This window comes from Glycine soja, chromosome 19 (assembly GCF_004193775.1).
Source record: "Glycine soja cultivar W05 chromosome 19, ASM419377v2, whole genome shotgun sequence".
Classification (NCBI taxonomy): domain Eukaryota; kingdom Viridiplantae; phylum Streptophyta; class Magnoliopsida; order Fabales; family Fabaceae; genus Glycine; species Glycine soja.
In genome coordinates, this window is record NC_041020.1 from 23,833,675 (window position 1) to 23,905,763 (window position 72,089).

Genomic DNA, 72,089 nt, shown 5'->3' on the forward strand with positions numbered 1-72,089 from the left:
TATTTTGGTGAATGAGGGTTTGTATCGTTCAAACCTTTTGTTATTTTACTTTTTGGAATTCTTTGTGTAGTAACTGCTTAATAATGTGACATTTTGTTAAGGGATTGTGCACTCTTTTTAATTTTGTAGTTCGGTGTGTAGTTTTCATCTTCTATCAGAATGTGTAGAGGTTGAAGTCAGAGGTATTAGAGTATAGGGAATAGAACGTAACATTTAATTTGATTAATTTTTTTCTTAATAGAAGACTAGTTGTTCATTATTTTCTAATTATAGAATGTGGTTAGACTCACACTAATACCCACTCACTGCATTTGCTTGTGTTTGTAGATAGTTCAACACATCTTGCTTGACGTGTCGAGTCTTGCTTTCTTTACAACATATGCACTTTTGGTCTTGTTCTAGGCTAAGATTTATTACCAGGAAAGTTTGACTTATGGTGCATTTGCTTCTACATGGTTGGTTTGCCTCCTGTGATTTTCTTCTTCCATGGTAGTGTGTTTTGCTTATTGGTTTTGATGGGCTGATTACCACCTCGATGTTAAATGCTTTTGTAGGCACGTGCTGTATCAACTGATGGGCTGAAACCAAGTTTCTATACAATTAATATTGTGGTTTATGTTGTTCAGGTGAAAATTCTACTATTTACGAAGTTTGTGTATGTGATCAACTATTAAATGATGTTTGACTTTGGTTGTGATTCACTATATGGTGGCTAGAAGGAAAATTTTGTGTGATATCCAATAATAGGATACAATAGTATAGTTGTACAACTAGGTTATTGGTTTCTAAATTCTAAGTGAGCAATATACAAGCATTTAATAATAACAAACTAGATTCAAATTTTTTCTATTTTACCTTGAAACATCAAACTAAATTCTTTTGCTTCCTCTATGCTGGCATCCTAGATTTGTTAACATGCTTCTTTCCATTGACAAGTGACTCCCACCCTCATAGCTTCATTTGATTCCTCTGCCTTCTCTATGTAGAAGTGAATCAAGCTAGGCCTAGCTGAAGCATAGCTCAATTAGGCAGTTCGTTAGACTATTTTCTCTCCTAAGTCTGATCAGGTGCATTGCAATAGGGTTCTCTTTGTGTTCATCCATTTGCTTTCTTCTTTATGGTGGAAGGTAATTTTTGTATTCATATCCAACTTTCATTGATGCATGAAACTATTGCATTAAGTTACAAGATGCCACCCATTAAGTCAAACTTAGCAGTATACATTGATCTTTACCACGTTTGAAATCATTTTTACAAATGAATTATTTTCAATTCCAAGATAGTTCCTTTGTGTCTTGATAACTGCTTTCAATATTTGGGATCTGGTCTTCTCTAAAATTTCTTAAACTAGTTGCACAGGCCTGGTTTTGTGAGGTGGTAAGATATATGATTGTAACCAGGATATCCATGAAGAAGGATAAAGGGATAACAATTTCGGCCTTTGAGAGTCCTAATTTTGAAATGACATAATGTTTGTCATATGATGTGTTATTATGATCTTTAATTGTCGTAGAGCTGATTTAATGGCAATGCCACACCTATGAAAATGCATGCATTCTAGACCAACGAACTGAATAAGTACACTAAAGTATTTTATATGCTTTACTCTACCACTAAATATTGGCCTCTTTACTTTTAGCAAAACCTTTAAAATAAAATAACAGGAATTAATGTTCCAAAAGGATTGTTCCAAAGGATAGTAGCTGCCTTGAGGCCAACAAATTTGTAGCAGATCATTTTTGTTGATGTTTTATTAAGCAACACAATTGAAAGTAAATATTTTGAGAGCTTTAGATTTCCAAACGGGTTTCTTGATAAGGAAGAATTGACTTTTGGGAAAAAAGTAATTTACAAGAAAACATGCCACAAAAGTGAAGAATCCACTTTCTATTCAGACTTATCCAATGTACAAAGCAGAATCAAGTTAGAAACAACTTTTGTTTGTGTTTTTTTTGCCATCATTTTTTTATTCCTAACCCTAAAGAAAGAACTTAGTTGTATGTGAAGATAAAGAAATGGATATTATCTGAAAATATGGCAACCAGTATGGACAACTTTTTTTTATCCAAACTAGAAATTTTCTGAAATTGGGATTGGTAAATCTTTCAAAAATAAACACAACCAGCTTAACAAGTCGAAGGATTTTTTTTATTGTCTTTAGTTAGCCATGCTCTTATTTATTACCCTAATTTGGATATTTCTATAAGTGGCTTCAAAGATTTTTAAAATTTCAAACTATATTTGGTTTTGGATTTGATAGTAGTAAAGTTATGATAAATCATAATTTTACTTGGGAGCTATGTGGCTGCATCACAAGCCCTTACAAGCTACTTAGAGATCATACCTCATTTTATATTTTAAGCCTTTGTTTCAATTTTCTTCTTCATTTACTAGTTAACATGTTATACAATCCTACCCCGCAAGAGCATTAGATAGAAGACTCCAAGAAGATTGAGCCAGAGATGCAAGAGAAGTCCCTAGCGTTCTCATGAGCCTTAGGGTAGATTTCGGGCTCATGGGCTAAGTATGAGCCCGCTTATCTTTGTACATATTAGATTAAGGTTTCATTATTTTTGGGTCATGTATTTAGGGCTCCATAATATAGGTAAGGTACCCAAGAAATGTAGGATTTTTCAGCCCTTATATTTTAGGGCACCTAGACTAGTTTTTGTATTAGGGGTAGTTTTGCAATTTCATATGCATTAAGTGAATATTTGATGTGTGTGTTGGGAAATAAATTTAATTGAATTGGGAGAAGCTCAATCCAATTAAATTTTAGAGGGCGAGGTGAGCATTTGCTTGCTACATTCCATTGCCACATCATATAGTCACACTTTGTGCATGTTCTTCATGCTTTACATACCTCATGACACCTAAGCACACTTAGTGGAGAATCTTGGACTTGATCTTGAATTAGTGGGCTGAACCATAGCTAAAATTCACTAATCATAATTCATGAGATTTTGGCTCCACAAATTCAATTTCAAATTCAAGTGAAATTTGAATAGAAATTCAAATTTCCCTCCAATTTTGTGTGACACTTAGGCTATAAATAAAGGTCATGTGTGCATTTTTTTTCAACTTTGATCATTTGAGAATTACACTTCAAAGTTCAGACCTCTTTTGAGGCACAAAATTCGTGCTCCTTCTCTCCTTCTCCCTCCACTCATCTTCTCCTACCTTCAAGCTCTTATCCATGGCTTCCTATGGTGGTGAGCTTCTTCTTGACTCATCTTCTCCTTGAAGTGGTGTCTCCTCTCAACTCTTCTTCTTCTCCATTCCACTGCCATTAAAATTCAAGAAGCAAAGGACTCCATTGATGAAGAAGATCCAAGGCCTACAAGCTCCACATGGAGCTACATCAACATATCCTTTTGTTTCTTTGTGTCCTGGTTCTCAAATGAAATTTCATTTTTTTATAAAATTAGAGAATTTTAAGGCGGATAGATACTTTTAACTTCAATTTTTAAATTGAAAATTTGAATTTTGTCAATGTACTTATGCTTTGTGTACTTATCTGTATTACCTTCTGACTTTTCTGATTCTGCGTCGCCTTCTTGACTGTTTTTTACAGACTATTCTTAATGCTACAACACTTTCCTATTGAATCCAAAGGGCGATGTAAGAAGATGCAAGAGGTATACAATTTGATGATGGGATATTCCTATTCTTCCCTCCTTCACTTTGACCCAGAATTAGGTGGTGTTGGCCTAGCTTATTCTAGGCTTCTCTTTTTAAAAGAAGAAGTTGGGTCAATTTATTTTTAAAAAAATGAGCTTTAAGAAATGTAGCTTTTTTTAAAAATGAAGAAAACTAAAGAAAAAAGGATTCTTCAGGGTAGCTAGTTTTAGGAGCTTTTGGCTTCTACTTCTCCTCCATAATTTCAAATCGATCCAAAGAAACTCCCAAGAAGTTTTAACTGAAAAGCAACTTTTAAGCTTAAAAAATTGCCGCTAAAGAAGGTCATCTTGATCAGAAACGACCTGTGTTGGCTAGGTATATGAATGTTAATTTGTGTTTCTATAAATGAGTATGTAACTAAGAAAGGGAACACTAAGGAGGTAGTTAGCTTAATCTGGTATCTTCAACTGGCTATGCATGTGTCTATTGCTTTTATTCATTTATTTATGTTAATTTGTAGTGTAATTGTTGAATCCCTAAAGGTTGACAGTTTGCAAAAACTTTGCTCCTCATTGGAGCCTATTCTACGCAATGTTGTAAGAAAATTCAGTTCATTCTGGTATTAATTCTTAATATGTCAATCTAATAATTTTGTGAAATTTTTAGTTGATTTATTGGTCAGTAGTACCTGAAGTTATCACTTACATATTCTATTGCTCACCTAATCATCCACATAAACTACAACCTCTGGTTGCTGGCCTATAGCTAAAATTTATTGTACTTCAAGATGGTAGTCCTTGACTTGATCTCAGGCTTAAATAGAATTAGGTAGGAAATTAGTGATCTTAGATTCAAAACTGTATAAGTTTATGCATTTCTTTTCTTTTTCCTTATCTACCCAACTATGAAAGGAAATGTCATCAAACATTCTAAAAACAACTTTCTTTGCTTGTGGGGGTAAGGCTACTTATACCCATCCCAAGCCTCATTAGGTGGGAGCCTCAATCCCTAGGTCACCCATTTTACTCATCCATCAAAGGCTTTCTGGAATAAGTTGTTCTGCAATGTGTATGTTTGAGTGTTATCAAATATAATATAATGGAAAATAGCTTTATAAATTTTACACGAATAATGTTTGATCAAGGACATGTCTTATTTCTTATTTTTGTGCTTGTTACTGAACAAGTTAGTGAGCAAGTTGAGCGTGCTTTGGAAAAGCTAGGCCCTGCCAAGCTTAATATGGGCAAGTAATTTTTTTGTTCCCTCTTGTTAAAGAAAATGTTTATTTCAGATGAATGTACATCCCACTTGATTCTCCTGCTCTTATGCTGCTAATGGTTTCATAGCGATTAACAAGAATATATCTTGAAATAACCTGCTTTGCTAAAGATTGGAATGATGGAATTAGACATATGATCTATGTTAATGGAGATACTGTTACATTTTAAAGTCTAAAATTTAGTGACCCATATCTATTCTGTGATTAGTGTTAGGTTCAACTGATATTATTTATCGTCATGAGTTTATAATATCTATAATTGGTCTCTCTAATACTCAATGTATAATTTAGGTTAATGATGTATTTTATTGATGCATTTGTTAGTGTTGCCAACATTGTTGTTAGATTTATAATATGTTGTATGTTTAGGTTAATGATGATATGATAGATTGTTGAACAGTCTAAAAGTCTTGGTTGAATTTCATTACTATAACATGAGTTGTCACATTGATTTAAACACCTGTTCCTATAGGAATAAAAAAAAGAAGGAAAAAAGTCTTACTAGGAAGGACATAATGACATGTTTATCTAAGCTATGTTATAGCTTAAGCTTTTCTAATAGTTTTCTACTCTCTTGTCTTCATTTCAGGTGTAGTCATGAGTTTTGCTATCCATGAAGAAGGCTAGTGCAAAGGGCCAGATCATGATGATATTGGGTTTGCTGGTGTTGTTCATTTTCCTCTTTATCTTGGTTTTCTTCACCTAACCATTGAGATAAACCTTGTTAATACTTAGTTTGTACATGGAAAAAGATCTAAAGCTTCTATGAAGATACAAGATTATTGGGAGATTCAATGTTTGAAAAAGGAATGGAAGCCTCTTTGGTTTGTCAAAGGCAGTAGAAAATTTTGATTATGATTAAAAGAAAAGTGATGTACTTGGAAATATCAAAAGAGGATTTTGTTTTATAATATTATTAAATAATAATTTGGAAACATAAAGCATCTCAATAGATAACGAGCAATGTGAGTTTTTTATTATGTGAATTTTACCTACGATTAAAGCATATAAGTACAAGTAAATAATTTGTATCTACAGTCTTTCAATGGTAGACATAAGTTAATGAATTTTACCTACAATTGGAGGTTGTAAGTATACGTTAATGTTTTTACATACAGTTAGAGGTTGTAGATATAAGTTAATTACTTTTACCTATGCACATTGTGAATTGTAGGAATCATATATAATGACAATCAAGTGTAATTGTAGGTGAAAGTAAATCCATAGGTAAAACCTCTAATGACAGATTATAATTTGTCACTATACGTCCCCTCAAAGTTGACGGTTAAAATGTCTGTAGGACAACGTCTTTATTACATTTACCTACGCATTTTTAACCTCTAGTGATAGTTTTTGTCCGTAGGCATAGGTCATTTTTCTTTTAGTGTCTCCTGTTGAACTTTTGGCACTAGATAATCAGCTTGAAAACTTATTTCATAAATGTATGTTCTGGCAGTGCATTTTCAGAATTAAAAGGGATTAGTGATCTTTTAGTAAAGTTTGTGTTGACTAAAAAAAATATTGTTTATTCGTTGATGTATTTGCTTTTAGAGTAAGCTTTGATACTTCCTATGGCAACTGTATCAGTCAAAAGAGCTTTCTCTGCAATGAATATCACCAAGAATCGAATTAGAAATCGTATTGGAGATGCATGATTGAATGATTGTTTAGTTACTTGCATAGAGAGAGAGATTTTTGATAGGGTTGAAAATGAGAAAATCATCCAATGTTTTCACACAATGAAAACTTATAGAAAACAATTATGATGTATATTTATACCTTTAAAAAAGTTGTTTTATTTTTAGTGCGACAAATTTATGTATAAATATTATTCCCACTACCTAACATTTATGGATTATATATATATATATATATATATATATATATATTATTTACATAATAATTAATATTAATAATCTAAAATATAATCCAAATTAAATAAAAGTAATCCAAAAAATCTTAGCCACCTCATCTAACTGAAAGGTTGTTGAACCCTTAGTAGGAAAGCCAACCATAACATTAGAAACACATCCTAATGCACATTTCCTAGCTACTTTATTACTTCAGAAATGATGTGCGTAAGGAATGAAATAGAAAACCAAATACACATGTAAATTAATAAGCTAAATCCAAAAATGTACGTAGACTACTTATTTTGTTTTTAATATATTTACTATTTTAGTTGACATTTCCTTTTAAAATAGTAAAGAAACTAATAACCAAAAAAGTCTTAAAATATCTTCCGAGACAAAAAAGGGAAAAAAAAGAGGAGAAAGGGCATTAAAGATAGAACATAAAACCTGTTAATTCACACACTTTTCCGTCCTGACCCATTCTTTTCGGGTTCAACTGAACTTTCATCTCCTTATAAAATATGTAAAGGAATCCTCCTTAAAAAATATTTATATTCATAAAACCTAAAGTCATGGCTCGCATGGGTTTGTTGGGTTTCGTTGCTTTGACCTTCTTTATCTTAGCTTCCGTGCCTCGTCAAGCATTGGCATCGAGCCATGGCTTTTATGCTAGAAAGATCTTTCCAGTTGAACCGTCATCATTTAAAGGTTTATGCTCCTCTGCGGTCACTATTCATGGCTACGAGTGTCAGGAACTTGAAGTAAGAACTCTAAACATATATTAGCTAGGATGCACCTGAAAACACACGCGCACACACATATATTAGACATTTTATATGAGAATGACTAATCATATGTGAGAGAGAAAAATTAATCTCGATTTTTTTATCATTTTAAGTTTTTTTACCAAACAAAATGACTAGTAAAAAAAACTATTTACCCAAATGGGTTTTTTTCACCATGTAGGATGCATGAGTCGTCATCTTGTGTGATGCAATGATCTTTTACATTGGTTAGTTTTACAACTAATATAAAAGAGGATGTATTTTACATCGATTGTGAAATAAATCAATATGTAAAAAAAAAAAAAAATCTTCTACATCAATTGTAAAGTTAACATTCTTCTATTCTGAGAATTATCATGTTTGCACTAAATTGTCATGTGTTACTCTCATGTGCACCTTCAATTGTCACGTAGACACATAGTGTATCATGTGATTACCAGATTTAACTTTAATGTAAGTCTTTTAATGACACGACTAAAGTGACATACAAATTACACTTTCAAAGACCTAAATGACATTTTGATATTTTCAAGGATCTAAGTGACAATATATTACACTTTTAAGAACCAAAGTGGTAATTTATCTTAAACATTATTATACAATTTCATAAGGACCCAATTTTGGGAGAATGTTTTTGATTTTTATTTATGTTTTCACTTTTAATTATAAAACGGTTACTACATTATATTTAATTTATTTTATGTATTTAAATATTTATTTGTTTCTTAATTTGACAAATATTAGTAAACAAGAAACGTATGGAAATAATCTGTCATTTTTTTAATTCAAAATTAAAATAGAAAATGAAAAGAAGTACTAATATATATATATATATATATATATATATATATATATATATATATATATATATATATATATATATATATATATATATATATATATATCATATCTGTCATATTAATTACAATAATATATTTATTAATTTTTGGGTTATTTATTAAATTATGTTTTACTATATATTGAAATTGTTGAATTTGGTATAAATAAAACATTTTTATGAAAACATTATTGCATAATAATATATATATATTTTTTACTATTTTATGTTTATAGTTAATACTTACATTTGTTTAGTTGATATTACTTATAATAACATATCTGTAAATGATATTCAAAAGGTTAATTAAGTTTTTGGTTCCCAATTTTTTCACATTTCAATTTTTAGTCCTTCAAAATTGTTTTGACAATTTTTTTGTTCATTTTTAATCTCTCATTTATCATTATTACTCAAAATTAGTCCATATTTTGCTCATTTTTATATATTTTAAACTAATTTTGAGCAATAAAAATAAATGAAGTACTAAAAATAGGCAAACAAAAATTTGAGGGACTAAAAATATTGACTGAAAATTATTAAAAGACTAAAATTTGTCAAATAAATTTTGAAGGACTAAAAATTAGATTATGAAAAATTTGATGAACTAAAAAATCAATTAACCATATTCATAATTAATATTTATTGATTATTATTTTTTATACTCTTACCGTTTAAGATTACATCTTTTAATTCTTTTGTATATTTTGTATCATTGAAATAAATTTATGTTTTATTATTATATTTTATCAATATATTATTCCATTGAGTTTGAAAATTAATTTTTAATAAATTCAATTGTCTTTTTATCAAACAACTTTTAACTTAAAAGATCTTTCAAACTAAACTAAACAAAAAACAATATAAAAATTTCTATTTTATTTTTTAAAGATTTTGAGTTTTAATTTTCAAGTATCTTCTAAGAAAGAAAAAAAAACTAGTTCAAGAAGTCAGCTAAAAATTTAAAAATAAAGTAAAAATTATTTGATAATTTTCATTTATAATAGTCTGCGTACTTTTTTTTCTTCAAAAAGCTAGGTAGAAATTGTCACTGTATAGTGGATATCAAATGAAAATTGTTGTTACAAACTGAAATTCGAAACTTTACTTTAGAATATGTAATCAAATGCTTGATACAATGTTATTCAGGTTACTACCAAAGATGGGTACATTCTTAGCCTTCAAAGGATCCCTGAAGGTCGAAGGAAGGTTAGTGGCCGTGAGACTAAGAAACAGCCAGTGATAATACAGCACGGAGTAATGGTGGTAAGTTAGCAATGCACCAATTTCAATTTCGCCATTCTTGCATTAATAAGTTTAATGACTATATATGTAAACTGGCTAGTTTAAATAATCAATCAATTATAAATTTTGGTTGAGATTCTTTTTAAATTAATTATTATAAAAATTAATAAATTTACCATTTATAATTAATTAATGATGTAAAATGATTTCATATTATCTGTATAACTTATTTTCTTAAAAAATTAATAAAAAGAACATCATTACTTTTTCAGCATTTTTTTAATATATAATATATGGGATCCAAGAAAATTTTCCCTTGATTCTCTAAGACGGTGGTGCCAGATAAATTAATGTTTTATTTAATTTAGAAATTTTTAATGAAGCTCAGCCTACTAAATCTTTTAAAAGTTAGGATAACTTTAATGCTTCACTAAATTACTCGGTTGGTAATGTCTTGATATGTAAATCCATTAAGTTCTACTCAGTGATAGAAGATAGCTAGGTTAGATGCATTTCAAGTTTAATTTGGAAATGGTCAGTCATATATCTTTTATCACATCTTATCATTTTGATGTTAATTCGAGTATGTATAACCTATCAATAATAATTACTCTCTCCTTTAACCTTAATTATAAAACTTTTTTTAAAAAAAAATTATTTATTTTTTATAATTTTTAAATGTATTGATTATTATTTTTCTATATACCCCTATTTATATATTTTTTTTCATATATTAATGAGAAATAAATAAGTGAATTATTGATTAACTAACTACTCTTTTAAAAAAGAGTTTGAATTAATTAAGAAAATCTTATAATTAAGAACAAATGGATTATTGCTAAAGCTGGAGTAAGCTCCACAAATTTGACAACAGTCCCAATCATTCTTCATAGTTTAGGAACCTCTCTAATTTATCTTCACCTTTACATGATCAAGCATATATATCCTTAGACTTCTCAAATCATGGGTGGACAAGTTTTGTTTGTTCTTAAAATGGAAAGGAACATATATGGTTCTATTGCTATGTTTCTAAGTGTTTGGCTGAATATGTTAAGACATGGGTATGCAGGATGGAATGACATGGCTTATGAACTCTCCAGAGCAAAACCTGCCCTTGATTCTAGCAGATAATGGCTTTGATGTGTGGATTGTTAATTCCAGAGGAACAAGATATAGCCGCAGACACACCTCTCTGGACCCCTCTATCAATGTTGGTCTTTCTTTTTTGGATGTTATTGTTTTATAGATCCTCATTCCTTAATAATGACATCATTATTTTTAAGTGAATTAACAATTGTGTATCATGTATATATGGTAGGCTTATTGGAATTGGTCCTTTGATGAAATGGTGACTTATGATCTGCCTGCTGTTTTTGATTATGTGTCCAAACAAACTGGGCAGAAGATAGACTATGTGGGACATTCTTTGGTACGGTATCACATAAACATCATATGTAAATATGCAACACAACAATTAGAACAAAACTTAGATCCAATTCTTTCGGTGATATTCTCTAATTGGAATTGGAGATTCATTTGGGTAATTTTTGCTCATCTTTGTTACAAACCTTTATTACGCGAACGACAAAGGTGAAATCCCAATTCTGATTAGAGAATAAAAAATAAAAGCACTCAAGGAATTGCATCTAAATTTTGTCCGAACAATGATGTGTCCAACAGTTTTAGTACATTGTATTCTGGTACTATTATACTAAAACTTTAAGGCTATGTTTGGCAGGGAACTTTGGTAGCTTTGGCATCCTTCTCAGAAGGGAAATTGGTGAATCAGCTAAAATCAGCAGCCTTGTTGAGTCCGGTTGCCTATCTGAGCCACATGAAGACAGCACTTGGAGTTGTTGCTGCTAGGTCCTTGCTTGGAGAGGTAAATAAGCTAATCAATAACACTAACTTTTCATTTCTAGAAGTCTGAAATCATATATATTAGTAGCAGGTAGAGGTTCCTAATTCAGGTTTTTTTTGTTTTTTATTGTCAAGCAGTTCTTTACCATTTCTGGTATGGCAGAATTTGATCCCAAAGGGTAAGAACATAGAACTTAGAATATAAAATAAGCACTAAGGAACCACCCCCTCATATTTTAAAATCCATTAGTATTTATTACATAGTTTAATGCTCTTTCAACTTTTACTTTGACTAGGTTACCTGCTACTGAATTTGTGAAGTTTCTCTGCCTTAACCCTGAGGTGGACTGCACAAACTTGCTTACTGCAATAACTGGTCTAACTCTTTGCACAAACTCTTATGCCTAGACACATTTTCACAAAAATAAATATTCCCGGTTTTTGACCATGTGGATGTATGGTTGAATTGTCCTATTCAGGTGATAACTGCTGCCTCAATTCTTCAGTTTTTGATCAATTCATTACGAATGAACCTCAGCCAACAGCAACAAAGAACATGATGCACTTGGCTCAGAGTAAGACTTTTTTCAATCTGATTACTTAAGTAATTAAAGGTGGGATGAATAATGCAATTACTTTTGAGAAATGATACTTGTACAACGAATTATATTTTATACAATCAAATGAAAAACTAGGATAGAGAAAATGAGAAAAAGTTAGAAAATTTCAAATTTAAAATAAAATAAAGGCCTAAATATATTTTTATCCTAATTTAGTATTTTTTTTTTCATTTTTATCCTTGTAAATTTCTTTTTTCATTTTAGTCCTTGCAAAATAAAATTGTTTTATTTTTTTCTCTTTAAATTGTTTTAAATAACGTCTTTTTTACTATTTAAAGTATTTTTTTATTATTCAAAGCGTTATATAAATGACTTTAAGGATGAAAACAAAATAAACATATATTATAAGAATTAAAATTAAAAAAAATATATGGACGAACGTGAAAAGAACATTAAATTACTGAGATTAAAAATGTGTTTAAGCCTAAAATAATGCAGTATAGACACAGACGCAAAAATAATGCTCTATAAATTGTTGTGTAAGTATGACTTCTTATTACTTTTAATAAATGAATAAGGAATCATTTTATGCAGTTGTTAGAAGTGGGGTTCTGGCAAAATTCAATTACGGAGGAAAATCTCCTCAAATCTATAACCTTTCCAATATCCCCCACGACCTCCCTCTCTTCATAAGCTATGGTGGCGAAGATGCACTCGCTGATGTAATTGATGTTAGGAATATGCTAGCTGACTTGAAGTTCCACGATGAAGACAAACTAAGTGTTCAGTACATCAAGGAATATGCTCATGTAGACTACATTATGGGAGTCAATGCCAAGGACTTAGTGTACAATGGTATTACTTCATTTTTCAAGCATCATCATTAGTTTTAAGACTTGACGAGGAGGAGCTTAGCTTATAATATATAATTGCACTAATAGCAACTTAGTTAAGATGGAAAGTCGTGGAATAAAATAAACTATCACTAACATCAATCCAAGTTATTTTCAGACGATACTACACCATGTATACTATAGTTTTGTTACATTTGGAGGGGAAGTTACATTTGTATATATTTTTCAGTTCCTGTTAGTTTGTTACAGATGCTGAGAATGTATATAAAATATCCTGTTATTGAATGAACTTGGAAGACTATTTTACCACTTTGATATCATGCCTGGTTATGTAGTAGTAAGATATTGGTTAACTAACGTCTAAGGGCCTATTTTTTAGGTATACGGAACTTGGGTACTTTAGTGTTACAAATAAAGTCATGAACCTAGCTATTATATTTAGTTGTAATTTGTAAGAGGAGACTACAAGCAATTGTCCTTAATCCTTCACTATCTAGGCTTTTGTTATGTTTACCTCCCTTGATTGATTAGTATAACCCCCTTTTATTTTTATATTCAAAATACTCTATACAGAAAAGTAACATAAACCCTATTTTTACCCTCTCATCTTCTTTATTCTCTAAACTCTAGATATGCATATCATTTGCCACTATCCAACATTATAATATGTTTTGAACTACGGCTCGGCCCCAATAGTAGTACAGTGCATATTATGACTTCAGTTGTGAGCTGAGCCTAGAAAGCAGGCCGGTCTAATGTTCAGCAAGCAGAAAATGCTTTTCAAGTAAATTAACATGTGGAAAATAAGCTAGGCATTTAAACTTCATTATATTAACAAGTCGTTCAAAATGAAATTGTATTTAAATTTTTTAAGTAAGATTTTAAATTTAAATCTTTATAATGAAAAAAAAGTAATTTAAAAGTTTTAGATTAATAATATGTAAACGATCAATAAAATTCAACGCATTTAATAGATAACTGAGTTTGTTAAGTATGCTGATAGAGAATTTTTTTTACATCGCTGATTTCTTTGTCTATTATGTATTAAATCTGATACACATTTGCTAATTGTCACAGTGTTCAAACAGTGAACTATGTATCCATTTCAATTTAAATTAAGAAGAGTGTGTATTCTCATTTTTGTATCTCTCAATCACGTCCATCTACCTCCCAAATTAAGAAGAGTGTGCATTCTCATTTTTGTATTTCTAAATCACGTCCATCTACCTCACAAAAATATCCCAAATAGCAGATTAATTAAGATTAAAAATTCAAATTATCCTACAATATAAAAGTAGTTATTTTTAATAATAGTAAAATAATAATAGCATAAAATATTTCAAATAATATTCATAAAAACATTTATTAATATTTATAATTAAAATAGTTGTATACCATAATAGTAATAATAATCTACTGTCTATAATATTATCAAATTACATCTAAAGAGGTTTCGAACAGTAGAATTTGTGATATCAATCTACAGTAGCAAACTTCTTCATATAATAACATAATATTATAATATTTATAGTAATTTAAAGTAAAGAAAAAAAAACTACACTAATAATGAATATACACATGCAATACTAACAAATATTAAATATAAAATTATAGTATTTTATACTACAAACTTAAGAAAAATAAAAACACTAGAGTAAAAATATACTAGAAAAAATTCAAAATAAAATATTATAAAAAATAAAGCAAATAAATAAATACATAATGATTTTTCATTTAATATTATAAAAAATAAATTACACAAACTTTTCCTAAGATTTTGTAAAATTACATTCTGGAAACAAATCAATGACATTTATAATTCTATTTACTACATAGTTAAAAGAAGCAAGTTATATAAATTTTGATTTCAATATTATTTATGAGTTGTGTATTCTCTCAAATTCTTTACCCTTAAACTCTGTCTTATTGATTTGAGGTTGAGAGTGTTTACCTCCTACCATTCCTAACTACCAGAAGATCTCGACAACTTCCTCGAGGACTATCCTTCAATTTCACCATTAAAGTTCGTCATTGTGAAGCAAAAAATTACTTCCCCAAGAGATTAACATAATATATTTAGTCATGGGTATGTTCAGATAAATTTCTTCATAAGCATATTAATTATAAAAGAAAATAAAAAAAATAAATTTTTTATTTAAGTTAAAGTTATCTTATACATAAATAAAAAAATTAGCTTTGGAAAAGTTAATATGAAACAATTTTTACAAATTAACTTATACGTGAGTTAATTTTAGTCTACGAAAGAAGAATTTACTTAATTTGTTTATATTTATTTTCTTCTCTTATAAATATTTATGAAAAAAAATATCTAGATAAGACATGGATGATATTTGTCAGGAGAATTTATTGACTAACTATGCTATTTACCAAATTTTGAAGAAGAAAACATATAAGCTGTTAATTGGTGCAAGTAGAATCAAGTGTCAATTATATATATAGGAGAGATAAACTTACTCCTTAGAATTATTTTTCATCTTTGGTTTATTTTCTTAAAATTTAATTATTATAATAAATAACTAATTTTAATCATTAGATTTTAAAAAAATGAGTGATTAAAATAAAAAATAACTCTTTTGAAATTATTCTTAGAGGGTATCTTATCTATTATTTCGCCTAGAGCCCATGCATTTCATGTCTCATAATTCTTCATTCTTTTCTTTTATAGGGAGAACTCATAAGACACAAGGAATAAAAATATCATTGATATACACGTACTTTTAATACGACTCATAAAAGTATATGCATGTGCATGCCCCTTCTCTGCCTGGTAACAAGCTCAATCAGGGACTAACTTGCTTTGAATTACGTGAATACAACGAGATGAATTAAAATTGCCTTGCCACTATGGCCCACAAGTTTATATATACTTCTAACATTTATAAACCCATCTTCATAATATCAATTAAAACAAGGAAATCATTATGGTGACGGATAATGCAATAATGAACATAAAGGAGGTGAAGCATTGTGAGGCTGAAGATGCATGAGTAGTAGTAGTAGGAGAAGAAGATGATGATGTTGAGGATGATAATGATGGTGATGACAGGGATCGTGATGACGATGCGGGGGAAGCAGCATTCCCTAATCTCCCTATGGTAATCTTTACCTTCATCCCTTGACTACAGTGGCCCAAAGTACCACAAGTGAAGTATCTTGTACCTGGCTTGTCCAATTTGACAACATCGTTGCTAGTGCTCAAGGACTGGACTGGCACTCTCGCTGCCTAGCTCAACCACACTATGCAAAGAACTGTACTTGAAAACTGAAAAATAATCACATAATTACAACAACATGATGATCAAATTTATCAACACAATTTTAAGATTTTCATTTTTGTCATTTATATAGCTTTTAGATAAGGTTGTAAATTGTGACAGTGTTAGGCACTGGAATGTCCATGGGTTCCATGGGAGGTGGTGGAGTATGATAGCAGCAAGCCCAGACCAAGAAGAATCTCCAAAAGACCCCAGGGTGGGAGGAGTTTGTTCACTAGAATATGCTAGGGGCCAAGGTCAGGAAAGGGAACTCACCATAGTAGATTGTTCTTCAATTTGTAAGTCTGGCCGTTAGTGCCACGTAGCGTGAGGTAGTGCCTGGTCATGTAGTACCTTAGGTCCTTTTTCAAATCTTGCTTGCGCACCACAATTCTGTATAGCGTGTCCTCTCCCCTGAGCTGGCAGGACCGTTAGCGTTTTGTCGTTTGTGCAAGCATTTCCTATAAGTATGCTAATATGAATAATGAAAAAGGGCATCAGAAAATTCACAAAATTCCTTTCTCCTTCTTTTATTCTGGAGGTACTCCAGGCCTCGACTACAGGAACAGAGTCATACCCATCAGAGTGTGTGTGAGAGGTGAGTGGGCTGATGAAAGCACCATTGTTAAGTAAGCTATTCCACCATTATTTCTAATTTTACAACTAAAAGAGATAAAGATGATATTTCTCATTATTCATTGATACTCTTCAACATGAATACGAGAGAATGTAAAGACAAACATCCAAAATATCTTCTAACAAAATATAATAAACTCCTAGAATCTACCTAAATGAAATACTATTATCTATATTTATCTATTATTATTAAAAGACAAATAAGATATATATTAATACTAACAATGGACCTAAAAGTGCACAACACTATTAATACTTTATTGGACCACATAATAATGTGTTATTTGTAATTTTGTTTCAATCTTCAATGTTGAGAAAAATTGTAGACAAATGCACAGTTGATGTAACCACGACTTGGAGTAACTGAAATCTTAAAAGACTAAGATGATGCGGTTCCATTGCAGTCACAGACTAAAATTTTCAAAACCTTGTTTTGAGAAAAGAAAATTCTTTGGAAGGTAAGTAACGAAAGAGATGAATGTAATAATTATGTAAAAGAAACATACCAAGTTTATCTCCAACCTTGGATGTTTGGCCTGAAGTCCATGACTTAAAGTCTGTGGATTGATCCCAGCCTTGGCTTCCACCCACTACATGTTGTGCTGCAAAGGACTCCTTTGCAATCAAGGTAACTACCAGTGCCAAGAAAATTGTGTTCTTGGGTCCCATTGTTTGGTTTTTTACTTTGTACTCAGCCTCTGCAATTACTACCTCTATTTTGGTTATTATTTGTTTGAGCATTGCTATGATTCTTTCCTATTTACTTAAATATATTTTTAATACTTAATAAATATTTAATTTTTTATTTATTTTCTAATAAATTTTATTTTATATTAAGTCTCTAATATAACAATAATTTTATTTTTGGTCCATGAAACTTTTTTTAGTCTTTTACAAATTAACAAATTTTGTATTTGTTTCTTAATAATTTTTTTTGTTATTAGTCGGTATTAAAATAAAATTCACTAATTTATCAGAAAATAAAGATAAAATTCATTAATTTATTATTAAATAAAATTTTTGTTTTGTTAAAATTCAACGCAAAATAAAATATATTAAAAAGGAAAAGAAAAATTAGATATTTATTAGATAAAAACATATTTACAGTAACATATAACAACCTATTTTTTATATAATATTGTTGTATTTTTTGTTATAATATTAAATTAGTTATGAGTTTGTTGCAAAGTGTGACTTTTGCTTAAAAAAAAAAAAAACCTTGCTTGAGTCTGATTCGGTCAACATAGCTTGGTCATCCATCTCTTTGATTAGAGAGTGTTGCTAGGTGTACCCAGCATTATTGTTGGTGCATAGAATATTCTAAAAAAATGATAAAATTGTCCTTACTTGATTTTCCTCTTACAGATCAACTTGATCCATAAGAGGAAAAATAAAAATTTTGTTAATTATACAAGATATTTAAAGATATTTATTTTATAATATAATTTATACATTTAAAAATATTTATTTCATTAATTATAATATAATTAAATATGTTTATTTTATTTTATTAATTATAATATATTTATAAATATTGATTTATTATAAATAATTAATACTAATCAATCATAATCATAATTCATGTTAATCAATCAATCATGTTAATCAATCATAATTTCCTAAAAGAGGATATATCTATATATAATCACAATTCATGCTAATCAATCAATCATGCTAATCAATCATAATTTACTAAAAGAGGATATATCTATATATAATCATAACTCATGCTAATCAATCATAATTCCCTAAAAGAGGATATATCCGAGAAAACTGAATCTAATTCAATCATAATTAGCATATTAGCATGAATTATGATTATATATAGATATATCCTCTTTTAGGGAATTATGATTGATTAGCATGATTGATTGATTAGCATGAATTATGATTATGATTGATAGATTAGCAAAATAAATATCTTTAAATATATTGTATAATTAATAAAAAATTTATTTTTTCTCTTATGAATCAACTTGATCCGTAAGAGGAAAATCAAGCAAGAACAATTTTACCATTTTTTTATATAATGCTGGGTGCACCAACAATAATGATGGATGCACCTAGTAACACTCGTGATTAGAGGGCAAAACAATGATGCGATGTTGTGAAGTACCAATCTTCTGTTTAGGATTGGCCGCCAAGCATTCTCGGGTGGGTAAAGGTGATGATAAAGCTTGGCGTTTAAACAAAGTTGTCATGAATCACATGTTTAGATATTGCTAGTCCAGATGGTCATATTTTAAGCAGATGCTAAATAATGACCAAATAAAGAAAAAAAAAAGTGTAATCAAATGACAAATACATCGATGACCTCAGTAGTGGAATCTCCTACCCAAATCTAAGTTTAGAAGTATAGGAAATGATAGATTTAAAAATAATATTTTATGTTTTTACGTTTTATTTTTAGTTATAAAATTTCGCTTTATTTATTTTTATTTTCAGATTTTAAAGTTTTTTCTTGCACAAAAAAAATTATAAATAACACTGTACCATGTGATAAATTATTTATCATAAATTTAAAATATAATTTATTTATTAAAAATTATTTATTAAAATTTTCAATTACAATTTAATTTATATATTTCGGATATATAGGATAGAGGAGAGATTTTACCAAAGATATCAAACTTTATTTAAAAAATATTCATTTATTATAAATTTTAATTATATAAAATAAACATTGAAATACTAGTTTTTATTTTAAAGTAACCTGTGAAGTATAGGCCTGAAAAACAATATTGATAATATCAAACACCCGATTCTAGCTTAAAAAACATTTGTCTTGCTTCAAACTACTATATTTGTATTTTAGGCTAAATAGGTTATTTAGTTCCTCAACTATGTATTTATGGATAATTTAATTCTAAATTTTTGAAATAACTATTTTAGGCTAATTATAAGTTATTTAGTTTATGAATGTGTAAATATTATGATAAATTATTCAAATAATTTATTATAAATCATGTAGGTCGTTGACTAATTTGTCATTAAGTAACATAGTTTTATGATCATTTTGACATTAAGTGACAATACTTTAAGAATTGTTAGCACATATATTTAACGGTTGATATAATATCTGCATATTTGAATATATATATATATATATATATATATATATATATATATATATATATATATATATATATATATATATATATATATATATATATATTATTTTTGTAACCATGTTTTTTGTTTAAAATATTCATTGATTTTATTAAAGACTCATTTCTAATAAACAACCTATTTGATCGCCTTTAATGAGTCTCTTCTTCAATTATGCTTTCTTTATACACAAGGCTCTCAAACCAAGACCTGGCCTTTCTTAAAATGACTAAGCTTAGTTCAACTTATATACAAGTATTTGAAAATATATACATATTTATTTTTACAAAATATAGACAAATGATTTCTTTAAAAAAGATACATTTGATTACATTAAACAAACACATGATTTTAACAAATCTCAAGTAAAAAGATGCATCATATTTTTCATTCAATTATGTCATTCAAAAAATTACATGCTCACAAATATTTATATATAAGATCACATCTAAAAAAGTTGTACACAATATGTATATATGATTTTGACGCAATTTTATTTCTTAAAATAAATCATCTTTATTTTCTTTTTCTTTCACATCATGTCATATATTTTTGTTCTTTCTTATTATATTTTAGTTTTTTTATGTTTGAGTTGTTGATTGTGTTTCTTATTTTGTTAAAAAAAAACAAACACTTTAAGTTATTATAATAAGTTTATTATATATTAATATGTCACACTTGAAAATTCATTTAACATAAACTTATAAATACAACTTATTAGGAAAGCAAACTAAATATTTTGTACCTTCTACTCACATTCAATATTTTTACTGCTTAACTATAAATGTTTTTATTTTTTAGGTCATGACCTGTGCGGTTGCATTTGGACTATGCCTAAGGCCGATGAAATGTTGCAATAGGAGGTCACAAGAGAAAGTGGAATTTAAAAGAAAAGGCCTTTGCAAAAGGGCAAAAAGAAAGGGGGGAAAATGAGATAGAAGAAAAAGAATGACAAGTGAAATTTTGGGACACTAATTGTTAGTAGTTTTATATCATTATTTGTCATGTGAAAAAAAAATACATGAATCAATTGGACATGTTTTGTAACACTCTAAAAATTTACAATTCAAATTACATTAAATACTATGTTTGTGTGCTTCGTGAAAGCTTAATTGATATTGAAATTAATTACAAATCATTTAAGTTAAGTGATTTAGAAAAATTTGAATTGATTATATAACAAGTTTTAGGGAAATTCCACTTTAATAAAAATCAAAGTTTTATACTGTGTAGAATTTATATAGTATGAACTTATAGTGTAAATTTGCACCGTATAAAGTTACTATGTGTAAGATTAATATCGTGTGAGATTATATTTAATCATTCATTTCTAGATGATTAGCACAAGGGTCGAGGTTAATTAACTAGAGAAATGTCATTTTTTTACCTAATTCTACTTTAATATTTTTAAGCAAAAAGATTCAAAAGTCAATTTAGCCATAAATGGCATTTCTTGGCCAGCTATGTTTTGGAACCCATTGATCATCAAATAAACTCACATCACTTCCTAAAATCCTAGATCTCTTGAAGCCTTTAATTACTTCCAAGTCCAAACTAATTCCCACACACTTTAGATGCAATTAAAAATAAAAAACAAAGTGTGGACATCTCATTTTGTGCTCTACTGGTCGAGACACTCATTTATACAGAGAGACTAATAATTCTGGAGATTATCTTCAGTATCAAATAATGTGATCGTTCTTGAGCTTGATCTTGTTTCTTGGAATAAGCATATATTGCGCCTCTTTATCTGATAGGATCAGAACTTTCCATAATTGTCATTCATAACTCAATATGTCCGTTAGACATATAAAAGGAAATATAAGATAAATTCATATATATTTCCTTTTAAATAGAATAATATAAAATGACATAAACAGATAAATTAAAATAAATGTGTATATTCCATTTAGTGTTTGGATGGATTGGACGAGTACTTTCTGCTTCCAATAAACAAGGTATCCATTCATGGACAAGTCTTACTTGGTGTTGCTTCTAATTATCAAACATGTTGACTTACATGCAACATAATGGTTGAAACAAATTTAAATCATTATTTTCATCAAAACCTTAAGCGATGTCTAAGTTGTCCAGTGAAGGATTGCCCAGTGTCTAACAATCCTCCCTTTTTTTATGATGACAAAATATATAAATTTTGATAAGTAAGGATAACATGTATATATTAGAATAAGTTCAGTATGAATGACAAAAGATCAAAATTTTATGTGTGGTAGCTTTCAACTCCCCCCAAGTATTATATTCTAATGCATTAGTGGATGTAAATGTGAACAAACATATTGGACTCTTTCAAAACACCTTATTTTATTAATAACCCTGGTGTTTACATAAAAATTATTTCATAAAACTTCTCCCCCCCCCCCCCATTTGTCGTTAGCAAAAACATAATGGGTTTGAAGGTAAAAGAAGTGATGGAAGACATCATTGCAAATCTTGAGTGGGAGACAGAAGTGGTTGGGATGGTGATGAATGGTGAAATATTAGAGATGGTAAATGGTGACGAAGTGTTTGAGGAGTAGTTGTATGTGGTGGAGGGTCAAGGATAAGTGTTTGGGGTTGGGTAGAAGGTGGAAGAGTTGATGGAGCACTTACTAGTGGTTGAGGTTGGACGGGTGGAAGCAGCATTGGAGTAGCAACAACAACATTGAAGAAACGCATCTAGGCCTGTTGGAGGTTCATGAAAGATTCATTAAGACTACTAAAATGAATTGTGATGGCTTGTTGCATGGTGCGTCTGAATTCTTGATTCTCATCCCTTTGCTTATTAGCAAAGTTGTCCATTACCAGTCTAATAATTTCCTTGACCCGAACTTTAGTCATAACTTTTGAAGGAGCAAAATTGATTGTTGTAGGCCCAAATGTAGTGGTATGGATTGTGATAGCAGTGGTGTCCTTAGATGTGGCTTCATGTGAGGTTGGTACAGTTGGAGCCTTATTAACCTTATCTTTTGGGTTCACAATAGCAAGAATTAGAGTGGACTCAACCACTTTTGGTACTTTAATACTCACATAAACTAGTTTGGAAACCAACTTGTCGGGTCTAGTCTTTTCTGCCTTTGCTTCAGCCTTTCTCTTAGCAATAACTTGTCATTTGGCTTCTGCATCAGCTTTCTGCTTAGCTTCATTAGCAAGCTTTGCTTTCCAGACTGCTTCATACTAGGACCTGTCTGCAATTTGAAGCTCATGAAAGTGTTGGACTTGAGCTTCCAATTCCTCTATGCTCATCTTTCTGAGGTCAAAGACGAGATGATTGAAGATGATAGGCACCTTCTTCAGATGCTCAATGAGGTCGTCCTCAGGGTTCTTCACAAAGCAAAATTTGCATCTCAAAGTGGTACACTTTGGTTGGACACAACACTTGGAGAGAGCCCATTTGGTTCATGGGAGGTACGTGTTCAGAGTTGGAAGGACTTGCACCCTTGGTTTCATGTCACAGTTTGATTCTATGAAGTCTTTGCATCATCATCATCAAGCTTCCTGATGATCCTTTGACCTTGGAATAGATGCTTATAGTCCCTTGGTTGGTTAACCTATTGTACCTTCTGACCCTTGTTGGGCATTTCTCCATTGAAGTAGATCTTAAAGCCCTCTTTCTTGCCTTAATCATAAATGGGTAGTCTTGGGCAAGTTTTTTCTGGCACCATTTTGATGTCAATGCTTCTACTGATGTGGAGTCCAAGGGGTAAGTAGTGGCCTGATCTGGTATGTACATTTGCTTCATAATGTCTCCAATTAGGTCAAGATCTCATGGAGATGGTTTTAAGCATGCATGGTTGAAGGGGGTAAATCTGGTGCGAGGAGTCCAGATATGCACCTCCTTGGACCATTGGATTGAAGGAGTTGGATTCTCCTAGCAGGGGCCCATTCTGATGGTTGCTATAGGAGTGGTGAAGCTCGATGTCTTGGCAATGGGATCAATGGAATGGATGGTTGCCTTATGTTTATGCTTTGCTAGCTCAGAGGATGGATGAGTGGTTCTTGGGGTTCCACTAGGCATCCAATGAGGACCATCTAGACCAAGTTGGGATACATTAGCCTTGTCCATGAAGAAGTATCCAAAACTACTATAACATCTAGAGGCAGAGCCTTGTAAGCATTTGATGGAGTGTGGATGTGGTCATACTTCATCAACTGATGTGGACTCACAACTTCATACTGTCGTTGGACATGCTTTATCTATAGGTGCTGGACAATTTCACTTTGCCTATAGTAGTTATATTGATTTCTACTAAAGAAAACAACAAGAAACTTGATGTGTTCAATCTCCTTAGCTGCTAGTTGCTCCCATGGTCTATAGCTTTTATTCCATGTGGATCCAAGTGTTGGAAACTTTAATGTGTCGATGGAGGAAAGAGGCCTCTTTGCCTATGTTGGAGGTGGATTGGCTGGTTATGGAGTAGGAGTTGGAGTTTCCTTACTGTTAGATGAACTAGAGTCGTTAGAGGATGGTTGTCTTGTTGCTTCTTTTGGGGGGATGGACTTACGTCCAACTTTGGTCTTCCTCTTCATTGGAAGGGAGGAAAGGATTATAAGTTGCCTTTCTCAATCTTTTGCTTCTTCTAGATATAGGTATTTGTTGCTCCACTTTTTGCTTCCTTGGGATTATTAGAGGGCATTCGTCCTCTGTTTCACTAAGTCCCTTAGCTTTTGAGCCTTGAAGCCTTACAGATATCTGTCTTTGACTTCTCTTGATAGGAATGGTTTGTGGACGAGCCTTTTTAGTTTGAACTGGAAGAAAGGGTTTGGACCCTTCATGTTTCTTCTTCATCAGTTGCTCCTTGGCAACAATCTCTTCCTCCTCTTCAAGCTCTGGGGATTGTTTTCTGGTTTGGACTTTGCCCTTCTACTCCCTAAGGATCCTTTTAACCTTTTTAGCAAGGACAAAGGTTTCCAGATCCTTGTCTTCATCAACAATAGTCTTGGCCAGCTTCTTCTGCCTTTTCTGCTGGATATCATCCTCGATCACTAGAGGGATAGGCCTGTTCCTCTCGATATCCAGCTTCGTTGCCTTCAGGTTAACAACACTAAAGTGTTGTTATCTGGCGATGAAGGTTCACTTGTTGATAATGGGCTTCTTGGAGTCCTCGTTCATTCCTTCGAAGACATGGAAGACGTAGTATTCCCAAAGGAGTTTATTGACGAGGGTGGCATAGTAGATGTCGTCCGCTCCTTCCAGAGTCTTCATGTTCCTTAAGATGTTGATGTAGATTGTGTGTGGAAAGTTGAAGGGGATCTTGTCCATCAAATGGAAGAGCATAAATTTTTGTAGGTCAGACATAGAGTCTTTGGATCCTACTTTATGCTTGAAACTCTTCTGAGTGAGGTTGGACCAAACTTTGGCCATATCACACAGAAGATTGTCTTGAATCTTCTTCTACCCATCTGTCTCATTGAGAATTTTTCCATAGAGTGCTTTTGGGACATGGCTCTTATAGGGTTTCTCATAGTCTTCTTGGTATGTGCTTCCTTCCCTGATGCACTCTATGATCTTGCGATGGAGTTCAGGGACAACACTACCTCTTTTCCAAGAACCTTGGACACAATGGTTTTCCTGTCCTTGAGTTGAGCATTCCTTCATAACATCTTGATGAGTTCTGGGTATATCCATCGTGGGTCGTTGAAGTAACCACAAATACCACAGCTCATCAGTGGGTGCTATATGTTGAGGCCAAGCCCTTCCAAGATTCCAATGTTGGAGAAGTGTTCAATGTGAATAGTGGTTCTCCTTCAGTGTAGATAGTGGGGGTGTTTGTGGTGATGATGGACATGGCAGGATTAGTGTTTTTGCTGTAGCATGTCATAGTGATTTTGTGAAGATAATTAGGGTTTTTGTGATCTTTTTCTAAGAGAAATCTTGAAGATTTTTGAAAGATTGTAAAGATAGTGGAGATAGACTGTTACCTTGATCTAAGGTGTTTATAAAGGAATGTGGGCGGTTTCTCTGTGCTTTTAATATGTAATTATTATGTAGCTCCTTGTGGAACGTGTAGGCCTTGCATCTTCTTCATCAATGGAGTCCTTTTCTTCTTGAAGTTTAATGGCAGCATAATGAAGAAGGAAGAAAGATGATTGGAGACGCCACTTCAAGGAAAAGATGAGTCAAGAAGAAGCTTACCACCGTAGGAAGCAATGGATAAGAGCTTGAAGGAAGGAGAAGATGAGTGGAGAGAGAGGGAGCACGAAATTTTGTGCCTCAAAAGAGGTCTGAACTTTGAAGTGTAATTCTCAAATGATCAAAGTTGAAAAAATGCACACACATGACCTCTATTTATAGCCTAAGTATCACAAAAAATTGGAGGGAAATTTGAATTTCTCTTCAAATTTCACTTGAATTTGAAATTGAATTTGTGGAGCCAAATTTGGAGCCAAAATTTCACTAATTATTATTAGTGAATTTCAGCTATCTTTCAGCCCACTACTCCAAGATCAAGTCCAAGATTCTACAGTAAGTGTGCTTAGGGGTCATAAGGCATGTAAAACATGAAAGACATGCACAAAGTGTGACTATATGATGTGGCAATAGGGTGTAGCAAGCAAATGCTCACCTCCCCCTCTAAAATTTAATTGTGTTGGGATTCTCCCAATTCAATTAAATTTATCTCCCAAACACACATCAAATATTCACTTAATGCATGTGAAATTACAAAAATACCCCTAATACAAAAACTAGTTTTGGTGCCCTAAAATACAAGGGCTGAAAAATCCTACATTACTAGGGTACCCTCCCTACACTATGGAGCCCTAAATACAAGGCCCAAAAATAATGAAATCCTAATCTAATATGTACAAAGACAAGTGGACTCATACTTAGCCCATGGGCTCAAAATCTACCCTAAGGCTTATGAGAACCTTAGGACCTTCTCCTGCATCTCTGGCCCAATCTTCTTGGAGTCTTCTATCCAATACCCTTAGGGGTAGGATTGCATCACAAAGCCCCTCTTTCTGTCTAAACTTGTAATTGATTATCACTTTGGGCAGTCAATTACCAGGCGTCTGAAACATTTTTTGAAACTAAAAAGACGCTTGCCTTGTTTTTTTCAAACATTTCCCAGACCAAGAAAGTTCACACTTTCTATTTTTGCCCTCCTTTTGAAACTTAAGAGAGTATCCTTGTTAGCCTTTAACTTTCTAAAAACCTAAACCTTTCTTTCTACCATCAACCACAACCTCCATCAATGGTAGAAAAGAGGAACTAGAGGATGAAGAGTATTGGGCATAGACCCACTGCCCCCAAATCGAAGAAGGAGAAGGAACCAACAAATAAAGGAAAACGTGTTGCACCACTCAAAACATTCATCATATAACCTATTTTAGGGATTTGGTGCCTAATAATACCTATTTTGGGCACCAACAAAGTACAAGGATTTAAGCTCTTATGAACCAAACCCTTATCCAATAACTCCTTTTACTTGAGGAATAACCTCAAGCCCAAGAGGTGTGGCACTACTAACAAGTATCTTTATACAAAGGAGAAGATGTGGAGGTTGTCTAAGAAGGGAAGTTTCTTTAATGTTTGTCTTTATTGCAAAATGACTTTCCTTGTTAGCTAACCTCTTAGAGGAGACACTTACCTCCTTACACTCCTCTTAAGCCATTAAAGGTTGTCGTTCTTCTTGGGGGTAGATTTCTTCATTAGATTTTTCCCATTTTGCTTCTTCACTTTCACTAGAGGAAGGTGAAGTAGTAGCCTCATCTTGGATACTATAAATGTCTTGGCCTTTCATAATCATGGTTTTCTTGGTTGGGCATTGAGAAGTAATGTGTCCTCTTCCAAGGCATTTAAAGTACTTTATAGAGCTAGTCTTCTCATGCATACTAGTCTTAGGGGGTTGCTTTTGTCTTCCTCTAATCATCTTTGGGCTTAGAAGGTGCTGCCCCAAGAATGCCTTGACCTTAGTCTTTCTTTGGATAAGAATGAGAGCCATAAGATTTTGAAGTAGACTTCCTTTTAAGTTATTGCTCCACCATTATTTCCCAATCTAGGTATGCCTCTACATTGTCCTTCCCATGAAAGTATGGAAAATTAATGTTAGCCTCTTGAGGCTTTCGTTCCTTTTCTCTGTTGTGGGAGTGAGGTTTAAGAAGTGACCTATGCCTTCCTTCATAATAGTTACAAAGTTCTTCACTTAGGCTCTTACAAGAGTCATGACTACTATAGGAGGCATGTTTTTCTTTTCTTAACTCTTTTAGTATTTTCCTTCTTTCTTCTTCCTTTATTTTTTCCCTTTCATCTTGATTTATTTCTACCCTCTCTTTTCCTTTTTATTTTCTTTCTAGTTTTTCTTTGCATAACTTGAGAGAACTCAACTCATCTAAGATTCTAGATAGAGGTTCCTTATGACTAGTACCCTCACCATTAACACTAGATGAATGATGACTCATGTTGGTTCCTAAGTTGTGGTTCTTTCTTGTTGGGGGTTTGCAAAAGGTAAAAGCTAGGGTTCCAAATGAACTTAAGATAAGCTTGATAAGTAAGAAGAAAGTATTATGCAATAACAAGATAAACTAGGCGTGACTAGTAAAGAAAACAAGCTATGAAAGTAAGCAAGAAATTAAATTGCAAGAAATGTAAACTAGGCGGATCCTAATAGTATTTGGATGACTACATTTAAGGTTCCCAACAAAAAGCTCACTATTCTAATGGAAAATTGCCTAAAATTATTACACATAAATGGAAGACTAAGAGGATTGGTATCATGGCTTATGCAAGGGAAGATGAAGATCAACTGGGTCAACATTATTGTCCATATCATGTCGAAGACTAAGAGGGTTGGTTCTATTAAGTGTCCCTATGCAGTCTTGATCTCTATGATTCTTGACTACTTTGGTTTTTATACCCAAGAATAGTTCTTTGGGTTTGTTGAAGCAAAGTTTGAAACATAAAATAAATTTGGAGTTGGATGGATTGAGAAGAGCAAAGAGGATCAAACAAAACAAAAAGAAGTAGAAGAAAAGCCTATGATCCCTTTTGAGTAGATGATGCTAGCAAAGATGGATGAGCTCATGAGAGTGGATAAGGAGGATTATGTTGAACTTAAGGAGTTCTCTGAGTCTATCTCAAAAAGGTTGGATGTTATGGGAGCACCACACGTGGATGACATTTGATCCTTAGTTATCCTTTAGGATCCCATTAGAGCCTTAAGATTGTTAGCCTCACAGTTCATAAGCATATAGTCTAGGCTTGACTTTTGTTCTATGTTTGTTTTCTATATTTTGCTTATGTAGTTCCATGTTTTATAAATCAGTTGTAATTTCTTTTTAACCAATGATATGCTATCTTTCTATTTTCTATTAATTGTGTCTTGACCAAAATTGTTTGATTTCTTTTTTATGCACACTCTTTTTGGCTTTGTGATGCCAAAAGGGGTAGAGAGATTGATGCTTTTGATGATTGATTATATTGAATATATGCACCAATTATAGCTGAAGTGAAAATATGATACTAACTTGTTTTGTGAAGCATGTTGTAGAATAGGTATTATGAAAGGAAACATCAATATACATCATATGGATTTGGTATTATCAAAACCAAAAAGGAGGAGATTGCTGGATCATAGCCTGAAGACCTTAGTTTTTAGTTTTGGTTTGATAATTTTGCAATGCCTAACTTGTTTTATATACGAGGCATTTGTATTGAATATTTTAGACTTGGCATGTATGTGATATAGTGTAAGTCTGTTTCATGCTTGGTGTTGATTAAATATGAAGTGAATTAAGTATTCTAGTTCTCTAAGTTTCCTTAGAACTTCTACTTGAAATTTGGCTAGAAGCGTCGAATTAATCGATTGCATACCTAGTAATCTAATGCCGAAGCCAATTTCAGAAGAAAGAAGGATTTGTAGCTTAGGATAATCAATTATCTCATTTGATCTACCACCTGGAAACAAATAGAAGCTCTCTATGTGATTAAATAATTTATTACCACACATGATAATCGATTACCCAGACAACACAAAAGAAATAGAGCAACTTGGACTGGAATGAATTAATTGATTACCCCATTTGATAATCAATTAACCAATTTTTGGAAATGAAGATCAAAAGGGATTTTGACGAATTAATCGATTACCTAGTTTTATAATCGATTAGATTTGTTTTAACTATCAAAATTTATGAATACCCCTATGTGTTTTCTTTATTAGTGACTCTTGATATGTTTAGTCTTGGAGAAAAATATCTCAAGAGATTCTTTTAAAAGGATTGCACTACATTTAGTCTGAAGATTGAAGTTGATCAAAGAATGATTCATTCTACCACCATGAATTGATCGTCTTGTGAAGAAAACTTGAAGAATTGAAGATTTATACATTCAGGTGTATTCAATCCTTTATCTTTCATTCTTTTAGATCGAGTTTCTTGGTTAGAGTTACCAAGAGGGTTAGAGAATTCATAGAGTTTCAATTCTGAATGTTTCTTTTATACGGTTCAATAGAAAAGATTTAAGTTCTATTAAAGAATTGTGTGTGCATAGTGTTTGTACTTGTTTCTTTATATAGTGGAAGTTTTAAGAGGACTTAGAACAACTGAATGTAGGTTCGGATTGGAGTGAACTAGTATAAACTCTTGTGTGATTCTCTTATTGTCTAAACTCTTAGTCTTGAACTCATCTTGGTATTGGAAATGATCTCAACGACCATCATAAAAGATTTTGTTTTTACATATGTTTCAATCACTAAAGTTTCTGGTTTATAATGATCTTTTTGATTGGATCTTTTGGAGAAACTTTGATTATTTCAAAAGGGTTGTTTTTAATCTGATAAAAGAAAGATTTGATAAAGATTTTGAAAGAATTTATTCAAACCCCCCTTCTAGATTCTTGGTTGATCCAACAAAACTGTCATAATTTTTTATCATCTAATTTAATACAAACACTCTTGATAATTTTAGTATCAAATCTTTTGGTCTTATTGTTAAAAGTTTCATCACAAAAAAAAAAGCCTAGACTATTTGGTAAGTGTTATGTTATTTTATGTTATGCTTGGTTTTTGTAATCAAATAATTTTTTCTAGTGTTAGGCGTACCCAAGTCTTTTATTTGTCTTTTTTGTTTTCACATTTTATAATTAGTATTGCTATCATAAACATAGTAACTCATATATGAAGAAAAACACCCATCCAATCCTAATTGTAACTCAAAACTTGGATATTATCTTATGTTAAGTTTAATGTTTTGAGTAGTTCACAAAAAAGTGACGTATAGGACAAATAAATTCCAAATGTGAAAAATGTATAGGTAAATTATTGTATCAGATATGATTTTAGAATAGTTATGATTTGTATTAAATTTTTTGGTGGGTAAAACACTTTTAATTTGATACACACATTTACAACCTCTTGAAACAAAATGCTTGCCTAGACTAACAAATGTTGATCAAGCGAGAACTACGATCATTCCACACCTTTTCACTGCTCTTTAAAATTTGAGTTTGGTTTTGATTGAACATTGGCAATGGCACTGCATATTTTGTCAAGTCTATGTGGCTGGCTTTTCCTATGTCATTCAGAAGGCTGAGACAACAAAGATTGGTAACTATTTGATTGCCAACAAACACACCGAAGAAGATTTGTTCACCACAATGTAGCCTCAACTTGCTTGCACAATCTATAAGATATTTTTCATACACAAACAACGAATTTAAGTTGAGTGCAAAGGCCAATACAACATACAAGCCATTGAATGATGCCATTGTTGCTTACACTGTGACAATTTTGTCTTCAAAATAGATTTGCTTGTGGTAGCAGGAACCTTTGTTCCTAAGTGTCTATCCATGCAATTTTGGGAATTTCATTAAGTTTTTCATCAAGTGGAATGTAGTTTCCATTTTCTACCACATCCCAAAGGTTGATATGAATAGACTCAAAGTGAGTTATCATACATTCCTTCTAGTAATCATATTTTGCTCCTTTGAATAGCAAAGGCTTGTCGGTGGAGTACCTTTCTTCAATTTCTTTCGTTTATCAGGATCTTCCTCTATATCTTCTAGAATACTCAATCCTAGAGGCTTTGATGCCAACTAAAATACAATAAATCATACTAGAAGGGGGGTTGAATAGTATGGTAGATAATCTGTGAAATATTTTTGCAATGGAGATGATTTTATGAATAATTATAAGTTCACAAAGATTGTCGTCCAACGGTTTATAAACAGTGTTTTGAAGTAAAACTTGTATGCAAATATGTGTTGATAACGACCCTTTAAAATACTATGACAAGCTTAGAGAAGAGTAGTAGAAACACTTAGTTTTATACTGGTTCACTCAACCTGAGCTACATCCAGTTCTCCTTTGCTAACCAGTAAAAGGTTCCACTAATCACAACTGATTACAACAAGTATTCTATCCTGCCACTCCTGGCTTACAAGTATTCTCTAGGCCACTACTGGCAAAACCCTTAGATTCCCCCTGAATTTAAGAACACTGAAGTATTATTTAGTCACTAAGCCACTTCTGGCTTTCACAAATAGTAGTTTGTAAAATCAAAGGTTATAACACTCAGAGAGTGTGTTTACAATGAAGTATATCTTGATGACTTTGCTAAGAAAAGGATTGACTTTATAAGCACAGTGTTTCTCTCTTATTTTCTTTTGCTTTTGGACTTGAGTATTAGTAGAGGACTTCTTTAATTCCTTTTTCTTTAGCAAAGACTTGATGTGCCTTTTATGTTTTAAAAATTAGCGAATCAATATGGGATCTTAATCAAAATATGACCGTTGATGATTTTGATTCTCTAATTCCAGCTAATGATAGATGATGCGCATCTAGATTGATCTTGGATCAATACTTTCTAAATATGTCCTTTATATCTCAATTCAAACTTTAGAAATTCATAAAAGGAAAGATCATATAGTGTAATAGATGAAGTGATCAGAATGTCACAAGAAGGCGGGTTAAATTGTGACTTTGCCAACTTTTCCTGAAACTTAAACCTTTTTGAAGTGTTACTCAAGATTACCTTTGTGTTCAAAGAACTTAGATAGCCAAGCTTTCTAAGTGGTTAGTCACAACAATCATTGTTAAATGTTTGAGATGATTATGTGAACCTAACGCTAATGCACATTTGCTCATGTTCATAGGATCATTACTTAAATAAAAGCATTTCTCAAAATATTGTTTAATGAAAAACTTAGTTTTTGTTATGTAGATGTAGTACTCAGAATGTTGTAGTTCAAAATGCTATGTTTAGAAAGGTACAATTCAAAATGTTATTTCTAGCTTTTCATGCACAAATCTGTTTTCATGTTTTATGAAAGCTTTCATACTTTGATGCATATGGTTGAACTAGTTTAAAACATATCTTGTTATCGCAAAGATGATTTAGTTCATATATGTTATTTAACAAAACATTTATGTTGTTTATAAAAATCTTCTTAAGTATGCATTATGATGAAAGCCATTCTGATGCTCAAAACATTCTGATGCAAATGTGATATTTATGAAAGTAAGTAACATAATGTAAAGATGAAGGGAAAAGAGGATTCACCATAGAGATTTTTATATTGGTTCACCCCAAACTTGGGCTACGTTCAATCCTCACCCTCCAAGATGAGATTTTCCACTAACACACAACCAACAACATGTTTGATAAGCCAATTGCTGGATTTTTACAGCTGCCAACACCCTTGTTGAACTTTCCTTGCCAACCACCTGTTAGACTTTCAACATTCCCTCACCACAGCACCACACCTGGTCTTGGCTTGGAGATCACCCACTCAACCACGACACCCACATGGTCATGGGAGAGATAAAACAAGTTTTGTTCACCTCTTTCGGTGGGCTTAACCCATAGAGTAATTTAGTTCTAGGAAGGGAAGACATCTCATCATAGAACTACCCAAGTTCTTGGTAGGCAACCTTCACTTCTCACTAGGTGTCCCTTTCTAAAACATATCCTCGCTCTTAGGAAGCAACCCATCTCAACCATAATGCTACACTTGGTCGTGGGAGAGACAATACAAGTATGTGCCTTCACCACTTTAGGTTACACTCTTAGAGACTCTCTCTAAGATTCCCATGTTCCATGGGTTTTCCTTATCACATCTCTCACAACCAAACTGAACCCACATGATAAATTAGGGATACATACAAATTACAAACTAGGAGAATGTGTTTCAAGGGTTTTTACAACTTTACAATACCCATTTAGGTGTAGTTTCTTTGAAACTCCAAGTTGTTTGGACTCTTGGTGCAACCATTCTAAGCTCAAAATGCATCTGGAGTAGAGAGAGGAGTTGAATTTTGTTTTTGCATAGTGTAGTCTGTCTCCTACCTTCTCTCATGTTTTTCAATTGTCCTTTGTCCTTTTTTAGGCCCCACATGTCAAACTTGATGTTATCTAGTTGTTATGACAACTGAGTGACTTCTTTTCAAAGTAGATAGATTGCTTTTAACTTTACAATTGTCAACTCTTTTTTGACTAGTCCATTCTAATGTTTCCATTCTTATAAACCTTTCTGATGAGCATTCTAAAGTAACATCAGAATAGCCATTATGATGTTAGCTATGAATGAATCTTTACTTGATGAATTTTGTTGATGAAGTTCAGATTGATTTCCTATTCTAAAGTAACACAACTTCATCACTCTTAACACTTCTTCATAGCTCTATGCATTTTGAAGTTGATTACTTCGAAAAGTCTCTGTTGTTGGTGTATTAGTGTTTTGTCCATGGTCAGACTGAGTAGTATTCTTTAGTCCTTTATTTTGATGCTTCTCATTAGTGCTTCTCATGGACAACTATGCTTTCAATAGACTTGCATCTTCTTATGCAAATAACTCTCACTTTTTGATGAGCCATTAGTGAATGTGGCAACATATGGAAAGTGACTATGATGTTGTCCAAGTGATGCATTCTGAGTCTTTTGAAATCATTATGATGTTTAGATATTAGATTCAAGGTCTTCACCATTCTCATGTAAACTCTAATGCAACTTCATTCTAATGCTATTTACTCTTTGTAGCTTTGACAAATCTTTCGTGTTAGGCCTTCTTGATGTCTTTGCAACATGGTAAGATTGAGATCTTCAAAGGGAAGCACTGACTTCATCACATAGATGGGCTTCATTCAAATTTTCTGAATCTTCTCACTTGAAATCATAGTAGAGACATTCATTTTGAGCTTGTTTTGAACTCATTGAAACACTTGATATGTTTTGCTCTTTATATATGTATCATTTGTAGATATGTTGGCTTGCATAGCTTTCTTGCATATGATCTTTAACTTTGAGATTGTTGTAGCATGTTATGTTCGCTACTATTTTTAATTTTTTGACCCTTTGAATGGCCAAAATGGATTTCAATGTCTTCATGAGAGTTGTAGTGATATCTATCCTTGACATTCAGGAATTGGTCTAATGTCATTTGGACCACTACACCATAACCAATCTTCAAAGCAATTCAGTCATGCTATATTGTGAGAACAAAATGACATCTTTATCTTCATAATCAGTTTCTTCCAAGATCCAAGCCTTAATAGCCTATGAATTCTTCATGAAAGATGTAGATATTTCTCTTTGCTTTCCACTACCACTAATATAATCTCAAATTCAATTTTACAGCTCAAGAAGTCTTCAAATTACTGCACACATATCAAGTTGTCTAGCCAAACCAGTCTATGTACCTTCAGACTCAATTTTGTCCATGATCTAGATTACATCAGACCTCGACTTATTCATGAAAGTTGAAGATCTTTCTTCAAGATTTCCATAGACACCAAGAACAAATCAATAGCATTTATGGAACTCCAAATAAAATGCCCAAAATGAACTCATCTTGTTGATGGAATTTCATTTTAAGTGTGTTGTAGCAATGTTGTTCTTCATGTTATCTTCATTGTGCAGATCTTCATGTCTGCAACATTATTTTTGTCCTTTAGTTTCTTAGTACTTCTCATGGCTAGAAGTTTTTTGCTTCATCCAGTTAGCATGTTAACTTCTTCATTGTTGTACACAACCAATGACCCTTTTAGTCTTCTTTTTAGCCTTCATGTTTATCATCCTTTTTTAGTGACTCATGACAATCCTGAGCTTACTTCTCATGGCTAGAATTTTTTTGCTTCATCCAATTAGCATGTTAACTTCTTCATTGTTGTACACAGCCAAGGACCCTTTGAGTCTTCTTTTGAGCTTTCATGCTTATTATCCTTTTTTAGCGACTCATGACAACCCTGAGCTTACTTCAATTGATGTTCTTTACAAAATTTATCTTTTCTGAATACACTTAAGCAAACTCATCAGTAGGCATAAACTAACAAGGCCTATGATTTGTGTTCAGAAGGTTTCTCATAATTAAAACAAGGGTGTTGGACTCAACAATAGAAATGTTCCATCAAAATGAATCTTTATAGCATGGCACACATGTATTGTACTTGATGAATCAGATACTTGATTAAGTATTTGGATTCAATTTGAAGAATAGTGTAAAAAAAATTCATTGAGCTATAGTGGAGGAGTACTTAGGATAAGCTACTTCTTACCATGTTTGCTTCCATTGATGACTCTTGTACACTACTTTTAAACCATTAGTCATAACAAATTTATATATTTGTTTTCATCAAAATTAAGAGATGAACAAATCACTAATGAATGAATTGTCCAGTTTTAACAAAAGAAACTCCCATTCTTAAAAAACAACAAACTCGATCAAATGGCATGCCATATAGCAAGAACAAGACTAACAAAGCTACCAACATCCCACGGTGGGGTTTAATTTAGTTAGCTACTTTTGGTTAACATATTTTCCAAATAATATAGAATTTTACATTAAGAAACATCTATTTGAATATGGTCTGCTAGACCCAAGTGTAAAGATGACCATGTGGGCCCAAATATACACTAAGACTAATACTACTACACTGCATATCAACAAACAAAGAAAATTTCAACCCAGAACTTGTCAATCAAAAGAAATTGGGATGTTACACTTTACCTATAGGGATCATGATTTCTCCCACCACATTTCACCCTCACCCCATAGAAACGACCCAGTTATTAGGATGAGCTAAGAAGAAAATTAATGAGTGTACTTGACATGGATCACCGATCTAAAGACTACAACACCTTGAACTGCGTGGTCTAATATAAATTAATCCCATTTTGCCACTAATAATTATCATCACACACAACCCAAGATTTAGTTTCACTAAATTTTGAATTACACACACAATTGAAAATTTAAAAATTTACAGCACATTGCAATTTATAAACAAGGTTACGTGGCCAAGGTAAGATAAACCTCCATAAATTTTTATCACCTAATTTAATAAAAACGTTATTCATAATTTTAGTTGCAAATTTTTTGGTCTTATTTTTTAAAATTATCTTCCCAAAAAAAAGGAGGGGGGGGGGGGGGGTATGTGTTATGTTAACTTAAGTTTGGTTTTTGTAATCAAATGATTTTGTCTACTATTAGGTGTACCTAAGTCTTTTTTCGTTGCACATTTTCGATTAGTATTGTGTTCATAAACATATTAACTCATACGAACAAAACACTGATCCAATCCTAATTGTATCTCAAAACTTGGATATTATCTGATGTTAAGTTTAATGTTTTCTGTAGTTCGCGAAAAAGTGACATATAGGTCCAATATACTCTAAATGTGAGAAATGTATAGATGAATAGTTGTATCACATATGATTTTAGAATACATGTGAATTGTTTTAAATTTGTTTGGTAGGTAAAACCCTTTCATTCTATACACGCATTCACAACCTCTTGTAATAAATTATAAGACCTAGACTAATGAAGGTTGATTAAATGAGAACTACAATCATTCCACACCTTCTCGCTCCTCTTTAAAATTTGAGTTTGGTTTTGCTTGAATGTTGGCAATGACACTGCAAATTTTGTTACGTCTGTGTGGCAGGCTTTTCCCATGTCATTTAGAAGGCTGAGACAACAACGATTGGTAACTGTTTGATTACCAACAAAAACACCGAAGAAGATTTGTTCACCACAACGTGGCTTGAACTTGCTTGCACAATCACTAAGATATTTTTCATATGCAGACAATGGCTTTGGAGTGGAAGGACCCTGGGACGGTTGAGGAGTTTCTGAAGATAGTGATGTATGGATCAACAAATTTAAACTGAGAGCAAAGGCCAATACAACATACATGCTGTTGAGTGATGCCATTGTCACTTACCCAGTGACAATTTGGTCTCCAAAAAAGATTTGTTGGTGGTAATAGATGACAAAGGGAGCTATATTTATAGGTTAAATAAAAACCATAACGTTAGACAATTAATGAATGCATTCTAATAACTCCTTTATGACAAGTTCAATAAATTCATTCATCTTTACAAGTTATTAAATATCTTCAATGAGTTCTTTGCATGGTAACGGTTAATTTGTACATCATCTTTGTAAGTTTTAATAATGATTTTAAAGTTATATTTCTAGATAAATGTTTTGGCTTTTGATATCAAAAATCTTGCGTGCATGGATTTATATGTATGGAGGAAACTCATGCTTAAAAACCAACAAACTTGATCAAATTGTATGACATATAAAACAACGAGACTAACAAAGCTAGCAACATCCCACCGTGGGGTTTAATTTAGTTGGCTACTTTTGATTAATATAGAATTTTACATTAATAAACATCTATATGAATATGGTCTGCTAGATCCAAGTGTAAAGAATACCATGCGGGACCAAATAGGCCCATTGGGTAATAAAAAACTTAAATGGACCTCAATTTGGCAAGAGGAATACAGATGAGTTTCATTAAGGGAAAGACAAAACCTGTTGACAATAACAAAGTTGACACAAATCTTTGATAAACTTTGGGGTATACGATGTCAAGTATTCCCTTATTTAAGTAAAGTAAACCAAATGAATAACTACGGTAAAAGAGCATCCCAATGTCATGTTGGCCATGGTTCGACTAAATCAATGCTTAACTATAATAAATTTCGTAGAATAAATAGAACCTAAATTAAAACATGTCATCTGGAGGACATGGAAGTCATCATTGGCTAATATAAAATTGAGATTTGTGTGGTGTCTCATTGGTTCAAACCAGTCATAAGGGTTGTTCCCAGTAGTCAACAAAATAAAAATGGTGTTAGATATATTATATCTTGATAAAAGAATTTAAATTTGGGTTTAATTTTAGCCCATAATGGGCTGTTAAAGAAAAATAACACTAATTGTTTTGAGCTTAAAGGTCTTGATTCTAGTTTGCGACACACATTATGAGGTGAGATATAATTGTAGATACATTCTTTAAAATATATTTCCTTTTGTTGCACATAAGAGGTAGATGGTTGTGATAAATAAACTATTATGCCTTGATTCCAAATTTTTAGATGCAATTGGTTCGGATTGAAATATACTTTATGTAACACCCATAAATATAACCTTTCAAATAACCCATTAATTTTACTTTAAACAAAAAGATATACTCAGTTCTTATCATTGTTAATTCAAATGATAGAAAAGGTAGCATAAATTTTTGTTGAAAATAAAAACTTTCTAAGTTAAATTCAAAGGACATCATTTGATCTTTAAATCATGTAAGGTAAAACGTAGTAACCGTTTAATGCTTTAAAACTTAAGGCGACGAGTAAATAGAAATGGAAATAAATCATACATATTTAGTGAAGACATACATGAAGATAAACAAGTGAATCTTCGTAGTCACCGAATATAATAATAGCAATAAGTATTATATGCCAAAAGAGTTAACAGAAAATGTACGTCTCAAATGGACCAGGGAGTAGCATTTGCTATCCAAAATAATAATGTAAATAGTAATAACTGGTAATTAAAAAAGGTTTAAGCCTAGGTATACCCATCCCCAAAATACATATAAGGGCAAAACCTTAAAACTCATAGCAGTCATTTATACCCAAGCCCCAAAGTCAGTCATATCCACAAAAAGAATAAGAAAGTTAGATGGAGAAATGCCTTCTAGTTGGACTCCTCAGATGAATCCTATAAGGAATCCTCCTCCATGATCTTTGGCTTCGTAGCGGGGTCCTCCTCATCCATAGACAGATCCTCCTCATACGACATGTTCTCCTCCAGGTTCTCTCTGTCATATTTACCTTGGGTGGTAACTAAGCCTCTAGCAACACCGAATGGGGACGCATCAAAGAAACAGAAGTGGCATCAATATCCTTGGATGAGGAGTCAAAATCAGCAGAAGACGTTGCAACATTAGGAAATAGTGAAAGCGACTTGAATGGAATGACCACCTCAAGCACGGACATCACAAAGCAATAGTAGGACGGCATGGGCTGGGTCAATGAAAGGCAAAAGGAAATAATACAAAACATATCTCCGGGTACATCTAGCATACGACGCCAATGAAGGAACTCAGAGAAGTGATCCACATCGAGCACATCATCATGTTCCCACTTGATCACGATAGCATCAATGTAGAGCGGGGGAGGCAACATTGGGCTTGTCATTTGGTCTTGAAGATGGTAACAAAGGAGCGAGTACTCCATCTCTTTTGGAACCACAAACACGGACGTTAAGTCCCACACATAACCTAACAACCACCATGTGTGGTTGAATAGAAAGGAACACTCACAACATCTTATTTCGCATTCTACTCTCACATTGTTCTTAACTTGGGCCCAACCCTACCATTAAGCATCCTAGGCATTCATGGTCTTACGCAACATGTGGATAACGATTGGGAGAACATGTCACATGCCAGCACAGGACATGGCACTCTCACAAACCATGGATACAACTCTGCTTTAGTTAGGAATGATAAGTATGGCCTGTGAGTCATCCGCACTAACCAAGAATAAGACCCTTAGTTGGGTTATCACCACTTAACATTTCCCCCAGGTTCCTTTGATTTGTTCGAACCGTCCCCTAGTGTACCTACTATGTGTCATCCACCCTCAATGAATCCTCACTCATTCTTGATGATGAGCAATGTAAATGATGGTTGTGTTGGTACTTGTGACTAGACATTAAAGGATGTATTCTAACTGAGTTAAGGGTCATGCCCTACTCCCAATACAACATTCACTCTAATTCTAAAATAATTACCTACCTCATTTTCTATCCTTTCCTTGTAATGGGTATCGATCTTCACGTAGTTCTCGATTGCAAGTATCCTTTATCGTACACACACACAAACATAATAGGATAAGAAGGAAATTAATCCTCTTCCCTTTCTAGGGTCATCATCAAAATGGCCCCTTAAATGGACATTACCACTTGCACATCAATCACTATCAACCAATATCCATAAGACATTGAAGTAAAATTTGCCAAGGGTTGGACACCCTCGGACCCAATCCCGAAGTGCAACCATTCAAGATGAATTCTATAATAATCCATATCATGTTGCATGCCTTTCCAACTGGTCACTGATGCAATCCTACCCCCCAAGGTCATTGGATAGAAGACTCCAACAAGATTGGGCCAGAGATACAAGAGAAGGACCTAGGATTCTCATCATCCTTAGGGTAGATTTTGGGCCCATGGGCTAAGTATGAGCCCACTTATCTTTTTACATATTATATTAGGGTTTAATTATTTTTGGTCCTTGTATTTAGGGCTCCATAGTGTGGGGAGGGTACCCTAGTAATGTAGGATTTTTCAGCCCTTGTAGTTTAGGGCACCTAGACTAGTTTTTGTATTAAGGGTAGTTTTGTAATTTCATTTGTATTAAGTGCACTATTTTATGTGTGTGTTGGGAGATAAATTTAATTGAATTGGGAGAAGCCCAATCCAATTAAATTTTGGACCATCTTAAAGGGAAGGTGAGCATTTGCCTGCTACACCACATCATATAGTCACACTTTTGCATGTCCTTCATGCTTTACATGCCTCATGACACCTATGCACACTTAGTGGAGAATCTTGGACTTGATCTTGGATTAATGGGCTGAACCATAACTAAAATTCACTAATCATAATTAGTGAAATTTGTAGATGCAATTGCCTTTGGTGTTTTGATGATGATCATGATGATATGATGCAATTTATGCAAATGGGCTTTTCAAGATTAAATTCAAGACAATACTTCAAGATTAACAAGCCACAACATCAAGATGATCACTAGTATATTAGGAAGGGAATTCCTAATTGAATTAGCAAAGGTTTGGCCAAGTAATTTAAATTAAAAAGTGTTTCTCAAAGGTTTTACTCTCTGGTAATCGATTACCAGAGGATGTAATCGATTACCAGTGGCCAAATGTGTTTTATAACAGCTACTAAAATTTGAATTCGAAATTTTAGACAGTGTAATCGATTACACAATTTTGGTAATCGATTACCAGCAGTTAATAAACGTTTTAATTCAAATTTTAAAAGCTGTTATCGATTACAAAATTCCTGTAATCGATTACCAGACAGGATTTTCAGAAAAATAATTCTAAGAGTCACAATTTTTCAAAGGCTTTATTCATGACCACCAATGGTCTATATATATGTGACTTAAACACGAATTTGCTCAGAGTTTTTGAGAACAACAAGTGTTTATCCTCTCAAAGAGCAAATTCATTTTATCCTCTTAAGAATTCCTTGGCCAATTCAATTGCAATTCATTAAAGGAATTATTTGAGTGCTCAATCTGTAAAATCTATCTCTTTCTAGAGAGATTCATTCTTCATCTTCTTCTCATTCTCTAAGGGATTAAGAGACTGTGAGTCTCTTGTTGTAAAGGAATTCTAAACACCAAGGAAGGATTGTCCTTGTGTGTTTAGAACTTGTAAAAGGAATTTACAAGATAGTGGAACTCTCAAGCGGGTTGCTTGGGGACTGGACGTAGGCACAAGGGTGTGGCCGAACCAGTATAAATCTGAGCTTGCACTTTCTCTTCCCTTAATCTCCTTTATTTATTATTGCTTTATATTCATATTCAAATTGTTTTATTTGAATCAATATTTAAGAAGATTGTCATTAAGGGAATTTATAACTTGAATAAAAAGTGAAATAGATTTTTAATTGGGGAAGTAGTTTGGAATATCTTAATTCAACCCCCCCCCCCCCTTCTTAAGATATCTGAGGCCACTTGTCTAACAAAATTTTGGCTCCACCAATTCAAATTCAAATTCAAGTGAAGGAGATGAGCATGAGAAGAGGAACTCACCTACACCTCTAAGGACTTGAGCTTCCAACAATGGAGGAAGAGAAGAAATAAAAAGTAAAGAACTCCTTCTCTCCTCTCCCTGGCTAACGGAGACAGGACAAGAGGGCGGGGTTGCTTTCTCTTTTATAGTGGGAGAGTTAGTTTTAGAGGGGGTCCTACATGTGAGTACCCTAGTTTTTTCCCTCTCTTTTTTCCTATTCAAAGTAACTACACGTAAGGACTTATGCTCTCAATTAGTCCCTAATTAATACTCACTTCTAAATTAATTCTAGGGTGATAAGTTGATTTATTAATCTCTTCTATTAATCGTAACTAAAAATAATCAAAGAGAATGAGAAATTAATTATTCATTTCCTTCATCATTTGAACTAATGATTTCTCACATTTAGACACATACATATTCTACACTTCCATCAATCTGTCTAAATCTCTCTGCATGGCCTAGAAATCTTTAATTACTAAACTACCATTAATGAAGGATATCCTTACTTTGATTTCCTAAGCTATAGTTGACTTTTGTTGATTGATGGTTTGACTTGGGTTCTCTATATTTCAACCACTGATCCTTAAACTCACGACTTAAATCTAGCTCACTTGATTATCTAATGATGGTTCCATATCTTATATGTCTGATTACACTAAGAATAATACTAATACACTGCATATCAACAAACACAGACAATTTCTATGAATGTATGAATACATGAATTTTGATGATGCCAAAGAAGAATCAAACAAGGCCTCTTCAAAGGATAAGCATTTGCTTCAAGATTAATTCAAGATTGCTTCAACAAACAAAGTCTTGTTTCAAGATTCACTAAAGATCAAGCCTTGCCTTAGAACAAAGGGTTTCAAAGTCATGCAAGGCTCTGGTAATCGATTACCTGGAAGTGTAATCGATTACTAGGAGGGAAAAATGAAAAAGAGCTATTGAAAAAGGTTTTGAATTTGAATTTTGAACATGTAATTGATTACCATATGTCTGTAATCGATTACCAACAACGGAACTTTGGAAATTCAAATTCAAAAGTCATAACCCTTCAAATTATAACTGTGTAATCAATTACACAAACATTGTAATCGATTATCAGTGGAGAGTTTTCAGAAAATCTACGAATAGTCACATCTTTTGATTGGATTTGTGAATGGCCATCAAAGGCCTATAAATAGGTGACTTGGGCACGAATTTTGAAGAGAAATTTTTGCTTGTTCAAAATGTTTTATCCTCTCGAAAGGAAATAAGAGAGATTCCAAGAGAATTTCATTGCCAAATGCTCTCTCAAAAGAAACTCTTGGGCAAACACTTGCAAATCCATTAAGAGTTTCTCTATGGACTTCAATTGTAATATCCTTCTCTTCAAGAAAGAATTCTTCTTTCTTTCTTCTCATTCAAAGAGATTGATTAAGGGACCGAGGGTCTCTTAAGTTGTAAGGATTCCTAAACACAAGGGATGGGTTGTCCCTATGTGGTTCAGACTTTGTAAACGAATTTTTACAAAGGGAGTGGAAAATCTCAAGTGGGTTGCTTGAGTATTAGACGTAGGCACGGACTTTGCCGAACCAGTATAAAAACTGTGTTTTCATTCTCTCTTCCTTATCTCATTTATTTTGTTGCAATCAATTTTGTCTTTCATGTTTAAAGAACATTATTAAATTGATTGCTGCTTCTTCTGCATTCTGAGCCTATCTCTTTTAGAAGGGGGTTAAAAGTTTGTTAGTGGGAAATTAATTCACCCCTTCTTAAGATTTCTGAGACCACATGTCTAACAATTTCTTCATAGAACTTCCTAATATAAGAAAATTAGGATGTTACACTTTACCTATGGGGTTCATGATTTCTCCCACCACATTTCACCCTCACCCCATAGAAGTGACCCAGTTAATACGATGAGCCATGAAGAAAATTAATAGTGTACTTGACATGGATCATCGTCCTTAAGACTACAACACCTTGAACTGTTTGGTCCAATATAAATTAATCCCATTTTGCCACTAACAATTATCGTCAGACACAACCTAAGATTTAGTTTCACTAAATTTTAAATTACATACACAATTGAAAATTAAGAAAATTTGCAGCACATTGCAATTTATAAACAAGGTAAGGGGGGGGGGGGGGGAATAAGTGTTATGTTAACTTATGTTTGGTTTTTGTAATGAAATGATTTTCTTTACTGTTAGGTGTACCCAAGCCATTTATTTGTCTTTTTTGTTTGCACATTTTCGATTAGTGTTGTTATCATAAACATATTAACTCATATATGAACAAAACATCTATCCAATCCTAATTGTAACTCGAAAATTGGATATTACCTTATGTTAACTTTAATGTTTTATGTAGTTTGCTAGAAAGTGACGTATAGGTCAAATAAATTCCAAATGTGAGAAATGTATAGGTGAATAGTTGTATCATATGTGATTTTAGAGTACGTGTGAATTGTTTTAAATTTGTTTGGTAGGTAAAACACTTTTAATTCGATAGACGCATTCACAACCTCTTGTAACAAATTGTAAGGCCTAGACTAATGAAGGTTGATTAAACGAGAACTACAATCATTCCACACCTTCTCACTCCTCTTTAAAATTTGAGTTTGGTTTTGCTTGAACGTTGGCAATGACACGGCAAATTTTGTTACGTCTGTGTGGCAGGCTTTTCCCCTGTCATTTAGAAGGCTAAGACAACAACGATTGGTAACTGTTTGATTACCAACAAAAACACCAAAGAAGATTTGTTCACCACAATGTGGCTTCAACTTGCTTGCACAATCACTATGGTATTTTTCATACGCAGACAATGGCTTTGGAGTGGAAGGACCCTGGGACGATTGAGGAGTTTCTGAAGATAGTGATGTATGGATCAACAAATTTAAACTGAGTGCAAAGGCCAATACAACATACAAGGTTTTCAGTGATGCCATTGTCGCTTACACAGTGGCAATTTTGTCTCCGAAAAATATTTGTTGGTGGTAATAGGTGACAAAGGGAGCTATATTTATAGGTTAAATAAAAACCATAACGTTAGACTATTAATGAATGCATTCCAATAACTCCTTTATGACAAGTTCAATAAATTTATTCATCTTTACAAGTTATTAAATATTATCATTGAGTTCTTTCCCTGGTAACTATTAATTTAAACTTTATCTTTGTAAGTTTTAATAATGATTTTAAAGTTATATTTCTACATAAATGTTTTGTCTTTTAAATTAGAAATCTAACATACTTAAAAATCAACAGTCTTGAGAAAATTGTATGACATATAGCAACAACAGGACTAACAAAGGTTAGCAACATCCATGACACAAAAATCACTCCAACTTTAACACAATCACACTACCTCGTTCTTTCGTGCTTTCCTCGTAATGCATGTTGATCCTCATGAAGTCCCAGATTGGAAGTATCCTCCATCGCACATAAAATCAAACATAATATAATCCTCTTCCCCCTCTAGGGTCATCAACCAAATGGCCTTGGACAAGACCACTTACACATTCATCACTAGACATCCAAATAAAATTTGCCATTGGTCGGACACCCCCAGACCCAATCTCAAAGCACAACAATTCATGATCAATATCATGACAGTTCATATCATGCAACATGCCTTGCCAAGTGATCATATTCACTTGGTCTTACAACACATAATCATAACAATTCAAATCATGCAACATGTCTAGTCAAGTGGTCACACTCACTTGGTCTCACCATATTTAATCATAACAATTCCACATAATAATTCTCAATCAAAGCAAGCAATTAAGTCCATAATTCACATCATATTTTCCATTCAATTCTACACATATAATTCAATTTCTCATTTGGAAATTGCACCTAGTTACCCACTTTTAAAAGTCAAAGTTCTCATTGATGTAAAACTCAAATTGGAGCAAACCATGCTTCTCAAGGTTTTTCAATGTAAGGAATTCAGTTTTGGACTCAGAATCCTCCAAATCCACTCCCATTTGTTTAGATTTCGAAAATGCCCTGCACTTTACTACATTTTACTTCTAAAGTTCACAAACTTCTTTCCTAAATTCCAAGAGTTGTAGAAATCCATTTCATGCAAATTTTATATCAAACACTATGTTTTCAAACATGAGGAACTCTAATTCCGTGGTCAAAATCTACAGAAACCTAGCCTATATGTACAGTTCGTTTAAAATGGTGCAAGATTTACCGAAAAAAGTACAAAACTTGAAATTATGGTTCCATAGGCTATACTAACACAAATAGAGTGAATTTTATGTCTAACCCTAGGTTATTGGACCTAATATGCTCAATTTTGAGCTCCACATCAACAGATGCCAAGTCTAGTTTCAAAATCAACGAAAATAGAGCATGAGAAACATATATTTTGCCCTAACTTGAAAATCAAATTCCCACGGCTACACAACTCCAAATGAGACATATCGTATATGCTTTCCTAGGTTTTTGTGGTCAAGGAACTTAATTTTGAACCCGGAATGCACAAATTAAATTCACAGCAAACATAGTGTCACAAATCTAGATTATAGGATTTGGGTTTAACATGCAAAAATAATCATATAAATGAAGTTCAAGTGCCTAGCAACATAGCATGGATCCTAAGAATTGATTACTCCTCCCTTACCTCTTTGTTGACTCAGGGAAGCATGGAAATGAATGTGGGTTGAGCTAGGATCTATAGTTTTCTTCTAAACATGAACATGGAGAATGAAAAGGGAAGAGAATGAGAGCTCTAGCTTCAAGAGGAGAAGAAAATGGAGATGAGCATGAGAAGAGGGACTCACCTACACCTCCAAGGAATTTAGCTTCCAACAATGGAGGAAGTGAAGAAAAGAAAATCAAAGAAATCCTGTTGTCTCTCTCCCCTTAGCCAGAGGATACACAACAAGAAGGGGGTGCTTTCTCTTTTATAGAGGGACAGTTAGGTTTAGAGGGGGACCCACATGTGGATCCCCTAGGTTTTCCCCACTCCTTTTCCTATTTAAACTAACTACACTTAAGGACTTAAGCTCTCAATTAGTTCTTAATTAATTCTAACTTCTAAATTAATTCTAGAGTGATAAGTTCATTCATTAATCTTTGATGTTAATCTTGACAAAAAATAATTAAAGTGAATAAGAAATTAATCTTCCTCCTTAATTATATAAACTAATACTTTCTCACATCTAGACACATTCTTGTCCAAAACATCCATTAGTCAGTCTATCTCTCTGATAGTCCTAAAAGTCTTTAATTACTAAACTGCCATTAATGAAGGATCTCCTTACTTTGACTTACTAAACTATGGTTGACTTTTGTTGAATATTGGTTTGACTAAGGGTTCCCTATATCTAAACCTTTGATTCCTAGACCTAAGACTTAAAATTAGGCCACCTAACTTTCTAGTGATGGTTCTATCTCTTATATGCACGATTACACTAAGAATACTACTACTACACTACATATCAATCAAACACAAGCAATTTCTACATAGAACTTCCCAATCTAAAAAAAAATTAGGATGTTACATGTTCAACAATAAAAATGAAGGAAAACACATTTAACAGCTCAAAAACCATGATTAAACACACAAAACAAAGATTTCAAGGATGAGTTAAGCTTCCCTTACCTACATAACCCAATATGGTGACTTCTTTTAAGAAGGAAGGGAAAAGAGTGAACTTTCGGTCCAAGAGAGAAACTTTCTTCTAGTCCTATAGCAACCACACTAAGCAAACATCAACTACAACCCAAATCCAACCAAAGTCGAAAATCAAAATACCTCAAAGTCAAGCTTACCTCACTTATGCACAGTCTACACTCACTAGAGGCGGAAGAAAGAAGTTTCTTTTTTTTTGCGCAACACCAAAGTTTGAGGTTCCTCCAATGGTGGTTTCTTGGAGAAGAGAGAATTAGAAGAGAATGAAGCATTTTCCTTTGAATGAAGTTTCAAAATTTGTGAGGTTTATGACTCTATAATTCCTCTCTCTTCATACCTTTAATTCGACTAAACACACTCACCCCTCTCTCCTAACTCAAAAGCCCATCCCCCTAGGCTCAAACACACTAAGAACCCACTAATATACATAAACACATACTCAACTTCACTAACTCATAATTTAATTAATTAATTCAAGTACTTAACTTAAATTTAATTTCTCTTGCAATTTAATTAAATCACTTGATCAAACAATTAATAAAAACAAAACATTATAGCAAACACTTCTCTCAAGGATTGGATGCCATCCTCTCCTTTTTCTGAATCTAGTACTAATGCTTCATCATATGCTCCCATCTCTCCACAAAGTCATCGTCCACCCTTTCCACCATAGTAGCATCCACCTCTATCACCAATCAACCTTTCAAAGATTGTTCACAATAGGAAGATGAAGGCTTCTATGTCTAATCAAGAAAGATTTCCAATAGCCTTCTTCACAAAGAACGAGTAGAATGAATAGAAAATGAGTGTTGTTATAGAGATCACTATACAAAAACTTGTTCAATGTCATGAATACACCATTTTTACTCCTCCTTCTTAGAGGAGGTACGACTATGCACACATTCCTTCCAAGGCCTACAAGGCTCTTTCTTTTGACGTTATCATGGCCTTGGAAACTCCTTCATGGACACAACCAGTGCATCCCAACTTGGTTTGGATGCAACCTCATTGGTTTATCCATGGAACATAACAATGTGTACGCCGAACATCAGAAGATGAAGAACCAATAAAGGAAAGAGAAATTCTAAAGAAGAAGACAAAGAAAACGAGCACTCAAGACTTCATACCACTCTCTATCTTCGATAAAAGAAACATAGATCCATATGTTGAATGTTAGCCACCACAAGTTAAATAGAAGAACAAGATCAACATACATCTAGATGCCCATAACTAAGTTCATTCCAGTCAATCCAACTAATCACATCCTATCACCTGCTGAGTTGTCAATGGTTGGTGGAATACTTTGATGGAAGCTTGCTTAAGAAGCTTCTATGGAGGCTGGATCTTTGAGCTTCAATAAGGTCCTTCAATGATGATTTTCAACCATGGAGTTGCAGCAGAAGATAAAGGGGAAGAGGTGAGAGGAGGCGCCATCCATTACAGAATAAGCCATGGAAGGAGAACTTTCACCACCAAGAGAGTGTCTTGGATAAGAAGCTTAGAGAGGAAGTGAATCAGAAAGAGAGATGGGCGTGGGAATTGAAGGAAATTAGGGAGAAATTGAATTTTGAAGTGTGTCTCACAAGTTTCACTTTCATCAAAGTTATGACAAGTGTTACACATGTTTCTATTTATAGCATAACACATGGGAAGCTTGCTTGAGAAGCAAGGAAGGTAGCTTCCTTGGGAAGCTAGAGGAAGAAAGCTTCCTTGAGAAGTTAGAGGGGGGATACTCACACCCCTCAAATAGCTAAGCTCACCCCCATGCCAAAATACATGAATATACAATGGGGAGCTTCCTTGAGAAGCAAGGAAGGTAGCTTCCTTGGGAAGCAAGGAAGAAAGCTTCCTTGAGAAGCTAGAGGAATGATGGAAGCTTGCTTGAGAAACTTTTGTGGAGGCTAGATCATTGGGCTTCAATAAGGTCCTTCAATAGTGATTTTCAGACATGGAGTTGCAGTGGAAGATAAAGGAGAAGAGGTGAGAGGAGGCACCATCCACTAGAGAATAAGCCATGGAAGGAGAAGCTTCACCACCAAGAGAGTGCCTTGGATAAGAAGCTTAGATGGGAAGCTCCAATGGAGGAAGAGAATGAGAGAGAGAGAGAGAGAGAGAGAGAGAAAGAGGGGGGCATGGGAATTAAAGGAGATTAGGGAGAAAAGGTAAACTTTGATGTGTGTCTCACAAGTTTCACATTCATCAATGTTATGACAAGTGTTACACATGTTTCTATTTATAACTAAGCACATGGGAAGCTTCCTTGAGAAGCAAGGAAGGTAGATTCCTTGGGAAGCTAGAGGAAGAAAGATTCCTTGAGAAGCTAGAGTGGGGCTACTCACACCCCTCCAATAGCTAAGTTCACCCTCATACCAAAATACATGAAAATGCAATGGTAAGCTTCCTTGAGAAGCAAGGAAGGTAGCTTCGTTGGGAAGTAAGGAAGAAAGCTTCCTTGAGAAGCTAGAGGGGTGCTACTCACATCTCTCCAATAGCTAAGTTCACCCCGATGCCAAAATACATGAAAAATACAAAAAGTCTCTTCTACAAAGACTACTCAAAATGCCCTAAAATACAAGGCTAAAACCCTATTGTACTAGGGTACCCTTAACTTGAAAGGTAGGGTGCCCTTAATTTTTAGCATACCCTATAAACCTAAAAATTGCCAAAATACAAGGCCCCAAAGAAGGAAACCCTATTCTAATATTTACAAAGAAAGTGGGCTCATACTTAGCCCATGGGCCCAAATTCTACCATAAGGCTCATGAGAACCCTAAGGTCTTCTCCTGCATATCTGGCCCAATATTCTTGGAGTCTTCTATCCAATGCCCTTTGGGGGGATAGGATTGCATCATCCCCTCCCCTTTGAAAAGGATTTGACCTCAAATCCATAGGTTCTTGAAACTCCGAGCTTATTCCCTCAACACCTGTAAAAAGAATAAAAACATATATATTAGTGGTGTTGGGTATGTTAGAGTAGGGTGAGGTCAGAAATCCTCTTTCCTGGGCATCTTCCCATGAAAGAGCATGGTTCCAACTCAAAGAGTGGTGCTACAAATATATAAAAATATGGAACAAACCTTTTGTAAAAGTTTATTAAGTCATGGAAGCCCCAAATTTCCCTTATACTTGGTGGAGTGAGCCACTCACGAATGACCTTTATTCTCTTAGGGCCCGTGGGAATCCCTTGATCACTATTTAAAAAATTAAGGAAATAATGCAATAAAACATACTTTTTTCTGTATTTTCATGTTGATTACTCCTACCAAAAAGTATGACAAACCTAAGGTGTCCCATATAAGCACCTAGGTTTGTATTGAAACAAAAAATAATGACAAACCTACCTAATGAGTCCCTATGTATGCGAATCATGAAGATGTTGGATGCGTGGGTGATTTTACACAAGAGGGTTGCACCACTCAACACATTCATCATACCACTTATCATAGGGATTTGGTGCCTCATAAGACCTATTTTTGTCACCAACAAAGCACAAGGATTTAAGCTCTTACGACCCAAACCCTCATCGAACAACTCCTTTACTTGAGGAATAACCTCCAACTGAAGAGGTATGGTAGTGCTAACAAGTGATCTTTTACAAAGGAGAAGATGTGGAGGTTGTCTAAGAAGGGAAGTTTCTTTAATGTTTGTCTTTATTGCAAAATGATTGTCCTTCTTAGCTAACCTCTTGGAGGAGACACTTACCTCCTTACACTCCTCCTTAACTATTAAAGTTTGTTCTTCTTTTCTCTTTCTATTATTTTCCTCATCCCATTTGAGTGTTATTTCTACTTTATCCTTAGCTACATGTGAAGGTGTTTAAGGATGCAACACAAACTTTTTTTCAAGGTGGGTGAAGGTTATCTCATTAGTTAGGCCATTATAGATGATTTTCCAATCATATTGCCATGGCCTACCTAAAAGAATGTTTCCTGCCTCCATATGAACTACATCACAAATCACTTCATCCTTATATGTTCCAATGGAGAAGGGCACTTTCACTTGTTGATTGGCTATCATCTCCTCTTGCTCATTGAGCCATTAAAGTTTGTAAGGCTTTGAATGGGGAGTGATAGCAAGGCTTAACTTAGAGACTAATCTTGTGCTGCAACAATTGCAACATGAACCACTATCTATAATGAGAGAGCATGTGCTATAAAAAATTTTACACCTTGTGTGAAAAATATTCTCTCTTTGAGATTGGGTTAAGTCATAAGATTGTCCTCTTAGAAGTCTTCTGACCATTAAAAGGTCCCCTTCTTCTTGGGGGTACATTTCTTCACTAGATTCTTCCCTTTTTGCATCTTCACTTTTACTAGAGGAAGGTGAAGTAGTAGCCTCATCTTGGCTACTATAAATGTCTTGGCCCTTCATAATCATGGTTTTCTTGGTGGGGCATTGAGAAGCAATGTGTCCTCTTCCAAGACATTTAAAGCACTTTATAGAGCTAGTCTTCTCTTGCATACTAGCCTTAGGGGTTTGCCTTTCTATTGTCTTCCCCTTTTCATCTTTGAGCTTAGAAGGTGCAACCCGTAAGATGCCTTGACCTTCATCTTTCTCTAGATAAGAGTGAGAGTCGTAAAATTATGAAGTAAGCTTCGTTTTAAGTTGTTGCTCTACCATTATGCAAAATTGGACTAGGTCATCTAGGTCCCTATATGGAAGGAGCTCAACCTTGTCCCTCACTTCCATATTAAGTCCACAAAGGAACCTAGCAATACTTGTTCTTTCCTCCTCCCTAAGCCCAGCTCTCAAAAGGAGTAGTTCCATTTGTTGCCTATACTCTTCAACACTCAAACTCCCTTGTCTAAGACCTTGGAGTTTGTCCATAAGCTCCATTTCAAAGTAGGAGGGGATGTGCCTCTTCCTAAGGGCACTTTTCTAGTCATTCCAATACACTGGAGGATCCCCATGAATCCTTCTTTCCCTAACAAGGGAAGTCCACCAATAAAGGGCATAACCTTGGAAGCCAAGGGTAGCCAAAGGAACCTTCCTTTCCTCACTTGTATGATGGCAAGCAAAGAGTTATTCAACCTTCATTTCCCAATCTAAATAAGCCTCTACATTGTCCTTCTCATGGAAGTATGGGAGGTTAATGTTATCCTCTTGAGGCTTTCTTTCCTTTTCTCTCCTAAGGGAGTGAGGTCTAGGATGTGACCTATGCCTTCCTCCATAATAGTCACTAAGTTCTTCACTTAGGCTCTTGCAGGAGTCATGACTACTATAGGAGGTATGTTTTTCTTTTCTTAACTCTTTTAGTATTTTCCTTCTTTCTTCTTCCCTTATTTGTTCCCTCTCATCTTGACTTATTTCTACCCTCTCTTTTCCTTTTTCTTTTCTTTCTAGTTTTTCTTTCCATAACTTGAGGGAACTCAACTCATCTAGTATTCTAGATAGTGGGTCCTTATGACTGGTACCCTCACCATTAACACTAGATGAATGATGACTCATGTTGGTTCCTAAGTTGTAGTTCTTTCTTGTTGGGGGTTTACAAAAGGTAAAGGCTATGGTCCAAAAGAACTCAAGATAAACGTGATAAGCAAGAAGTCTTATGCAATAACAAGATAAACTAGGCGTGACTAGTAAAGCTATGAAAGTAAGCAAGAAATTAAAGTGCAAGAAATGTAAACTAGGCAGATCCTAAGAGTGTTCGGATGACCACATCTAAGTAACCTATTGGAGGCTCCCAACACACTTCCAATGAAAGGCCTTTTTGGTTACAAAATTTGAAAGCAATGAAGGTAAACGTACAAGTGTCCAATTACAAGTAAATTGCCAATTACAAAATTACAAAAAAGTTCTTGATTTTGGTGGTTGTTCTCTCTTTGGTGTTTCACTCAATTTGGAGTGCTTCTTAGTCCAATAGCTCTTAAGGTGGTTGGCCCCTTGCTTCTTGACTCAAATCCTTCAATTGATGGCACTAATCCTTCTTTCCAATTCCTTATATGGCAACTCACAAACAAGGAAACAAAGAGACAAGCAATAACCAAAGACCAAAACAATGAAATGAAAGCTAAACCAATAGAGTTTTAACAAGAAAATATTCAAGTATTTTCAACAATTAAAGTAATGAAAAGCACATAAAAGTAAGATAGGACTCAAAGAGAAACCTAGAAGGGCTCTAGAGTAGAGTAAAAAAAAAATGAAAAAAATACTCAAGAAACCTCTAGTTTTGGCACTTGTTTTCACACTACTTTTCAATTGAAATTTCAGAACTAAGATTGGTCTAAAATAGGCACTAATTATAGAACAAATTTTAAGCCAAAACAACAAGCACACTTCCCTTTCTCTTTTTTTCCTAGACACTGATTTTCCTACCAACTTGTATGATTTTTCTTATTTTTCCTTGTATTCAAATCACTTGGTTCTTTTTTTCAATTTTTTTTCCAGATGTCTAGAAATTTCAGTAAATATTTCAGCTCAAAATTCACAGTGACCAATTCCTAGTAATTTTTACAAGTTTGTATGTTCAAGCTGCTAGACTTCGAATTTTTTAAGCATGGTACATTGATTGCCTTAAGCTTACTTTCAACTTTCCTGTGTATGTTAAACTCACTAGGCATGTTTACCACAGTTTTAGGAGTTCAATATTCACTTAGGATCAAAATTTCAGCCAACAATTCAATCACCAAAACTCATATTCACAATAGACACAATCATAAGGAAACCTAAAAGTTCAAGAAAAGGTTCACAATCAAAGACTCTCTAAGAATTATGCATAAACATTTTAAGGACTAATTAAAATGAAAGATTTGACTCGAATCAAATAATAGGCTAGAAAAATTCATACACTCATGAACAAATGATTTAGAGAAAGAAATAAGAGAAATAAAATTCAGCACAACATAAGGAATCTTATGTGACAAGTTTCATGACTAGACATGACTTCAATGACAAGACTACAATAGATGAATATGTCACTCTAGATTTTTGAGGTTTTCTTCTACTTTAATGTTTTTGTAAGAATTTTATGGTTTAGGTTTCAGCCACAAAAAATAGAAATGCAAAACTCAAAGGAACCTAAACTCAACACAATTCATGGTTCAAGAACAATAATATGAAATTTGAACCATAGAAAATCAAATCTAGCTTCTATAGAAAGTTTAATTGGTGGAAATTCTAAAAAATCATGTTAACAACATTCAGCACATGTCATGTGACGAGATACATGGAGACAAATGAAGACACACCAATGGAGGAGAAGGTAAAGCTAAAAATTAATGGAGGTTTAAGGTGCACCTACTTGAAGCTCTTGTGCTCTGATTACCACTTGATGGAAGCTTGCTTGAGAAGCTTATTTAGAGGATGGATCTTTGAGCTTCAATAAGGTCCCTCAATTATGATTTTCAGCCATGGAGGTGCAGCTGAAGATAAAGGAGAAGAGGTGAGAGGAGGTGTCATCCACTAGAGAATAAGCCATGGAAGGAGAAGCTTCACCACCAAGAAAGTGTCTTGGATTAGAAGCTTAGAGAGGAAGCGAATCAGAGAGAGAGGGGGGGCGTGGGAATTGAAGGAAATTAGGGAGAGAAGTTGAACTTTGAAGTGTGTCTCACAAGTTTCACATTCATCAAAGTTATGACAAGTGTTACACATGTTTCTATTTATAGCCTAGCACATGGGAAGCTTCCTTGAGAAGCAAGGAAGGTAGATTCCTTGGGAAGCTAGAGGAAGAAAGCTTCCATGAGAAGCTAGAGAGGGGCTACTCACACTCCTCCAATAGCTAAGCTCACCCCCATGCCAAAATACATGAAAATGCAATGGTAAGCTTCCTTGAGCAAGGAAGGTAGCTTCCTTGGGAAGCAAGGAAGAAAGCTTTCTTGAGAAGCAAGAGGGGGGCTACTCACATCTCTCCAATAGATAAGCTCACCCCCATGCCAAAATACATGAAAATACAAAAAGTTCCTTCTACAAAGACTACTCAAAATTCCCTGAAATACAAAGCTAAAACCGTATTGTACTAGGGCACCTTTAACTTGTAGGGTTGGGTGCCCTTAATTTTTAGGGTACCCTACAAACCTAAAATGGCCAAAATACAAGGCCCAAAATGAGGAAAACCTATTCTAATATTTACAAAGATAAGTGGGCTCATACTTAAGGCTCATGAGAACCCTAGGGTGTTCTCTTGCATCTCTGGCCCAATCTTTTTGGAGTATTTTATCCAATGCCCTTGAGGGGTAGGATTGCATCATACTTGCACATATGTATACATTCAATCAAGCTATTTCCTATCCACCAGGTCTTCACATTAGCAGAGCCACTAACTTCAAGATAGTTCCATATAGATGTTGTCTACAATTCTATATTAAAGATGAAGGCAAGAAAAATGGGTTCAAGATATATTATAATGAAGAAATGCCCAACAAATGACAAAAAGTTGAGGTAGTCAACCACCCTAGAAACGGGAGTTCACTTTTCCATAGGAAGAAGCTGGTGAAGAAACCATACATTTTTATGCCAAAACATTTTGGAATCAAATTGTTTGGGATGACACATTCAAAGCATCATTTTTTGGTTACGATTGCACTGACAATGTATTGGGATTACATTCAAGTGTTGTATTCATTCAAGGCGTATTGCTTTGATGATGTATGTGTGTGTTTTATGAAGGATTCTAAAGAGGATGGGTTCATCTCTAGGTTAGAGGCACTCCCCATCATCTTCAATGACATTGTCTATGATCTTATAAGATGGATGAGAGAGATTTCAAGGATCACATGATTTAACTCTGTCAAGTACAAAATCCTAAAAGGGATAAGGTGGAGAAAGCCTATCAAGCAGTGATTGTTGCAAAAGAAGCTACTGAAAAGGTTGCAAAGAACAAGCTGAGAAGGAGTATCCAAAAGAGCTGAGCAACAAGAAGTGGATGATGCTGCCAAAGTTATTGAGGTCCTTGTTGATCTCCATATCTCTGGTGCATTGAATGAAACTGAAGAACAAGACGTATCCTTTATTGAGTCCAATGCTACAGAGGCTAACAAGTTAGTCCAAACAAGTCAACTTGAACCTGCATCCAAGCAGATTGACACCTCAAATGAAGCCACTTCATTGCGAAAGGAGCTTCTAGATGTAATTGTTGTCTTCTCTAGCAACTCTGATGTTGCTCTTAGTTCTCTAACTGGCAATCACGTCCAAGAGAAGTTGAATCTAGATCTGACAAAGCAAAAAGAAGAAACATAGGCAGGAGCTTCTAGCCTATGTTTAACAGCAAAGGAAGGAGAATAAGCAGTATAGACTTTCTATGAAAAAATGCCATTGCTACTTAACTCTCCAATCAATCACAGATATATCTTCAAAATCTATAAGAAGCTCGACAGAACATGCTTGGTATTGTCATCCAAGCATCAACTATCATCCAATAGCAACCAACTATTCAGTAGCAGTAAACTCCAAGTATAATGTCTGCACCTACTGAACCAACATCTTCACCACCACAAGATCAGCCACTGCCACCAGCGTCTAATCAAAAGTGACAATGATGTCCAATCAAAATTTCTTTCTTTGAATCCTAAGTTTTTTTGTTAATAACAAAAATGTTAAGGAATTTTGATATATGTAAAGCACTCTATCTAAAATAATACAAGTGTGGTTTAGTGCTCATTTATTTGTTTTGATTTTTTTATATCATATGTGTGTGTAGGTAAACAACCTTTTATGTAAGTAAGAACATGCAAATATACACACATATATATATATATATGTATACTTGCTTTGATATATTTACTCATATACATAACTCACAATCATGCATTATCTTTATATTTTAACATGATTATGCTTTATCTTGATAAAAACTTATATGGTTTGTCATCATTAGAAAGAGGGGTATTGTTCGATGCAATATTTTATTCTTATAATAGATATATATTACTGGCTTTGCTGCGGTGCTTGATGAATGAAGTAGTGAATGATGTAAGTGTGTAATTCAATTTCATGCATTTATCATGTGCATAATGTGTGTTGTGGAACCCCGAGTCCTATCTCGGACCTGCCATGTTGCTCTACGCTAATGGTGACACTTCAATGCAAATACATTTTATTTGTGGCATAAAATTTAACAAAGCGTACATCAAAAATCAACTTTGGTGCTATTTTTTCAAAAATAAAGGCTGACATTGAAAATCAATTAAGGTTAGTTAGGTGAAACACTAATTTTGAGTCAAGGATAGTATGAAAAGCATATTAGGAAGTGTATCTAAGATGCACAATTGATACCTGTGCATCTTCCCCCGAGTGACACATCAACTGAAAGAACATTATAAATAAATGTCATTCCTGAATCAAGTTTTCAATGGTGAGGTATGTAACGAGCACTATCATTTTATTGCAATATCTAATTTAGGGTCTAAAATTGTGGATCTTCTACTAGGTTTTGTATTTTGTATATTGCTTAAATCCAATTATCTTTTAGAATATTTGATCAAATTGGATGAATTTATCGTGTGCTTCAGATTGCATGTTAGGTCTTGATCAAAAGCATAGTTAGATGTTGTAGAGTCAAAACTTACACTAGTGGACGGTGAACTATTAGTGACAATCCTATTAGATTGAAATCACATGCTGAATACTAGAAGCAGGTAGTCTTATAATTTCCCTTTCCAGATTGGATAGCAATTCTGATATTTATTATAATAAGTTATTGTACTTCATATTATAATTAGTTACTAGAAGCATGTAGTCTTATATAAATGTTTGAATGGTTTTTGCGATATTTGGACACCAATGATTATTATTTATTTCAATGCTTTTACATGTTTATTTGACATATCAGTGTTTTTTATGTATGATTTTCTCAGGATATCTTTGATTGTCTTAAGATAGTTGCAAATACTCTACTTGTCACATTTTTCAAAGAATGTGAATAAGCCTATCTTGTTTCAATCAGTGCAGCATTGTTTGGTCTATAAAAATATTTGATGAAACTGAAAATATTTTAAAAAATAAAGGGAGGGAAAATTGTGTGTGTTTATATATATATTTGATTGTCTGAAGATAGTTGCAACCCACGGTTCTTGAGATTTCCAATAACCTTGTAAAATCCTTTACAAGCAAAGAGCCACAAAGGATGTACCCTCCCTTGTTTTCTTTGAACAATCAAATAGATGTATCCTCTACTTGAAGCGAACCACAAAGGATGTACCCTCCCTTGTGTTCACTATTACAACCAAGAAGCTTCCCGCTTCTTACACAAAATTCTCAGACGGTTAGTTCTTTGAATTCAGTGTTTGGGCAAAGAATTCTCAGACGATTAGTTCTTTGAATTCTTTGTTTTGGGGAATCAAAAGAATTCTCAGACGGTTAGTTCTTTGAATTCTTTTGGCAAGAGGGAGAAGGAAAGAATCAAAAGAATTCTTAGACGGTTAGTTCTTTGAATTCTTTTGGCAGAAGGGAGAAGGAAAGAAGAAGAAGAAAATAGAATAAACACAAGTTTTTTATCAATGAACTTTTCTTGACAAAGAAAGTATTGAACAAAAACTCTTAAAAAGATTATGAGAAGTGAATCAGAAAAAAAATCTCTTTTTGAATGAAAGGAATCTGTTTTTTTTTTTTTTGAAAATTCGTGCCATGGTCACATATTTATAGTCATTTGATGGCTCTTGAAAAACCAAGTTAAAAGTTGTGACTCTTGCAATTTCTTCAAAACTAGTCACTTGTTGTGACTCTCTTGAAAACTAGTTACTTTAAAAGTTGTGACTCTTGAAAAAACCTTCAGAAACTAGTCACTTTAAAAATTGTGACTTTTGGCAATTTATTTCTCAAAATCAGTGACTGGTAATGGATTACCATCATAGTGTAATCGATTACACATCAACAAATGTGACTCTTCATGTTTAAATTTAAAAATCAAAACATTTAGAAACACTGATAATCAATTACAAATGTTGTGTAATCGATTACACAAGTTTGAAAATGTTTTATCACAAGTTGTGACTCTTGAAATTTGAAATCCAACGTTGAAAAACATTGGTAATCGATTACATGTCCATGGTAATTGATTACTACTTTGTAAAACAGTTATAAAAATATTTGGGCTTCTGGTAATTGATTATTGCCTTATGGTAATCGATTACCAAAGAGTAAAAAACTATGGTAAAAGATTTTTCTTTGAAAAATTCTTTTAGACAAATTCTTTTAAAAAAATCTTTTTATACTTATCTTGATGTTTTTCTTGAAGTTCTTGCATATCTTGAATCTTCTCTTGAATCTTCACTCGAATCTTGATTCTTGATTGAATGACTCTTTGATTCTTGAAACTTGTTTGACTCTTGATTCTTGACTTGAGTCTTTGGCACCATCAAAATAAACTTGGAAAGCTTTGCTTCCATAGAACTATGTTCACTTCTCCTTTACCCACCAATAAAGGGTTCCACTAATCAACTTTGATTACAACAAGTATTCATCCTTGCCATTTTTGGCTTACAAGTATTCTCAAGGCCACTCTTAGAACACATGTTAGACTCCCCCTAAATTTAAAAACACCCAAGTATTATTTTGTCACTAAGCCACTTCTTGCTTTCACAGACATAGGTTTGATATATAATTAAAGATTCTTTACAATACTCAGAGAGTGCTTTTACAATAAGGTTTTTATCTCTCATTTATATTTTGTATACACAAAGGATGAACTATCTTAGGCCCAATTTGTTTCTCATAGTTGTTCTTCTTTTCTCTAGTTTCTTAATTCACAATTCTTTTTCTTTCTATGTACGTTCGTCAGAGTTCTTCAACCTTTGATGTTTTATTTATAGGTAGGGAAACACTTGTAATTCTGGAGAGTATCTTAGAAGTTGAATATTATGACCGTTGTGCAAATTGATCCTTGTTTCCTGAATTAAGCGAGTACTACACATTTCTTGTCTTATAAGATCAAAACTTTCCATTTTTATTATTCATAACTCAATATGTAGATATGTTCCCTTTTAAAACAAAATCATATAAAATGGAATAAATGATAATTCAAATAAATATTGAGTGAATAGACAATTTAGTCCCTTAGATTGTACCCATTTTTCATATTAGTCCCTAACTTAATATTAAATTCAAAATAGTCCCTATCTTTGCATAAGTGTTGCAAAATAGTCCTTCCGTTAAATTTTAAAGTAACACCGTTAGTGAGGTCAATTTTAGTGCCACGTGGACTATCCAACGTGGCACTAAAGGATGATGTGGCATGACACGTGGACGTGCCTCTTAAAAGATGCCACGTCATTTGATGATAACAAAACGAGTAAATAGACAATTTAGTCCCTAACTTTGTACCCCTGTTGCATATTAGTCCCTAACTTAATGAAAAATTCAAAATAATCCCTATCTTTTGCATAAGTATTGCAAAATAGTCTTTCCGTTAAATTTTAAAGTAACGCTGTTAGTGAGGTCAATTTTAGTGCCACATCATTTGATGATGATAGAATGAGTGGCATTTTCAAATTTGATGGTTCTGAACCAATTGAGGCATATATACAAAAAAGAACCCATACAGCAACAACCTTATCTATGTAGCCGTCAACACCAATGGGCGAGGTCTGCATAATCATTCTCTTTTCCTCTTTTTTTTTTCTTCAATTACCATCAATGTATCATTATGGGTTCTGATTTTTTTTTTTTTTGTGTTTTGAATCGGAAGAGAAAAAACCAGAGGAAAACAAAGTGGAGGAGAAAAAAGCAGAGGAAGAAGAAAAGAAAGAAGAAGAGAAAAAACCAGAGGAATCGAAAGATGACAAGGAATCTAAGGAGGAATCTACGCTGCCAGAAATCATACAAGGCACAACCTTTGCAATGCATGGACACTTTAAGCACGATTTCTGACATCTTTTAAGTTAGGGACTATTTTGCAACACTTATGCAAAAGATATGGACTATTTTTGAATTTTTCATTAAGTTAGGGACTAATATGCAACAGGGGTACAAAGTTAGGGACTAAATTGCCTATTTACTCGTTTTGTTATCATCAAATGACGTGACATCTTTTAGGAGGCACGTCCATGTGTCATGCCACGTCATCCTTTAGTGCCACGTTGGATAGTCCACATGGCACTAAAATTAACCTCACTAACGGTGTTACTTTAAAATTTAACGGAAGGACTATTTTGCAACACTTATGCAAAGATAGGGACTATTTTGAATTTAACATTAAGTTAGGGACTAATATGCAAAATGGGTACAATCTCAGGGACTAAATTGCCTATTCACTCAATAAATACTTATTCCACTTGATGTTTGGATGCATTGGACGAGTGTTTCATGCTTCCAGTAGACAAGTTATCCATATATGGATAGGTCTCTTATGGTGTTATTTCCAATCATCAAACCTATTGACTTACATGCAATATAGTGGTTACCATAAATTTATATCTTTGTTTTCATTAAAATCGTAAGAGATGTGTAGGTCATCCAGTGATGGATCGTCTAGTGTCTGACATGATGTAGATAGGATTCATCCCTCCTACATAGCAGGAATTATGCTAAGGACCTCTTAATAGAGTCAGAGCGTTATATGCTTGGGCACCCAAAAATCGGTCAATATGAGGTATTGGAGTCGTTTGTGTTTATGTGTCCACCTGGGTATCAATAAATCAATGATTGGACTTAACGAGGATGTCACTTTTATGCTTTGTGTTCGACCAAGACCTTTGGACAAAGGGACAACGACTACATGGTGAAAATGGTTGTTGTAAGGCTGAAATCGAATCACTGATTTTTTTTCATGGATTGGGTGGCAGCAATGCATTACTAGATGTCAATAATATTATAAGATAATGTTAATGTTATAAGATAATATTAATGTCAGTCTAGTGGTAAACTATAGGGTCACACACATAAAGAAATCAATTGGAGCAGATTAAATAAATAAAATGTGATTTATTTCTGATGTGCCATCATTTTCTTCTATTTTCTAAACCCTTTTTGCACCATTTTAATTATTGATTGGTCTTAATTGTCAATTAATCAGGCAGTTTTATTATTTGGGCTCATTTAGCTAATTTGATGTTTTTAATCTAATTTCAGGAATTAATGAAACATTGGGCTTAATCCGGATTTTGGTTATGGACTTGAAGAGGGCAAATTAAGCAGCGCTTACCTTAGTTAATTTCTAATTAGGAAATTTCGCAATTTTATTTTATGTTGTTCAGTGTTTATTTCGTTTTGGGCCAGAGTATTGTAATAGGGCCCAGTGACTTTGAGTGACTCTTTTTAAATAGCAGCCTTGGGATTCATGCAAGGCATTCTGTTATGCTATTCATTATTCAGAGCTTTTGTTTTAGGGTTTTCGTTTTTCTACTTAATGCTACTGTTCACGTAATGCAATTTTACATTTTCTGTTTCTAATTACAATTTCGTTCTTGCTTCTTCTTCTACTCTCATTTACGTTTCTGTTTCATCTACGTTTCTGTTCATTTACGTTTTTGTTCATTTACGTTTCTGCTTCATGTTTCATTTGCGTTTTCTGTTTGAATCCATGGAAGGCTAGATTTTCTGGTGTTGTTTCCTTTTGAGGACGAAGCCCAACTCTCTTTGAGGTTTCGCTTGAAATGTGGTTCCCTGGCAGTTTTCCCTTCACCAGTTATCCCAAATTCGTGAATATTAATCAGTGCACGCTTCGTGTTCGATTAATTGCCTCTGAGCCTAACTTGCGCTCATGCTTAATGGACGAAGGGCTAACTGGTGTATGTGGTGCCTAATCACGTATTGACAACCCTAAGTTGATTTTCGCTTAGTAAATTGAAATAGGGTTGGATTAAGTGGTTGACTGTTACGGACGAATTCTCCATAACCCAGGATAAGAGAATGGCTTCTGAATCAAAGGAAACAACCCGTTTTTAATATTAGTAATTTCGTATTCCAGTTTTCTTGTTCTGCTATTTAATCACAAAAAAAACAACCCCCCCCCCAATCGTTACTATTACTGCAAGTATATTATGAACATTTGGTTTGTCACTGCTCGTTGGGAAACGACCTAGGATCACTTCCTAGTTACTGCATTTTCATGTTTATTTGATTCGGGTACGGCCTCGATCAAAAAGCAAAGAGGACCGTTTAAGGCACTGGACCTTAAAACGGTTTTTAGTGATTTTTGCGGACAAAGCTTGATTTGTGAGTTAATTTTAGCCTTAGTTTCACTTTGGTTATTAGTCAATTGATCCAAGGAAACTTCCAAAGAAAAACGTCCGATTGATTTTTTTGATTATTTTATTCAGAGATATTTTGATTATTTTATTATTATTATTTCAAGATATTTTCATTATTTTATTATTATTTTGCCTTTTTTTGGTTTAACCGAGCTTACAACGTGAACGATCGGTTAAATTTTGTTTTAGCAATGATTAAACGAGATTACAACGCAAATGATCGGTTGAAATTCATTTTATCATTTATTAGGCGAGATAACGGCTTCAACGATTGGTTAAAGCTCGTTAAAAAAAGAAGAAAAGAAAACCAAAAGTGAACGAAATAAAGATGAAAGCTAACAAAACAAGAAATGAATTGAAAGTCTTGGATTCAAAAACTTACCGGTTGAAGAATGAACAACAAATGAAGAACGGATGAAGAACAATGAAGAACAACGGAAAACCTTCATGGGTTTGCTCACGGAAACGTCTCGGAAGCGTTACGGAAGCACCTTCGCTTGGATTTTCTTCACGGAAACAATTTTTTCACCCAAAACAGCTGAAATGCATAGCCAAGGGGGTTAGGGATATTTTTGAAACATCCCCCCTCCCCTATTTATAGGGAAAAAGAGAGGTGCTTGCCTCCCAGAGGCTTCTTGAGGAAGATTTCTTAGCACACCCCAATTACTAAGTTCACCCCCCTTTCCGTACTTTACGAAACAGTTACGGAAGCCTTACAGAAGTGTTTTGGATTTGATTTTCATCTTTTTTTTTCTCTTTCATTTCACCAATGTTAAGCGAAATATGCTTACCCATGGTTTTCGGAAATTTTACGGAAGCATTATGGAAGTCACAGAAGCCCTAGAAACCATTTTTCAACAATGTGGAGGAGCTTGTCGCCCAATTGCTTCCTCCTTAAGCAACCCAACTTCCAAAACGTCATGGCCAAGAATCGAATTGCTATTTGCACCCCTATCTTGATAAGTTCACCCTCCTTTTGTGTTCTTTTTGCTGATTCCATTCCGAAACGTTACGGAACTTTTACGGATTACGTAACGATACCCACTTTCTTTCTGGAATGTTGCAAAACTTTATGGATTACGCAACAATGCTCTTTTTGACTTCTAGAATGTTGCGAAACTTTACGGATTATGCAACAATGCTCTCTTTCCTTCCGGAATGTCGCATAACTTTACAAATTACCTAACGATGGGTGTTAAGTACCTTGAGGCAGTCAAGCAAAGGTTGCATGCCACCAAACAATGGTCCCCGAACGAAATTAGGGTATGACGGTTGCCCCTTTTTACTTATCTTTTATTGGAGATAAAAGCGAAGTAAAGATAAGACACTAATTTCATTCAAGAGGAACATTGTTCGGCCGATCAATATCCCAACCAGCGGAACCTGTCATTCAAAAAGAAAAGAAAATGCATCAGAAGCGTAAAAAAACTTTAGTTTCTTGAAAGCGATAAAATGGTATAACCACGACGTTTCCCCACGCTATCGAACTTGATTGTCCTCGCCCAGCAGAGAAGAATCTCGTGCATCGTCGGGCTTGAATGTCTCCGGATGACGAGAGTAAAAACCTACAAATTTTTTGAAAATAATCAGAATCCGACAACCAACATCATCTTGATACCGTCGAACTCGTTCGCCTTGGTTGACGAAAGGTGCGGACGACCATAAGGTATCTCCGCCTGCCACCTGACTCGCTGTCCCTGGATGACAAAAGGTGCAGAAGACGACATTAGACTCTGCGTGTCAACAGGCTCGTTTGCCCCTGGTTGACAAAAGGTGCGGATAACCATACGGTACCCCCGCCTGCCACCTGACTTCCCAGGTCAGGGTAAACAGAAATCATTTGTACGGATAACTGCTTGGGTATCTCCGCATGTCACTTGACTTCATGGGTCAGGATGACAGAAATCGTTTGTACGGATAACTGCTTGGGTATCTCTGCATGTCACCTGACTTCATGGGTCAGGATGACAGAAACCGTTTGTATGAATAACCGCTTGGGTATCTCCGCATGTCACCTAACTTCACGGGTCAAGATGACAGAAACTGTTTGTATGGATAACCGCTTGGGTATCTCCGTATGTCACCTGATTTCACGGGTCAGGATGACAAAGGCGCAAAAGATGACGTAAGTCTCCGCGTGTCAACGGGGTTGCTTGCCCCTAATTGACAAAGGGTGTAGAAGACGATGTTAGTCTCTGCATGCTACCGGACTCTGAGTCTGACGGATAGCGAAAGAGTCTTTATACGGATAACCACTTGGGTATCTCCGCCTGCCACCTAACTTCACAGGTTAGGATTAATAGAAATTGTTTGTGCGGATAACCACTTGGGTATCTCCACATGTCATTGGACTTCACGGGTCACGATAGCAAAAGGTGGGGCGGTCGACAAAAGCAGGGCTTTTGCTCCAACGTATCCTCAATTTGTGATGAGAAACTCAGACCTACGTAGTTCTTGCTAACTGTGAGACTAAAATAGTCTCTACCGAAAGATGCTAACATCTCCAGAAAGGGTGCAGATGACCACAATTGTCTCTGCTTGTCAATCGGACTTGGGGTCTCCAAATTGCGAGGTGTGGATAATCGTAAGGTGTCTCCGCATGCTACTGGACTCTCGAGCCGCTGGATAGCAAAGGGTGTGTGCGGGTTACCGTCGGGTGTCTCCGCATGCTACTGGACTCTCGAGTCGCTGGATAGCAAAGGGTGTTTGCAGGTTACCATCGGGTGTCTCCACATGCCACCGGACTCTTGGGTCACGGTAACAAAAGGTGGGGTGGTCGACAAAAGCAGGGCTTTTGCTCCTACGTATCCTCAATTTGTGATGAGGAACTCAGACCTACGTAGTTCTTGACTTTGTGAGACTAAAATAGTCCCGGTATGTGTCTATTGGGGAAGGAGAGTGTGCTGATGAAATTTTCTCATAACCATAAATGAGATTTTGGATGTTAGCATTTTGTTTCTAAACGACCATTTAGAGGAAACACTGGGTCCAACAAAATAGAAGAAAATCACTCGAAGTGTATCAATCTCACACAGGTAAGTGTTTTATCCTAATTCCGAACCATAGATATGTCATGACTTAATTTTGCAAATCATTTCCTATCGAATCAACGATTACACGCATGATCATGGATCAATAGGACTTTTCCTTGGGAATAGTGTTTTTTGGAGGGGAATTTGGCTCTGAGTGTTTTGGCCTTTTCCTTTTCTGTTTTTGTCTAGTGCGAGGCGAAAAAAAATCACCAACGCACAAGATTTTTTGGTCGACAACCAAAGGGAGAGGACCACTTCAGGTCGTGGTTTCCTTTCTTTCCTTATTTGGTGGTGACAATTCTGTACTGTTTAGATATTTGTCTGGTCCTAAGACCTTTCTGCAGATTTCTTTTGTTTTCTTCCGATCTTTGATCGGGGATTTTCTTTCTTTTTTTTTTCTTTTTGCTCTCTTCCAATCTTTGATCGGGAATTTTCTTTTGCTTTCTTCCAGTCTTTGATCAGGAACTTTCTTTTCTTTCCTTTCTCTTCTTTCAAAGGCAAGGATGGGCATTCTCACCCTGGGTCAAGGTTTATGGTGAGTTGGGATTTTGGCTTAAGGCTTGTAGAACGGCTGGACATGATATATGTCAGGGTGTTGGTTTGGCCAGCGGTTCAGGGATAAAGGAGATGTCCCACATTATTTCCATGATACACATGCAACAATGATGATTAGGAAATTTTATGCAAAACTGGTCATGCATGCACCCATGTGGACACTCAAGCATCAAGTTTTTATGGTCATGTGACACTAGGGCTCAGGATTTATTTTTCCCATTTTAGTCAACCCAGTGTTTCCAAAACATTTTCCTTTATCAATTCATGCATTCATCCGAGTCCATTTTGGGTGTTCGGGAAAATTTTCACAGCATTCACCCTTCAGGTGTATACACATTTTTTTTTAAAACAAACCCTTTGTTTTGATCGGTGAATCTTTTTTCAAAGAAAAGCTGGAAGTTATTTCTTTTCAAAAGCGTGTTGGCTTTTCAGCCGAAAGATATATTTTTTGTTCTTGTTTGTTTTTGTTTTTTTTTTTTTAGGTATTTTGCTACCTAAACATATGTATATTTTTGTGAGGTATTTTTGCTATATACCTGCATATCCAAGGTATCTTGCTACTAAAACATATATATATATATATATATATATATATATATATATATATATATATATATATATATATATATATATATATATAGTATATACATGCATATCTAAGGTATTTTCACTACCTAAACACACATACATATATTTTGTGAGGTATGACTACCTTCCGAGCTTGTGCTTGTTTTATTTAAATTCCTAGGATCATGAGCAACTAGGTGTGTCATACTATGACTTGAGAAACAAAAGGTGATAAAAAAACAAGCAGAAATTTAAAAGGTACTAGGTTGCCTCCTAGTAGCGCTTCTTTAACGTCTTGAGCTGGACGAGTGATGACTTATCGGTCATGGACCTAGTACTTTTGCTTACCTTTGGCTTTGGACTTGGTCGCCTGCTGGTCGACCATGGGTCGTAGGCAACGCTCTAGCTTTTGTAGATGAGCTGAGAGGCTTTGGAGGTGGCGGCGGTGCGTCTGTTGCCCGCTCTCGGCCATCCCTAGGCTGTTGTGGTGCCTTGCTCTACGCCTGCCTGGGGGCGCAATACTGCTTGATGAAAGCTCGGTTAGTAGGGGGCCTGATGACCTTGTTGGGAGCGACAGGTACTCCATAGAACTGATAGAGGACCGTAATCAGAGCTGGAAACCCAGGACCCTGTTTTTTCTCCGGGTCCACTGGGCGTCTTGCGGGCACAATCCCTGCAAACAATAGATGACATCAGAAATCAGTTGAGCGATGTGCATACCTACCTATGTCACGATGACGTGACCTTGCTGGGGGGGACAAGCACCCGGTAGGACTGACAGAGGCCCATAACCAGAGCTGGAAACCCTAGGGCCCTGTGGACTTTACCGAGTCCACAAGGTGTCATGTGGGCACGATCCCTGCAAATAGTGGATGGCATCAGAAATCAATTGAGCCACGTGCATACTTACCTATGTCATGACGGCACAGACCAACTGATACTTCCGCAAGGGGAGATCGGCATTGTGGTCACTGGGCAGAATGTTGCTAAGTAGCAGTGTCATCCATATCTGTGTAAGAGTGGTCATGTTGGTGCGCATGATCCACACTCATCTCTTTGTAGCGGCACGGGAGAAATCTTGCCCCAGTATGCATAGTGGCTGCACGATAGCCTCCCTCTAGTTGTGCTTGCATAGTTGGCCCTCCTCTGAGATCAGGGGGGTGACCAAGGGAATTATAAAGGGAAAGTACTGGCCCCTCACACGAAAGCGCAAGTCTCGGTTAAGCATTAAGGGCAGAGGACCTTAAGTCCTCTGAAGGCGCAGATGTGGAGCCCTCTGAAAGCGAGGACGTGCAGCCCTCTAAAGGTGAGGACGTGTAGTCCTTTGAAGGCGAGGACATGTAGTCCTTTAAAGGCAAGGTCGTGCAGCCCTTTGAAGGTGAGGACATGTAGTCCTCTGAAGGTAAGGGCGTGTAGCCCTCTGAAGGCGAGGACGTGTAGTCCTCTGAAGGTGAGGATGTGTAGTCCTTTGAAGGCGAGGGCGTGTAACCCTCTGAAGGCAAGGACGTGTAGTCCTCTGAAGGTGAGGGCGTGTAGCCCTCTGAAAGCGAGGGCGTGTAGTCCTCTGAAGGTGAGGACCTGTAGTCCTCTAAAGGTGAGGACGTGTAGTCCTCTGAAGGCGCGGGCATGTAGCCCTTTGAAGGCGAGGACGTGTAGTCCTCTGAAGGCGAGGGCGTGTAGCCCTCTAAAGGCGAAGACGTGTAGTCCTCTGAAGGCAAGGGCATGTAGCCCTTTGAAGGCGAGGGCATGCAACCCTCTGAAGGCGAGGATGTGTAGTCCTCTGAAGGCAAGGAGATGTAGTCCTCTGAAGAAGAGGATGTGCAGTCCTCTGAAGGTAAGGGTGTGCAACTCTCTGAAGGTGAGGACATGCAGTCCTCTTAAGGTGAGGACATGCAGTCCTTTGAAGGCGAGGACGTGTAGTCCTCTGAAGGTGAGGGCGTGCAGCCCTCTGATGGCGAGGACATGTAGTCCTCTGAAGGTAAGGGCGTGCAACCCTCTGATGGCGAGGATGTGTATTCCTTTGAAGGCGAGGGTGTGTAGCCCTCTGAAGGCGAGGGCGTGTAGCCCTCTGATGGCACGGACGTGTAGTTCTCTATAGGTGAGGACGTGTAGTCCTCTGAAGGCGAGGGTGTGCAGCCTTCTAAAGGCGAGGACGTGTAGTCCTCTGACGACGAGGACGTGTAGCCCTCTAAAGGCGAGGACATGTTGTCCTCTGATGGCGAAGACATGCAGCCCTATGAAGGCAAAGACGTGTAGTCCTCTGAAGGTGAGGGCATGCAACCCTCTTAAGGCGATAGGTACTAGTACCCAAGGGTCCACCCTTATGAGAAAGCAAGAGATTGACTCATTGAAAGGGCCGGTCATTACAAATTCAAAAGATTGGACAATAGATGTAGGAAATCTATGTAGTTAACATGATTTTTAGGGATCCAGATGCATGCAACCTTTGTCTTGAAATGTGGTAAATACGGACTTCGTATGCAACAATGCAATGTAATGGAAAGTTGTACAATGTTCATGACATTCTTTCCCTATTTTGTGATTTTGATTTGATTTGATTTTTGTGGAAAACACAGATTGATTGTCCTTTTTAACCGCTGTGGAATGTGAGGGGTGTGGTTGTGGGTGATACTAAGGGCCCTCCAAAGTGTTTTGTAGGGGTATACCACCAACTGCTTGCCCTTCAGTGGCATATCCGAGGCAAGGCTCAAAGTCCTCTAGATTATGGTGGGGCATTTCATGTGTCTCCCCCATGGGTTGAAAGATATGTGCATGATCAGTTTGAGGTTGTCGGCTTTCAATGAGTATGAGAGCAGAGTTATTGACATCCTCACTAGGAGTGTATGCCACATTGGGTGGTGTATAGTTGGGAGGCAAGCCATATGGTGGGAAGGCATGCTTGTTTTTCGCACTAAATGAGGGCCGTCCGTACCTCCCAACTCTTTGCCTTCCAGACCTACCATATCTGGGGTTGGATGATTTATTTGGTTGAGGCCATATGGGGGGGTCAGGTCCACCTCCGCAATGGTGTTGGTAGTGGCTATTGCAGCAACATTGACCTCCATTATCTTCTTCATGCTCATCATGGCCTCCATCATTGTGGTCATTTGCTCTTTCATGGCCTCCATGTCGGTCTTTATCCGCTCTTGCACCTTCTCTACTTCACCCATTACTCTAGCTCTAGCACGAGTTCTGTAAGGGC

At 34.6% G+C, this 72,089-nt stretch overlaps 1 protein-coding gene and 2 pseudogenes across 1 annotated transcript; 2 read left to right on the forward strand and 1 right to left on the reverse strand.

The window, feature by feature from the left end:
- Nucleotides 1-4,247, forward strand: part of LOC114398654 — a 4,575-nt pseudogene extending 328 nt beyond the window's left edge.
- Nucleotides 4,248-7,291: 3,044 nt separating this feature from the next.
- LOC114398078 (triacylglycerol lipase 2-like) lies at nt 7,292-13,207 on the forward strand. The gene is made up of 9 exons (XM_028360217.1): nt 7,292-7,514; nt 9,523-9,639; nt 10,688-10,828; nt 10,937-11,047; nt 11,357-11,500; nt 11,617-11,657; nt 11,775-11,854; nt 11,958-12,053; nt 12,633-13,207. Exons 1-9 carry the CDS (start codon nt 7,326-7,328, stop codon nt 12,923-12,925), a joined length of 1,212 nt encoding a protein of 403 aa, XP_028216018.1. The 5' UTR covers nt 7,292-7,325; the 3' UTR covers nt 12,926-13,207.
- Nucleotides 13,208-15,649: 2,442 nt separating this feature from the next.
- LOC114398393 lies at nt 15,650-17,479 on the reverse strand (annotated as a pseudogene).
- Nucleotides 17,480-72,089: the final 54,610 nt, after the last annotated feature.

Excerpts from the sequence above, each read along its gene's own strand:
- LOC114398078 (XM_028360217.1), top strand. The coding sequence starts at position 7,326 with ATGGCTCGCATGGGTTTGTTGGGTTTCGTTGCTTTGACCTTCTTTATC. Across the intron at positions 9,640-10,687 it reads TACAGCACGGAGTAATGGTG|GATGGAATGACATGGCTTAT; the intron begins GTAAGTTAGCAA and ends ATGGGTATGCAG. Across the intron at positions 10,829-10,936 it reads CTCTGGACCCCTCTATCAAT|GCTTATTGGAATTGGTCCTT; the intron begins GTTGGTCTTTCT and ends TATATATGGTAG.